This window comes from Puma concolor, chromosome B1, assembly GCF_028749965.1.
Source record: "Puma concolor isolate L17-30 chromosome B1, mPumCon1.1.hap2, whole genome shotgun sequence".
NCBI classification, from domain to species: Eukaryota; Metazoa; Chordata; class Mammalia; order Carnivora; family Felidae; genus Puma; species Puma concolor.
In genome coordinates, this window is record NC_141670.1 from 9063939 (window position 1) to 9136027 (window position 72089).

Consider the following 72089-nt stretch of genomic DNA (forward strand, 5'->3'; position numbering starts at 1 on the left):
TGGGGCGCCTGGGTGGCGCAGTCGGTTAAGCGTCCGACTTCAGCCAGGTCACGATCTCGCGGTCCGTGAGTTCGAGCCCCGCGTCGGGCTCTGGGCTGATGGCTCGGAGCCTGGAGCCTGTTTCCGATTCTGTGTCTCCCTCTCTCTCTGCCCCTCCCCCGTTCATGCTCTGTCTCTCTCTGTCCCAAAAATAAATAAAAAACGTTGGAAAAAAAAAAAATTTTTAAAAAAAAAAAGAAAATGATCTCCTAGGTCTCTGACTTTTCTAAGCTTCTCTACTTTTTTTTTTTTTCCCAATGAGCTGGAGGTGGGTTCTAAGCCAACAGTAATGAGTGCAAGTGCTGCTTGGAGGGGAGTTGGCTAGCTGTGGATTAAGGGAGTGGTTGACACCTGTCTTCCTAGTTTCTGCCATACATATTATGGAAATAATCCCATTTGAGCATATCATTGATTGGTTTATTAAATCTGAAATGTATTGAAAAGTACTTTATGATCAAATAAAGTTTATCATAAGAATGAAAGGATAGTTTTACTTTGTAGAATTTGCTAATGTAATTCAGCCCATTAATAGGTGAGAATAGTCATATAATGATAGCAATAGATGCTGAACAAGAATTTGACAAAGTTCACTATCTTTTTAAAATATTGAAACGGGCACCTGGGTGGCTCAGTAGGTTAAGAGTCCGACTTCAGCTTAGGTCATGATCTCATGGTTTGTGAGTTCGAGCCCCGCATCGGGCTCTGTGCTAACAGCTCACAGCCTGGAGCCTGCTTCATACTCTGCCTGTCTTTCTCTCAAAAATAAAAATTAAAAACAAAATTTTTAATATTGAAACAAACAATATAAAGATGGAAATAAGTTATAAAATTGTATTTCTGTTCACAATATGTATTTAAAAATGCTAAGAAAATTCAAAGGAAGTTCTCTTAATGTGTTATATTTAATTATATAATATAATTGTATTAAATGTCATATTTAAAGATGAATTGTAGACATTACCTTTGACCAGGATGAAAACAAGTGTGTTCAATTTTCATTACTGCAGTTCAAAGAATTACTGGAGATTAGGGATAATACTGTAGATTCCTATAAAATAAATATAAATTTTGGCAAATTTTGAGAAAAATAATAGAAAAGTATAAAACTCTATCATTTTGTAGATATGATCTCTATAGAAATCCTAGCAGAATAAACAACCTAGGAGTTCATGAGAGAATTGAATAAGTGTTCTGAACATGAGGTCAACTTATTCAATTCTTCAGCATCTATCTAAATCAGTAACTACTAATTAAAAATGTAATATAAAATTATTGCAACAATTAAAAGGATATAGAAATTTACCTGGGAAATAATATGCAAAACCCTTATAATAGAAATTTTAAAACTGTAGTAAAGGAAACAAAACCAGAGCTGAATAAATGTAGACATAGTACATCTTTAACAATACAAAGATTTTTTTCTATAATAACGTGTAAGTTCTATGTGATTTCAATAACAATTCATCTTGAAAAATTGAGCATACATATATAAATATCCATGAAAAGCTCAACTGATAAAAAAGAAGGTATCTCCTAAGAGATATACAGATACACTACAAAGTCTAAGTAATAAACACAATTAATATCATTGTAGGAAATAGTAAAAAGATTAAGGTAACAAAATAGAGTTCAAAACAGAACCCTTGGTTTGGGAATTAGATATAACTGTAACTAGTAAAACTATAAAAACTATGGGGAGAAATTTCTTTACAGAGCCCTGAAAGCACAATGCAAATGGGTTTGTCCGCAATGGATTTATCCACGTAAAAACTTAGTATTTTTGTTCAATTAGGAATATCATAGAAAGAATTAAATGATGGATGACAGATTGAGTGAAGATGTTTGCAAAAGTTTTAGTATTGAAACTACATAAAGACTGTCCTCTAAGCAACCAAAAATGATGAGGAAATTAGTAAGCAAATTGGGAAAGGATGTAAAGAGGCACAAAATTATGCAAATTATGTGAAAGATGCACAGTGGCTTTAATAATCAGACAAATGGAAAATAAAAACAGAAATAAAATACAACTTTACCCCTAATGGATTCACAAAATGAGAGTGATACAACCCAGTGTTGACAAGAATGAGGAGGAATGATCACAACATGGCAACACGGACTGTTCGGCCTTCTGGAAAGAAACTCATCGCAGTGAATTTATGAGTGCTCATGTCTTATTATCCAACAATCCAGTATTTGTTATTACACCCAGAAAATCTGGCCCTCACTTCCAAGAGGGTCACACCTGATTATGTTCATGGAAGTAGAGACGTAGAGACAACTTAGGTGTTTGGGGGAAAAGATGGCAAATGTATTGGTCACAGCCTGTGGAATACTTAACCGACATGTCCAATCGACAAAACCTAATGGTGACTGAAAAAGTGAAAACGTGATTTGTGCAACATGTCTTATTAGTTATTTGCACCTGTGATAAAAATCAAATATCATGTTAAAGTATATTATAATACGTAAGGACAATTTATCATACATATTGTCTTCTAAACCTTTTTTTTTTGAAATCTCTTAATAAAACTGAGCAGAATGTTCAGTGTTATTCCTTACAATTTTCTGCCTATTAGGCTTTAAAATGTTAGGCAATTTTGAATGTGGTTTGGATGACTTCTGGTTAAAGCTTTTTCTTTGTGTCTTTACAAAGCCATTGAACACACAACGAATATATAACACATTTCTGTCATGGGAAAACCGATGAGTCTGCTATTCTGTTCTTCTAACATTAGCCAATATTTTCACCCTGAGAAAGTAACACATACCAAGTCTAGGTCTAACTTGTACAGAATCACACTGTAATGGTTTTTGTTTTTGAGGACTCGGTGATTACCATATTGTGTATGTTATCCCTACTGTAACATATTTTCTGCCCAATCCCAATTAATCCAGGAAGCCCTCTCTCCCCTCCTTCCCTGTTTTACTGGTGAAATCTAAATCTAACACTTTTATCAAATTAAAGGATATTTTTTTCAATCTGATGTGCCGGCTGTAACACACATTATGATACTTATTTATTTACTTTAAGGGCACATTGGATTTTGGCCCACACCTGAACCTAAACTTCTCTCTTTGCATTATTCATTAGGTGGAAGAAATACCAATTGGGAAAGCAATGGAAAATAAAGATAAGGAGACTAGAAAATACTTCCCTAAATAATTGAAAATGATTTACAAAAAAGTGATATAATTCTTAAATAAAATCCATATGATTGGTATATTTGTAACCATCTGCCAATGATTAAAATCCCAGTAGATAACAATGTAATCAAACCTACAGGATTAACTATCCATGAAAGTAGCTAAGAGTGTTCTTAGTATCTAAAATTAAAATATAAGCAGCTAATAATATGGAGTGGTCAGTGGCAAAGAGTGGCATTTAACAGAATCTGGATTAATTTATATTTTTCTATTACACAGAAACAGCAAAATCTGATAGATTGCTGTATTAAGTTTTCTTTAGGGGAATGTTTTCAGGAATAAGAGATTTCATCTTGAGTTCTCTGCTTCTGTTATGTGGTGTTTATTCAAGATAAGTTTTAAATTGCAGAAAAGTGCAACTTGTTGATTCTTACTAGATTTATTGATAATTCTGTCATTCTGGAATTGTCAGAGGCTTTCCTTATAAGATATGCACATTTTGGCATCCAATCCTCCAACATCTTGCATGATTTAATATTGATACATATCTTTTTGTCATTCTGGAGTTTCAGAATGCCAGCTTGTGGTATGTCCTTTGTACACGATGAATTAAAATGTTTGCCATTCTTTAAAGTACCTTCTTATCCATGATTCATCTTTTATTAAAAATTAAATCCATGGACTCCTATAAACATAGTCTTTGAACATTTTGTTCTCACCTAAGTATTTAACAATATAAATCAAGGTGCTGGGTGTTCTTTCCTGTGCTACCGGAGAGAAATAACTGACTTTTAAATTATTTTTAGTCGTAATTATAACAATAGCTCTCCTTCTTTCCCTGATGGCTTTTTTTCCCCCAGGCGGCCTATTTTTATCCTGACATTTTTGTCCATCCTGTGAATTTCATCATGGGAAAGAAACAGTAGTTTGTCTCAGAGCAGCTCAATTTCGATCTCCGGGTGACAAGCTGATATTTCTTTCCTTTGAAGAAGCTTTTAATATGATGGGTTAAATGTCAAGGAAAAAACTCCCCTCATATATTGAACCTGGCTAACCTCATTTCTCTTAATATTAATGACATATTGACATTTGATTTTTTAAAAAAGTGTTCTTTAAAAAAAACATGTGAAGATTTTAAAAGAATACATTAATTGAGGTGTCTTGGCATTTAGTGTAATGCCAACATATTTCTAAGTATGAAAGGAATCAGCAACTTTAAAGTTATTGGATTTATAAAGTACTTTATAAATTTATAGATTTATAAATTGGATTAAATGACTTTTAGTGGTAGTACTAGCTTAAAGAGTAAAACCTTGAATCTTTGGGGTAAAAATTCAATGAAAGACAGTATTCATTTTAATTTTAAGTATGGTGTCTATTATGAAAACACGAAGGAGAGAAAAGACAAATAGAGCTGGAAGAAGAAGTAACTTCTACTTATTACATAAAAGGAAAGCAAATTGTAAATGTCCGAATCTCAAGATACTTTATTAAAAGTTACTGTCTCCATCAGTGGCTCCACAGTCCAATGCTTTGGAAACACAAATATTATTTAATATTTGTTGAGAAAATACAATACTGTACTATTTGTTTGCTATGTGTTTATGTCAGCCAATTCATTATACAGTAAGAACTAAATGTATTAGGCCACTTGTGAAGCCTGAAAAGTAATATCTTTTCATAGCTCTATGGCATAACAGGACATGAAATAAAGCACTTCAAGAGAGGTGACTCATAACTCCCACATACCTTTAAAATGAGGAAGAGACATGAGGTTTGTAGTCTATTATATAAATGCTACAATTACTTCTTCCACTATTCTATCCTTTTCACCAACCTTTCTACACACATGCGTGCACACACACACACGCACACACATGAAGAAGAACACATTTAAGATGTCTGTTCTGTACTTTTGTTATGGTAGCCACTCTCCACCTGTATTTAACTTTAAATTTAATTCAAGTAAATTTTAACTTAAAGAGTTTATTTCCTCATGTTTACTGGTCATATTTCAAGCGCTGAAAAGCTGTTTGTGGCTGTTGGCAACATTTTGAAGAGCAAAGATCTAAAACCTTTCTGTCATCACAGAAAGTTCTGTTGGAAAGCCCCACTAATTGACTTCTCAGTGTGAAAGAAGGTATCTTCAAATACCCTTGATTCTTTCTTGCTATTGTAGATTCAATATTTGAATGTCCAGTCATATATTCTGTCCAAGAGCACAGAGCTGTGATGGACATCCATGTATATGTCACAAACCTCGAATTTAAAAACATTATCACCCCTGTTTTCTCTCCAGTTTACGTTCGCAAGAACATGCCCGTGAAATAACAGGACAGTTTGGTGTACTAATCACACTATAGAGCAAAGAAGATCAGCTTTTTTTTAGGGGAAACAGAGTAAACATTCATGTTGGCTACTTTTGTAGTTAAAACATTTTAAAATCATTTACCTCAATTATATACTAAATTGTACACCTGAAATTAATATTACACTGTAGGATAACGAATTGGAATTTAAGTAAAAACTTTGAAAACATGATGGGAATTTCAGAAAAAATAGTAAAATCATTTACCTTGATTTGTTTGAAGGCAAGCTTTAAAAAAAGTGTTGCCTTTTTTGAAACTTCCTTCTTTGAATGAATTTTTCTTCAGAATGTCTTGTTTTGTAATTGCATCAGACGTTTGACGTTCAAAGCAATCCTTTGAAGAAATTAGCTTTTCCTACGCTGAAAACTTCTTTGCGATAAAGGACATACGTGGAAATTTCAAACCACAGGATATTTATTATATTAAAATACAAGGCGCACAGATGACAAGGCCGTCATGGAATACTCGGCATCATTTCAAAATGCTGATGTGTTTTAACCAAACGTTATTTTATTGCTGTACCTTTGCAAGCACACGACTTACCTCAAATCTGTACTCTGCAATCACTACCGGTGTGAATTAGGTATGAACCTCTCTGAACTTCAGTTTATCTTCTCCCCAGTAGGGATAAAGTGCCTGCTTGGGATTCTCTCTCTCTCTCTGCCCGCCCGCACCCACCCCCTCACTCACGCTCTCTCTAAATAAACCAAGTGATTTTAAAGAAAAAAACCAAGTGATTTTCTGTGATGTAAATACTCCCATTATGGCCACGTTTAGATTACGAAGGGTTGTAAATCTCTAAAAATTCCCACATATTTTGTACCTGTTCTTCTGAGCCAGTCTGTGTCATTCCAGCACACCACTGTGGCTCTGCCTCTAACAGAAAACCTTGGCATTATGGGGAAAAGGTGAATGGTTCTGCTAAAACCAAAAACATCACAATATTATGGACCATCCCCTTCTTGACTCCTGAATTGTATTTCATGGTACTGTCATTAGGGAGATCTATCTTGACTTTTATCGAAGTATGATTATTTTTGAAGACATCAAAAATACTTCACTACATTTCTCTCTTATTTGAACTTTGTTGCACAATATAGATCCTAGAAGAAAACAAAAATTTTAGCATACTACCATTGTTACCGTATATTCGATTTGATTTGCCTTTCTGCTCTTTCAACAAGCTTATTCCAGGCTGATGTCTGACCAACAGGTAAAAATTAGGCTGAATAATAGAGCAAAACATGTGAGCATCCCTGTGTAGGTAGCGATAGCCTTTGTAACCAATGATTTCCAATGTGAGATTTTATTTTCATAATGGAGAAGTCTTAAGACTCAAGTGACCATTATCTAATAATTATCATAAAGAACAGTGTGTTACTAACTATAAACGTTCAATTTATTGTTTTATTTTGTGTAGATGTTTTCCAAATTAGAATTACAAATGATCAGCATTAAAAATTCCACCCAGCAGACCAACTTGTTCATTTACAGGCATGTGTTATCTTGACACTAATTCAAGTCTCCACTAACTCATTGTTGAGGCAGTGTTCCCCTAAACCTGATACAGCATTGCACAAAATAAAGATTATTGAAGTGAGAGACTGGAAAATCTCTAAAAACATTACGGGGGCGCCTGGGTGGCGCAGTCGGTTGAGCGTCCGACTTCAGCCAGGTCACGATCTCGCAGTCCGTGAGTTCGAGCCCCGCGTCGGGCTCTGGGCTGATGGCTCGGAGCCTGGAGCCTGTTTCCGATTCTGTGTCTCCCTCTCTCTGCCCCTCCCCCGTTCATGCTCTGTCTCCCTCTCTGTCCCAAAAATAAATAAAAAACGTTGGAAAAAAAAATTAAAAAAAAAAAAACATTACAGACTAAATGTCTTCATTATGCTTGGAGTTTCCTGTGCATAAAGCCACTGCTGGAGCTTGTTCAACGGACAGTTTTCGGGGCTGTGCTACGGGAGATTCTAAAGCCATAGGTTTAAGAGTGGTTAAGGAACTGCCACTTTTCACAATCACATCATATGGTTTTTTTCTTTCCTTTTTTAAAAATTTAAATTCTAGTTAGTTAACATACAGTGCAACGTTGGTTTCAGGAGTAGAATTCAGTGATTCATCACTTCCTTACAACACCTAGTTCTCATCACAAGTGCCGTCCTTAGTCCCCATCACCCATCTAGCCCATCTCCCACCCACCTCCCTCCATCAACCCTCAGTTTGTTCTCTGTCATTAGGAATCTCTTGTGGTTTATTTCCCTCTCTCCTCTTTTTTTCCCCTTCCCAGATGTTCATCTGAGTTATTTCTTAAATTCTACATATGAGTGAGATCCTGTGGTATTTGTCTTTCTCTGATTGATTTATTTCGCTTAGCATACTATATTCTAGCTCCATGTCATTGAAAATGGCAAAATTTCATTTGTTTTGATGGCTGAGTAATATTCCATTGTATATAGATACCACATCTTTACCCATTTATCAACCGATGAACATTTGGGCTCTCTCCATAGTTTGGCTCTTGTGATAATGCTGCTATAAACATTGGGGTGCATGTTTATCTTCAAATCTGTATTTTTGTGTCCTTTGGGTAAATAGCTAATAGTGTAATTGCAGGGTCATAGGGTAGTTCTACTTTTAGTTTTTTGAAGAACCTCCAGCCTGCTCTCCAGAGTGGCTGCATGAGTTTGCATTCCTACCAACAGTTCAAGAGGGTTTCCCTTTCTCCATATGTTTGCCAACACCTGTTGCTTCTTGTGTTGTTAATTTTAGCCATTCTGATGGGTGTGAGGTGGTATCTCCTTGAGGTTTTTATTTGTATTTCCCTGATGATGGGTGATGTTGAGCATCTTTTCGTGTGTCTATTGGCCATCTGGATGTCTATGGAAAAGTGTCTATTCATGTCTTCCCGTTTCTTAATTGGGTTATTTGTTTTTTGGGTGTGGAGTTTGCTAAGTTATTTACATTCCGTTGGTTGCCTTTTATTTCTGTTGATTGTTTCCTTCACCGTGCAGAAGCTTGAGGTACCAATAGTTCATTTTTGCTTGTTTCCCTGGCCTCTGGTGATATGTGAGAAGTTGCTCTGGCCAAGGTCAAAGAGGTTGCTGCATGTGTGTTCTCCTCTAGGATTTTGATGGTTTCCTGTCTCATATCTAGGTCTTTCATCCATTTTTAATTTATTTGTGTGTATCGTGTAAGAAAGTGGTCCAGCTTCATTCTTCCTCTCCAATTTTCCCAACACCATGTGTTGAAGGGATATCATTTTTCCATTGGAAATTCTTACCTGCTTTGTCAGAGATTAGTCAACCATATAGTTGTGTGTCCATTTCTGGATTTTATACCATATGGTTTTGCTAGAAGCTTTATTGTTTTACTAAAATAGAAATAAAACAGAAGAAAATTACATACCTATACGTCACTAGCTTCAGGTTCCTAAGCACATATTTTTCAACAAAATTTCCATATTTTTAGGGATTTTGCATTTCATTAAGTGTATTCTTTTACATTCTACTCTTCTTTTAAATTCAATTGGCATTCTAATTTACTGCTCATTAAGCATTTCATGTATCATCTTTCATTAAAACCTGTCTTGACTCCCCTACCCCTGCACCCAGCAAGCTTATGTCTCCCTCCCCTGAGCACACATAACACCATGTACATCTCTTCTCGCTGCTGTTACCTTCCATGCTGTTTCATTTGTTTTGTTCCCCACTGGCCTGCAGGCTTCTGGAGATCAGGGATTATGTTCATTTTGTGTTCCTTATCAGTGCCTTGCACAGAGTAATCGCCTAATAAGGTTGAATAGATGAATAGACAAGTCAGCTTACCAACTCCAGAAATTTCCTTACTGAGGGATACTTAATTATGTGATTAGACCACTAAAAAAAAAAAAACACAAAAATCCCTGTGCACTCTTAAAAAAGCACTATTATTGAAAAAATGACCACCATGCTTCTGCCTGTTCCTCATATAAGGACTCAGTGGATAAATTCCTTTTAGAAGAGATTTGTCTCTCTTAAGGAATTCATATCATCAAGGATTCAGAACTGCGTCTCCTTAGATTGGAATTCTGTCTCCATCAGTTACCACTTGAGTAACCTTGGGCGATTTGCTTAAAATCTCTGGGTTTCAGGTTTCTTATCTTTAACATGAGGCTATAATCTTAACTGCCTCTTGCGTTTTGACTGAATCAATATCTGTAAACCACTTCGAATAATAAGTTTTGATTGCGTTTTTGGGTAACTTTGGGCAGTTGCCATCTGATGTAAGCATGTAGACTTGACAGAGAAATGACTCCGAACAAATACAGTGCTTCGGCTACCTCCATTCCTTTGCTGCCTTTCCCAAAATAAAATCCAGGGAAGTGTAAGTAACAGGATTCAATGTAGTGCCTAGCAGTACATAGGCAATTTGGAAATACAATATTCTCAACAAGATAATGAATTAATAAGTCTTGATAAAAGATTATATTTTTATAGATAATGGAAACAGAGGAACACACACTCAAAAATGTTTCAACACATCAAAAAAGGATCAATAAAACCAAATTCTTTTTTTAAAAAATTTTTTTTTTTTCAACGTTTATTTATTTTTGGGACAGAGAGAGACAGAGCATGAACGGGGGAGGGGCAGAGAGAGAGGGAGACACAGAATGTGAAACAGGCTCCAGGCTCTGAGCCATCAGCCCAGAGCCCGATGCGGGGCTCGAACTCACGGACCGCGAGATCGTGACCTGGCTGAAGTCGGACGCTTAACCGACTGCGCCACCCAGGCGCCCCAATAAAACCAAATTCTTAGAAAAGGGGAACAAGCTAACCTCTGATTTCAGTTTTTCCCCATTTTTATTGATAGACTTTTAATCGTTCGCTTCAGGCACTTTGATATCAACTGCGTCATTATGCTCCCCGAACCTCCAACCGGCCTGGACCGCTTGTAGAAAGGCACCCTCCACACAGAATCTCTCTTCAGAACTAAGTGAGAAGCTTCACGCGACGTGCAATGTGCCATGTTGTTTAACAAGGGGGTGCTGCATTTCTAAAAGAATCAGTGGGGTTAAACTGCAGCCTTTGGGCAGTAGGAACTGGGAAGGAAACTGAACACAAAAAGGTTGCTTTGGAAAAAGTTAACAATAGAACAGTTTCACTTGAAATAATGGGCACATATTTTCATCGTTAGCTAGATACGGAAGCACATGTGTTGGATGAGGGGGAATCACAAGGAAGGTTCTCCAGCTGGAGCTTGTTATATCCTTTTTCTGCCTCTGTCCCTAGTTAGGTGTTGTTCTCACGAGCCCCATGCTGACTGTGGGACACAACAGTAACGCAGGCGTATGTTGGCAGGTTCGGGTATTTCTAAGTTGCTTAAATTCGGGGTCAGTTATGTTAGTGTGTAAGTACAAATAGGAAGGTGGTAATATAACACTGGCCAGGGAAACTGGAATGTGTGAAAATGTTGTGTGAAAATCATTCGAGTTGAAAGGTTCAGGCATATTTTCTCTACTCATCTTCCTTCATCCCCTACAATTTACAAACTCCGTTTTTGCTTCAAAGGAAGAGGAAGCTAGCACATTGGGGAGCTCTTATCTATTCTGATAAATCTATATTCATCCCTACTTGTTACCCTGTAATTGTAGCAGTCTTGGCCATTGATTCCTTCATTTATTGCTGCAGAACCTCCCCAGATCCTTCTGTGGATTTACTTGGCGATAATTCCCGAGGATAACGTTATTTATTTATTTATTTATTTTTTGTGAAGTGGGTGATATGTTTGCATTTGCTCAGACAGCTGGGATCTTATCGTTCCTCAGTGAGTTTTTAAGTATAGTAGGTAATGGCGCTGAGATTTAATTGGTAGTTGCTGAATGCCCTAGGGTAGGTTTCATCAAGTCTAGATTACTTGAAAGCATGTAGCTTGGCTAAGTAGTCCTTTGCCTGGTAAGCTACTGTTTATAGTTGCTTTGCCATCAGTGTTGAAATTTATGTGAGGCCCGTGATCGCGCTTAATCCCTTTTGGGAAGAGGAGAGAAGATAAAATTTAGGGTCTGGTGTATTGGATTTTTCTCTGTTATTTATTCAAGAATATTTGTTGATTTCCTTTGTAGGCAAGTTTATCTGCTGATGCATGACCATCCTCACACAAGGGAAAGCAGTGTACAGTAGTAAGAGTAAGGGTGTGGCCATTGGAGCCCAGTGTTCTGGGTTCACAATCTTAGCTTTGCCGCTCTCTGTTTTCATGAGCATGTTTGCTTATTGGAGCCGTAGCGGGACCTACCCACTTTGTAGGACAACTGCGAGGATTAAATGAGTTAATACATAAAGCATTTAAAACAGTATATGGCACCTGGTGGACACTATGAGTATTAATTCTCATTTAGTTACCTAATATTTATATGTATATATCTATATCTATATTATATTTCCTAAATATATACATACATCATATTATATTTCCTAAATACAAGCATATACATACATACATACATACACACATGACATTTTGTTTCTTTCGTATGTTGTTACTTATTCCACACACTTATGTATGTATTATAGATATTTAAAGATTAAATTAAAGTATTTTGAAGATGTGAGTATTCTCACAAATATAAAAAGAATACAAAAATATTTGGCATACTGATTAATGAGGGAACCAACAAGATTTTTTTTTCAATATATGAAGTTTATTGTCAAATTGGTTTCCATACAACACCCAGTGCTCATCCCAAAAGGTGCCCTCCTCAATACCCATCACCCACCCTCCCCTCCCTCCCACCCCCCATCAACCCTCAGTTTGTTCTCAGTTTTTAAGAGTCTCTTATGCTTTGGCTCTCTTCCACTCTAACCTCTTTTTTTTTTTTTTTCCTTCCCCTCCCCCATGGGTTTCTGTTAAGTTTCTCAGGATCCACATAAGAGTGAAACCATATGGTATCTGTCTTTCTCTGTATGGCTTATTTTTCACTTAGCCTAACACTCTCCAGTTCCATCCATGTTGCTACAAAGGGCCATATTTCATTCTTTGTCATTGCCACGTAGTACTCCATTGTGTATACAAACCACAATTTTTTTATCCATTCATCCAACAAGATTTTAAAACAGATTTAAAGGAGGGTTAAGAATTCACGTGCACACACAAATACAGGTCATTAGAAATGTTGGAAAAATTTTGCTTCATGATCAACTCATATATATGAATATATATGTGATAATATATCTTCTCTCACTCTTTGTAATTTTAATTCCCCTGCAGTTTGCTATTTATTGCTTACATTATTGCATTGTACTTGGTCTCTGGATGGTTATAAACCTTATTTTTAATTTGTCCTCTTTTCCTTTTTGCACAGAATAATTTTTACACATTTCCTAGCTCCTTTTTTCCTCCTCTGATTCATGAGACCTTCTGTATTTTTTCCCTGTGCTAACATCGGTAGTTTTGAAGGGCATTTGCTTTTCCTACAAGTTTTCCTGTTTCATGTACGAAATCCTAGTTACTTCTCTATTATTAGAATATATTAAAGTACTAAATTGTCTTGTTTTTGTTTTTCTCTCTCTACAGTGTATGCCCTACAAATTTGTTAAACCCTTTTGCACGTATCCAACGGCCGTTTGCATGTAGCCCTAAGATTTTCTCATTTTCCCAACTGCCTACTTGAACTTCCATGCAAAATCTCTATTGCTAACACAGAAGACAGTGTCTTTTTTGCTCCTTACTCTACCTCTGGCGATATCTGAAAGATATCTCACCAAGAGTTTTGTTACTCATTATCATTGCTTTAATTATGTATTCCTATAATTCTTTTGTGAATGTGATTAAGTAGCCTCTTTTCTCATTATTGTTCCTGGTACAACGTCTCAAATCTGCATCAGCTGATTTCTTTCTTCATCATTACAATTTAAAATTACCTCTTGACTGTCTTCATCCCTCACTGAAATTAGTTCAAAGTCCCCTCCTTGGATTAATGACTCCTCCTCGCACTGTGCTATGCTCGCCTTTCTTTGAGAGATAAATAGATAAGTAGCCCATTCCATAATCATCAAATCATGAGATTAGAAGATAATGCTAGAGGTTATTTAGAGTTGATTCCCTAGGTTCCAGATGGGAGGGAGGATACGGAAAGTTTCCTGGTCTGATGTTCTCTGTTCAGAAGGAGTTTTGGGAACATCTTACGTGGATGCGGTTATTTCTATGCTGTGATGCAGAGTTACTAAAAGTGAAGGTTCCATTAACAGCTACAAATTCAAGTAGGTTTAAATCACATTACTGCCAATTATCCTTCGCTGGTACGTGCCAAAGGGGAATATTAACCAGTAAATTAGCATGTTGAATGTTTCACCCACATACAAATCAAATTTAGGCAAGTTGTCTCTTACAAGGAGAAAGAAACCAGCATGCATCCTCGGTGAACTTTGTAGGACAAGAGATTCATTGAGGTGCCGAGTTTTAGACAAAAAGCAATTCATCTTTTAGGTAATTTTCGCTGTGTTTGCCGATAATATTTTAAATGCTAAGCAGAAAACATTTCCAGGGTTGACATAGTTTTTCTAAGATTTCTTTCTTTTTTTTTAGCAACTCACTTATCTGTCTCATAACTGATAGTAATTTTTTTTTTTAAGAGGAAAAAGAATTCATCAGAAGGCTATAGGATGGCTTGTAGAATTACAAGGTTTTTGGGGTTTTTTTCTTATTAATTCGTCTCAGCAAGCTTTCCATGTCCGTACACTACTGTACATATTTCCACCTCATTTTTTTCAAATGCATCCATGGTATTTCATTGTACGCATGGGTATCAGTATCACCCCAAAATTTGGTGGTTTAAAAAGACCAGCTGCACAGCTCTTCTGGTTTGATCCGGTTTGATTTCTGATGAGGTTTCTCATGCATCTGTGTTCAGCAGGCAGGTCTTTATCTGAGCCAGCCTTCCGGAGGATGTGAGGCCAGGTGGAGACCAGAAGCACACTCACTGCCTCCAGAATATAGACGAGGCCATCTGAGACCATTCAGCCTCCAGACACTAATTTTATTTACTCCTGACTTACTAAATCAGCAGAAGAACCCTTCTAGTTTAACCATTTCTCTTTTTTTTTTTTTTTTTTTTTTGGCGGGGGTGGGGTGTGGGTCATCTCATGCTGAATTAGAATGGTAGATAAAAACTATTCAGAGAGAAGCATCAGAGTTTGGTCATCAGTAATACAGAACATTCTTAGAGATGCTTACCGCTACTACTAAACTTTTATTTACTCTTTCATCTATTCCCAAAATGTCTAACATCTCCTGTTCAACGATCATTGTTTTTGTCCCAGTTGAAATATTGCCTTCTCTAGGAAACTTCTTTCGGTTCTGTCAGTTTCGTTTGTCAAATGGTTCTGTGTCACCACTCTACTCCTGTGTGTGTCTGTCATTGAACTGTGTACCTAGAATGACTTGTCCATGGGTCAGTCAGCAGTGCTGGGCTATGAAGTCCTTTGCAGATGAGATGATTGGTTATTGCCCCTACATCCTTGATGACTGGCAATACAACTGACATTTAGTACAGAGAATTCTAACCCACCCTTACTATTATTTTGGTCAAAGCAACTCTAGTGCAACCAAAAAACCCCACAAAAACTAATATTGGGTATTTGATAAAGAGGTTTAACAAACTCATAGGCTATATGCAATACAGAATCCAAAATGGAATAATAAAGCATTAACAAAAATATAAAATGAAATGAACAAAAACAAGGGAGAGAGAGGCAAGAATAAATAAAATAAATGAATTTACTAAATCCTATTACTGTGAACTGTTACAGATTTGGTAAGTTTTTGATAGTAGAGAAGTTTAAAGACACGAATAAGTTATCTTTAGTTTTTAAAAGTAAAATTTATATAGGAGGAACACCAAGAGTATTTCACTGGTAACTCTGTACCCTCTCCCCCTGTGGCTGCTTAACCTTCCCAGTAGCAGGTAGCATGATGCTGGTGGTGCTAATGGTGGTGGTGGTCTTAGGGGCAATATTTGATCCTATAACGATGGTCAGGAAGATATTTATCTTCCCATTTGAAGCATCAGATTTCCAAAAGAAGGTTCATACAAGACTTTCATACAGAGACCTGAGGGAAACCTGATTTTCTGGTGAAGCTGTAGCAAAAGGGTAGAGGGAAAGATGGGATTCAGTGGGAATCCAGACTATATTCAGATCTTGCAAGTTCACGGGGCCAGGGGAATATAATATGGCGCTTGGCCAGATCCTACTGATTGCTGAGAGGGCTGTGGCAATCTGTCCATGTCTTGGCCTTTATTTTGCCAGCCGGCGGAGGCGGGGCTCAGACGTGACTGATAATTCTCTGGGCACTTTCAGTTCTCTGTAATAATCACCTTCCACAATGGCAGGTTATGTATCTTTGCTAATGCCTCCCCTATTTTTCCCCTTGACTTCCTTTAGACACCTTAAATGCATTTAATCTGATCCTGCTAGTTTGTCTTTTATCCAGTTTACCAGTTTGAACTCTGCCCTTTGCTACTCTGTGAGAGATGAATTGTAGTGGTAGGATGATCATAAAATTGACCCTTGAAAATTGGAACTGCATCCAGGAAGGCATTCAGTGAGGCTTGCCAAGAATAAACGTTCTTGGGAAAGAACACCCCGCAAAGGGAAAATAAGCAAACAAACAAAAAACCTGGATAAACAACCAAAAACTAAAAAGAAATAAATGGCTAAGTACCTACACAAGAAAAAATGGGGTCACATTCAAAAGTTAAATTGGACTCTCATGTTTGGTCCCATTCTAAAAATGCGTGAAATTACAATCGATAAAGAGTGAAGCATTTCTGAGAAAGGTATTAGAGCCAAATGTGAAAGGAATGCAGAGGATTTCAGAGGTTTAATAAGAATATCATAGTGATGTTGAAAAGCCTGAATCAATTTGAAATAGTTTACCTGTGAAGAGATGATTAAGAAAAGGCTTCCAGAAATTTATAATCTATTCTGGAAAATAAGACAGTTGTAGAACAGTGTGAGGCTATGGGCATAGATTACTAAATTGTGAGATTCGGGCTAATCACCGAGTATTATTTTAGAGAATAGCATCAGTGGGTTTGGGACACATGAAACAATCTATTTAGAAAGAAATGAGGGGCGCCTCCTGGGTGACTCAGTCAATTAAGGGTCCGACTTTGGCTCCAGTCGTGATCTCACGATTCATGAGTTCAAGCCCCGCATCAGGCTCTCTGCTGTTACCACAGAGCCCACTTCAGATCTTCTGTTTCTCTCTTTCTCTGCCCCTCCCCCGTTTGCACATGCACTCAATCTCTCAAAAATAAACATTAAGAAGGAAAAAAAGAAAGAAATGAGATTGAATCCGACTTTGTCAGGATGTATAGCATTTGATGAACACAGAATGAAGGGTATATTGGTACAGTCCCCATAAGAAATAACAAGAGCAAATTTAAATATATTTAATTTGGCATCATAGAGTTTGATTTCATAAGAAAGAATTTCCTGTTAAAGGGTGTCAGGCTTTTGGAATATATTGCTGTGGATAGTTATGTCTCAGGGTGTTATTCATTTTTTTTTTTAAATTGTTTAAATGCCATCATAGATGGAGACAAGAAAAAAAAGAATTCTTGTTCTTCCTCCTTCCTTCCCTCTCAGTTTTACCTGGGTTTGGGCTTCCTGTGATTAAGTAAAGAACTATATTTCACAGAGTGTTTTGTATTTGTTTGAAAATAACATTAATAAAATGCATAGCCATACTTTTCCCGTTTCACGCGTACCTCATTGGTTTTGGGAGTGAAATAAGGGTAACAGAGTCTTTTAAACAAATTATTCCTATTTTCACTGTATCACAGATTTTTTTTCTTTTAATTAAGAATCTCACCAGACACCTTTTAATACTATCCCCTAACTAGGTCCCTTACGCGTCTGAATTGCTTATATTGTGGGTGAGCAGAATCACTTAATACAAGCTTATTAGACAACCGAGCAGTTTGAAAATCCCCCACTAGACCTTTCAATAAGGTTTAATCAACCAGGTAAGACCCTGATGAGGCTAGCAATTAGACTTGCTGTATTTTTAAAAATGGAGATGCTGAGTTTCAAAATATTAAAATGCTATTTTTAAATACAGTGATGACAAAATCGGGGCTGCCGCTGCAGCCACAAATCAGAATCTGTATCTCCCTTCATCCTTGTAGCTCATTACAGTGCTTTGTTGAATTAACAAGTATTAATTTTCTTCGGAATTGCCGCTAGGAATTTAGCCTGATTCAATATTGCCATGTGAATGGGAAAAATGGTTGGGAAACTTATAGATATTACGCTGGAAATGATTAAACTCAGTTTTTTTTTTAACTCTCTATATCTCTGAACTAAATTAATGTTTCTATTTCAGTTCTCTCTTTTTTTAAGCACAATGTATAATTTGCATATATGTATATATAAATGTATAGAGATACGTAATTCCATGGTGAATACATGGACATAGTAAAAAATTCAATATGCATCACATGTTATATTATAAGTGATGTTTCTTCATTCATTAGGTTTTTGGTGGCAAATGTAAGGGCAAATGCAAATTAAAATAGGAGACTTAATTTTCTCTGTCAAGAGTAAGAAAAGCGACTTTCCTCTCTCCCCTTTTCATAAAGCATGTAGTTTACAAAACTTGCAAGTTCTTTCTCCGTCTCTTTAAAATGTATGTGAATATTTTGAATAGCTAAATAAACCTCTGGCCAGCTTTACAACCCAGGATTGTCTTTCTCAAGGACCCAGGAGCTGTATCTCTAGAATTATTTTTTGAAGTTTAGTTGTGTATTTTGAGAGAGAGAAGGAGGGAGAGGGAGCAGGGGAGGGACAGAGAGAATCCCAAGCAGGCTCCGCACCATCAGCGTGGAGACGGATGCGGGGCTTGAGCCCACGAACTGCAAGAACATGCCCTGAGCCAAAATCACGAGTTGGATGCTCAACCAATTGAGCCACCCAGGTGCCCCGTTAAAATGTAATTTTTAAGGAAGAAAGTGCCCCTGGCTTCAGTGTCTGTGGGAAGCTAGGAGCCTTCCCTGGGTACCTCACTCCAAGGTGCTACACTACCCCCATTCATAAAGCTATTTGAAGTTTATTTTTCCTTTGGATAGAGCCAATTAACTAACAGATGGTTGCCCCAACTAGGGGTCGATGAACCATGTGTGACATATGGTCTTGTCAAGTCCTCTGACGTGAGGGCTAGTTATCGTTTATCTTGAGAACTTGTGTGTGATAGACTGTATCTGCCTGGCTCTATAAAAGGTGAGATTTCCTTCTGTCTTTGTAATCTACAGGCTTTTGTGTGATGCACATCACATTCTGGCTTATTGCTTACTCAGTAATAAAATTGGTTTCTTTCTCTTCTACTTTCATGGGAGGTGTTCTGAGTCGGGAGATGTGCTTTCATTCTTTCATTCTATTAAGTTCCATTTAAGTTTAGTTTAATTTTATTTCTCCAACACATGCAACAGATGCCACCCTGGTTCTTCATGGAGCAAGGAGATGTGACTAAGATATCAGAGAGCCTGAAGATTCTCCAAGGTGGTTGGAGAGTCTGTTTATGTTTGTGATTAATTGATTTACATATTTGGGTTATTCCATGTTGGGGGCATAAACATTTACAACTGTTAGCTCTTCTGGATGGATAGACCCCTTAATTGTCATTATTAATATTATTATATTATTAATAATTGTTGATTATGGTACAATACCCTTCTTCATCTCTTGTTACGGTCTTTGTTTTAATCTGGTTTATCTGATAGAAGTATGGCTAGTCCAGCTTTCTTTTGATGTCCGTTAGCAAAATAGATGCTTCTCTATCCCCTCACTTTCAATCTGCAGGTGTCTTTAGGTCTCAAATGAGTCTCTTGTAGGAAGAATATAGATAGATCTTATTTTTTTTTTAATTTCTTAATGTTTATTTTTGAGAGAGACAGAGTGAATTCAGGGGAGGGGCAGAGAGAGGGAGACACAGAATCCGAAGTAGGCTCCAGGCTCTGAGCTGTCAGCACAGAGCCTGACGCAGGGCTTAAACCCACGAACCATGAGATCATGACCTGAACCAAAGTCAGAACACTTAACTGACTGAGCCACCCAGGCGCCCCAGTGGATCTTGGGTTTTTTTTTACCCATTCTGATACCCTCTATCTTTTGATTGGGGCATTGAGTCCATTTATATTCAGAGTGATTATTGAAAGATATGAATTTAGTACCATTGTGTTATCTATAGATTTCGTGTTTGTAACGGTGCCTCTGGTCCTTTGTCGTCTTTGCTGCTTCCACTCAGAGTCCCTCTGAGAATCTCCTGCAGGGCTGGGTAGTGGTCATGAACTCCTTTAGTTTTTGTTTGTCTGGGAAAGCCTTTATCTCTCCTTCTATTCTGAATGATATCCTTGCTGGATAAAGGATTCTTGGCTGCATACTTTTCCTATTTAGCACACTGACTATTTCTTGCCACTCCCTTCTGGCCTGTCAAGTTTCAGTGGACAGGTCTGCTTCCACCCTTATGTGCCTACCCTTGTAGGTTAAGGCCTGTTTGTCCCTAGCTGCTTTCAGAATTCTCTCTTTACGTTTGCGTCTTGCCAGTTTCACTATGGTATGTTGTGGTGTTGACCTGTTTTGTTGATTTTGAAGGGAGTTCTCTGTGCCTCTTGCAATTTGATGCCTGTTTCCTTCCCCACATTAGGGACGTTCTCAGTTGTAATTTGTTCAGCTAAACCTTCTGCCCCCTTCTCTCGCTTTTCTTCTTCCGGAACTCTTATGATACAGATATTGTTTTCTTTCATGGAATCACTTAGGTCTCTAATTCGCCCCTCATGGTCTAGTAATTTTTTTCCCCTACTTTTTTCAGCCTCATAATTTTCCTTAATTTTGTCTTATTTCACCTATTCTCTCCCCTGCTTCTTCCATTCTTGCTGTCACTGCATCTAGTTTATTTTACATGTCATTTATAGCATTTCTTAATTCATCATGACTGTTTCTTAGGTCTTTGATCTCTGCGGCAACAGACTCTCTGCTTCTATGCTTTTTTCAAGCCCAGCTAGTAGTCTTATGACGGTTACTCTAAATTCTTGTTCAGATATATTGTTTATATCTGTTTTGAGCAATTCTCTGGCTGTGATTTCTTCCTGAATTTTCTGCTGGGGAAAATTATTCCGTTTTGTCATTTTGGCTAAGTTTCTGTCTTTTTCATGTTTTAATAGCTTGTTATGCGTCTTGAACCTGTGAGTAGTACTGTAGTAAAAAGGGGTCATACACTGGCCAGGGTCAGTCACTTCAGGGGGTGTTTTTGGTGTATGTTGTGTGCACTGTGTTGTTGCGTCTTGGCTGTTCTGTCCCACTAGTCAGTCCTCTGCAGAGTTTGTTGTGGTGGAGTGTTTGGGCCTTCAACCAGGGGTGCTCTGATTTGTTTGTTGAAGTAACCCTCAATCCTGCCAAGCTTCCTCCTTCCATCTTTGGAGGTCTCCTTCTGCCACTCTGCAGATTGATTTCCTGGATATTCCAAGTGATCTGATTTCAGTTCAGCTGTGTTTGAGGGATGAGGAAAATCCCGGTCCCCCTACTTTTCCGCCATCTTAACCCTGCCCTGATAATCCTCTTTTGTTGGCCGGTTTCACATAAAAGAATGATAAAGGACACAGATGAATATCCAGATGGAAAAGATGCAGAAGACGAGACATGTGGTGCCCTCATCAGGTATGCCACTCTCCCCGTGTCTCCTGTTCACCAACCCGGAAGCTCAGAGAGTCTGAATAGAAAACCAAGTCTTAGGTTTTTTAGCTTGACATTTCAAGTGGGAATTATCTAAATGTGGGGAAGATTTTCAAATATGTTGGACAGCCCTGTCCTTCACCAATCTGCATTACTCTCAAATGTAACCATTATCAGTTAAGTAATACATCTAGATAAACTATGCACATATAGGCAGATAATTTAAAAAATGCATGTTTTTTGAATTAAAAAAAAACTTTCTTCACTGAAGTGTGATACACACATATAAAAGTGTACCAAAGGGGTGCCTGGGTGGCTCAGTGAGTTAAGTGTCTTGCTCTTGATTTCAGTTGAGGTCATGATCTCACAGTTGGTGGGATTGAGCCTCGGGTTCCACAGCATGGAACCTGCTTGGGATTCTCTTTCTCTCTCTCCCACTGCCCCTCCCCTGCTTGCTCGCTCTCTCTCTCTTTCTCTCTCTCTCTCTCATAATAAATAAATAAACTTTTAAAAAAGTGTACAACATATAAATATACAACCCAAAGAATGATCAAAGATAACACCAATGTACCCATGCCCAAGGTCAAGAATTCAAACTTTGCCCAAACCCCAAACCATAACCGCTGGTGCCCTTCCAATAACAAGTTGTACTTTCCCCTCCATTGCTGACTTTGAATATCACAGAAAATTGTTTTTGCCTGTTTATTAAACTTATACAACTGGAATAACACCACGTATATCCTTTTGTGTCTGGCTGCTTCTGCTCAAAGTGATCTTTGTGAGTTTATGCTTGTGAGTGTGTAACGGCAGTTCATTTCATTGCATTAGTGCATGGGATTTTATTATATGGCTGTATCACAAGTTCGTTGTTCATTTCACAGGTGATGGATTTGTTTTCTAGTCTGGGAAGATGAGCAACAAAACTGCTTGTAGATATTTAGGAGATGTCTTTTGGAGCACACGAAGATGCATTGATGTTTGGTACGTACTAGAAGTGGAAATGTTGGGTCATAGATCAGCTTCGATAAAGTACTGTTTTGCAAAGTGGGTGTACCAATTTACATGCCCACTAGCACTGAATGAGAGTTCCTGCTGCTTCACACGCTCACCAAAACCTGGCTGTAAATCTCATTTTAACTGAAGCCATTCTCATGGAAGTCTTATTTCAAATTGACCAGATTCCTAATGAGGGCGAGCACCTTTTCATATGTTTAATAGTCATTTGTATATCTTTTTGGTGAGATAATATCATTTTTCCCCATTTTATGATGGAGTTAGATATACTTTTTATTGGTTTGAAGGAGTGATTTTTGTATTCTGTACACAAATTGTTGGTTATATGTATTGCAAGCATCTTTTCTCATTACCTGATTTGATTTATATTTTCTTAATATTACCTTTGATGAATAGAACCTTTAAATTTTCTTGTATTCTAATTTATCAGTCTTTTCTTTTATGGCATATATATATATATATATGTATATATATATATATATATATATATATATCATCACACATTTATTTAGGATTTCTTCAGTTCTTTCAATAATTATACACTTTTATATTTAGACCTATGTATTTTATTTTGTATGTGCTTATAAAAAGGTATCCCTTTTTAAAAATTTTTTTTTTTTAACGTTTATTTATTTTTTTGGGACAGAGAGAGACAGAGCATGAACGGGGGAGGGGCAGAGAGAGAGGGAGACACAGAATCAGAAACAGGGTCCAGGCTCTGAGCCATCAGCCCAGAGCCCGACGCGGGGCTCAAACTCATGGACCGCGAGATCGTGACCTGGCTGTAGTCGGGCGCTTAACCGACTGCGCCACCCAGGCGCCCCAAAAGGTATCCCTTTTTAAAACTTAATTTTGGGGGCACCTGGGTGGCTCAGTCGGTTGATTGTCTGCTTTTGGCTCAGGTCATGATCTCACGGTTCATGAGTTTGAGCCCCATATCTGACCCTCTGCTGTCAGCACAGAGCTCACTTTGAGCCCTCTGTCCCTGTCCTTCTCTGTCCCTCCCCCAATGGTTCTCTCTTTCTCTCAAAATAAATGAATAAACTGAAAAAAAAACCCTTAATTTTGTAATTATTGCTGGTGCATAGAAATAAAAATGATTTTTACATACTGACCTAGTAGCCAACAAATTTTTCAAGCTCACTTATTCTCATATATCATCTGTAGATACTTTTCCATTATTTACATTCATTAGCATTGATTCTTTGTGTAACGGTATATTTTAGAGGTCGTTTAATATTATTAGACACAGAGCTGGGTAATTCTCTTTAATGGCTGCTGAGTGTTTTATGATCCTGATAGGTTACACATCAGTGGTGTGGTTAGGCTAGAGACTCAGGAGTCAGACTTTCGGATTTGAATCATGATTTTACCACTTACTAGTTGAGTGACCCAAGGAATGTCACTGAACCCTGCTGTGCGAAGATTCATATATATATGTGCTCTCCTTGCAAACATTATTTCAGTGGTTTGTAAATGGGTATGAAATTCCATATTCAGATATTTCCCCAAAAAGGTCATACTAATTTATACTCCTGCAGGGTGTTTGCAGGAGTTCTGATTACTTCCTATTTTTGTCAACACTTGGTATTGCTAAACTTTTATATTTTAAAAATCTCATCAAATGTTGAATATTGGCAAATCTAAAAAATCCCAAAGCAGTATTTCATTATTGTTAGAGTTAGCGTTTTTGTGATTACTAGTAAGTTGAAGACATTTCACATGTACTTGACAGCCATATGCCTTTTCTGTAAACTGGTTATTAATATATTTTGCCTATATATATATATATATATATATATATGTATATATTTATTTATTTATATATATTGCTTTTCTTTTTCTTATTAAAGCAATTATTTAAATACATTGATACTTACTCTTTTTTGGTTGCATAGATTATAGATATGTTCTTCCGGTTTGTGGTTTCTTTTCTATTTTGTTTACATTGAATTTTGTTTTACAGAAATTACTCAATCTTTCATGTTAAGTTTAATGAATTTTTGTCCTTATATAAAAATCCTCTCTGCTCTTGAAATCATACCATGCTCTTGCATATTATATTCCAAAAGTTGTATGGAAATGTTTTCCACATATGTATCTTTAGTCTACCTAGAATTTATTTTTGTGTATGGCTTGAAAATAGGGATCTAACGTTTTTTTCCTTTTATACACAGATACCCAACTGTCCCAGAACAGATTACTTAAAAAAGGCTTTATTTCTTTCCCCACTGATTTGCATTGATAAATCTACCTGATATCAAGTTTCCAGAAATATGTGGCTCCATTTCTGAGCATTTTTGAGTTCTCCTTGTCTTCTTTTCTATGTTTGACAAATTCAGACTCTTTGATTTATTATATAGTTTTATAATATGACTGTTTAGTATCACTACCTCTCCTTCCACTGTTGTTTTTAAGAATTTTGGCCATTTTTGGATATTGCAATTTTCATATACTTTTTGGGGCAATTTGTCAAGTTCCTCCAAAACAATAGCAAAAAATACAAATTACTTGTTTTAATGTAGAAAGGAACTGTTTTGGCTCTAGAGACCAATTTTGGGGGAAATTGACATCTTTCCAATATTGAATCTTCAATTAATATACCACTTCTTGTATTTACAATTCCACAAAGATACTGCATCTCTTTGCCAGAGGCCTTCCTAGATAAATTATAGTTGCATTTTTTTATTGTAAAGTTGAATTTTTAAAGATTTGTTTTTGTTGTTGCTGCTATGTTACAGGAAAGCAATCGATGTTTTACAATGTTTCTGTCATCAAACTTGCTGAACTCACTTTTTTTGCTCTAAAAGTTTGTAGACATGTTTATATTTCCCATATATACAATTATAACATATGCAAATAATGAGTTTTCCTATTTTATTTCTCGTATTTATGGTTCTATTTATTTTACTATTTTTATTTTTCTGTTTAGGGACTATAGTAGAATCCTGAGTAAATGTAGTAATAGTAAGAATCCTTGTAAATTCCTGGATTTTGTTTTATTTTATCATTATATTTTATTTAAAAAGTTTTTAATGTTTATTTATGAGAGAGAGAGAGACAGACAGACAGACAGACAGAGCATGAGCCGGGGAGGGGCAGAGAGAGAGGGAGACACAGAATTCGAAACAGGCTGCAGGCTCTGAGCTGTCAGCACGGGGCCTGACGCGGGGCTCAAGCCCATGAACTGTGAGATTGTGACCTGAGCCAACGCCAGACGCTTAGCTGACTGAGCCACCTAGGCACCTGAATTTTAAAAGGAAAACTTCTCTCTGTGTCATGTTTGATCAAGATCTTTTGGAAAGATACCTATAATCACTTTCGGTAGTGTCCTGAATTTTAAAGGCACCTGAATTTTAAAAGGAAAACTTCTCTCTGTGTCATGTTTGATCAAGATCTTTTGGAAAGATACCTATAATCACTTTCGGTAGTGTCCTTCTATACCTATTTTGCTAATAACTTCCTTTTATAGTTATGTAAAGAATTTGAACTTTGTCCTATGACTTTTATGTATCTACTGAAATGTACTTACGATCATGAAACGTGGTTGTATTAGTTTCCTAAGGCTGCCATAAAAAAAAAAAACAAAAAACAAAAAAACTACAGACTCTGTGGCTTAAACAACAGAAATTTATTTTCTCAGAATTTGGACCATGAAAGTCTGAGATCCATGTGTCAGCTGGTTGGTTTCTTGTGAGGTCTCTCTCCTTGATTTGCAGTGACATTTTCTCTGTCCTCACATGAACTTTCCTCTGTGTATGCACATTCATGCCTTAATTCTCTCTTTATCTCTTTTAACAAGGACAATAGTCAGATTGGACTGAAGCTTGTCCTAAAGCTCCTTATTTTAACATAATCACCCTTTGAAGTCCTCATATTTAAATATAGCTACATTCTGGGGCACTAGGGTTAGGACTTCAACATAGGAGTTGGGGGATACCATTCAGCCCATAATACTGCTGAATTTGTTGAATTTTTTTTTTCCGTCCTGTCTGATGTCCTTGGAAACACGATCCTGTTGGATTTTTAAAACCAACTTTCTTGCAGTATAATTTAAGTGCAAAAATTGCATTAACTTAAACTATATAATGGAGACATTGTGACAAATGTATACATCTGCAAAGCCAAAACTTTAGTCAAGATATACAACATACCCAGACTTACAACTGATTTTTTTCTTCACTAGTACATTGGTGATATTTTTCCATTGTCTTTATATGTTATTTTGCGTACTTAATAACCTCCCATTAGTTTAAATATCGTTCCCCTGAAAGTAATCTGCCTTATTATAACATTTAAGATCCTTTCTCTTTATTTCCTTTTCTTCTTTCTTTCTTTCTTTCTTTCTTTCTTTCTTTCTTTCTTTCTTTCTCCATTAAAATAAATCCATATGTAGTATATTTTGTTCTGAATATGAAGAATCATGTTCTTTTTGAGGAATCATATATTTTTATTGTTTAAGGAAAATTCTCTAAGATTATCCTTTTCAATATTATTACCTCTTTCCCTTTTTTAAATCAGCTGTAGTCACCATGATTTATATTATATCTTTAGACAATCTTCATCTTAGAGCTGTAAGTTTGTACCCTTTTACCAAACTCTCCCTATCCATGCCCCAGGCCCTGCCAACTGCTTTTCTACTCTGTTTCTGTGGGTTTTACTTTCTTACTTTCTTTTTTTCTTTCTTCTTTCTTTTAGAATCCCCAGATAAGTGATACTATGAAATCTTTGTCTTTCTCTGTCTTATTTCACTTAGCATAATGCCTTCAAGGTCCATCCATGTTGTTGCAAATGTCAGGATTTCCTTCTCTATCATGGCTGAATAATATTCCATTGCATATGTATACCGTAAGTTCTTTATCCATTCATCCACTGACAGACACCTAAGTTGTTTCCGTATCTTAGCTATTGTGAGTGATGTCGCGATGAACAAGGGAATGCAGGTATCACTTTGAGACTCTGATTTCATTTTCTTTGGGTAAATGTTCAGAAGTGGGATTGTCAGATCATACGGTATTTCTTTTTTAATTTTTTGAGGGATCTCCATAATGTTTTCCATAGTAGTTGCATCAATTTATATTTCTACTCTTGGTGAACAAGAGTTCCCTTTTCTCTACATTCTCACCAATACTTGCTATTTCAAGTCTTTTTATTTATTTATTTATTTATTTATTTATTTATTTTTAAATTTTTTTTTTCCAACGTTTATTCATTTTTGGGACAGAGAGAGACAGAGCATGAACGGGGGAGGGGCAGAGAGAGAGGGAGACACAGAATCGGAAACAGGCTCCAGGCTCTGAGCCATCAGCCCAGAGCCCGACGTGGGGCTCGAACTCACTGACCGCGAGATCGTGACCTGGCTGAAGTCGGACGCTTAACCGACTGCGCCACCAAGGCGCCCCTCAAGTCTTTTTAAAAATGTTGATATATTTGTTTTGAGAGAGAGAGAGGGAGTGTGCACACGAGTGGGGGAGGGGAAGAGAGAGAGAGAGAGAGAGAGAGGGAGAGAGAGAATCCCAAGCAGACTCTGAACTGTCAGCATGGAGTCCAAGGTGGAGCTTGACTTCATGAACCCCAGAGATCATGCCCTGAACCAAATCCAAGAACCGGATGCTTAACTGGCTGAGACATCCAGGTGCCTCTGCTTTTTCATGTCTTTTTGATGATAGCCATTCTTACGAGTATGAGGTGCTATCTCATTGTGGTTTTGGCTTGCTTGCACCTGATGATGATGGATGTTGAGCACCTTTTCGTGTATCTTTTGGCCATTAGGATGTCTTCTTTGGAAAAATGTCTGCTCAATTCATTTGCCCATTTTTTAAATTGGACTGTTTATTTTTTTCCCCATATAGTTGTAAGTGTTCTTTATACGTTTTAGATATTAATCCCTCATCCAATATGCAATTTGCAAATACTCCCCCCCCGTTTTTTTTTTTTTTTGTAGGTTGCATTTTTATTTTGCTCATCATTATTTTTCCTGTGTAGGAGCTAGCCCTGGGGGAATAGGTGAATTGTTTCATTGTTTGCCACTGTCCTGTCACCACTACAGGACCCACTAGCTACTACAGCCAGGCGGTCAACAGGGGCATCTTCTGAGTGGTTAAGAATTGTATCTTTGCTATGGTCCTGTGGCCACTACAGGACTCACTGGCCATACAGCCATGCAGCCAACAGGTGTGTCTTCTGAGTGGTAGCCACAGAAGCTGGACTGTCAGATAGATGCATAACCTCTTTTCAGGGAGATACCAGTGACCTGGAGTGGGCCAGACAGATGACATGAAAATGGTGCCCACTGGTCTCGCCTGCCTCTGGAGAGGATTCCATGGAAACAAGCCCTGTAGACTTTCAGCCTTAGGTGTTCTGGGGGCCCATCCCTCAGACGGACGTCTTGGGAGTTGGGGTTCAAACCCGTCACTCCTTAGGAAGAAGCTGGGGTTGATGATTTCTTTCCTGATTATATGTCCCTGTGCTGGGGTGAGGTTTAAGGTGAGAGTGTATCTTACCTATCCTACTCAGTGTGAGGTTTTTGTTTGTTTGTTTGTTTATTTGTTTACTCAACACACACAGTTTCTTTCAGAGGTAATTATTCTGCGTGTTGCTGTAGGTTCAGTGTGTCTCTGGGAGGAGGTGAGTTCAGGAGCTCCCCGTGTCCGTGTCCTGGATTGCAGCCATCTTCTCTCAGTGTTAAAGCTTTTTATTAGCCCTTCTGGGGTGCCTGGGTGGCTCAGTCGGTTGAGCGTCCGACTTCGGCTCAGGTCATGATCTCGCGGTCCGTGAGTTCAAGCCCCGCGTCAGGCTCTGTGCTGACCGCTCAGAGACTGGAGCCTGTTTCAGATTCTGTGTCCCCCTCTCTCTCTGACCCTCCCCCGTTCATGCTCTGTCTGTCTCTCTCTCAAAAATAAATAAACGTTAAAAAAAATTTTTTTAAAAGCTTTTTATTAGCCCTTCATTAGATTTTCTTATTTTAATTTCTGTATCTATTAAACTCTCATATTTTTTCATGTCTATTTTCATTTTCTGCTAAATTCTGAGTCATTTTCTCAGATTAATATTCAAATTCACCATTTTTCTCTTCCTTTCTAATTGACTGCTTAGCCCATTCAATTAACTTTTTTTTACTACAATTACTATATTTTTCAGTGCTCAAGCTTCTATTTTCTTTAAGTATGCCTATTTTTTTAATAGTCTGTTGATCTGGAATTTTTCTTTTTTATGAATTCTTTTATGTCTTAGTCATTTGAACTAATTATATTGCCTATATCTGATAGTTTTATTATTCGTAGTTCCTAAGTATTTCTTCCTCAACCTCTTGTGCCCTGGTTCACGCTGATAGTGGGTTGTTTTCTAGTACATTCCACAAGATTTGTGAGAAAATCTTCAGTGAGAATTTATTTGCAGTAAAACTTTGGGGCTGTAGAGAGGGCATGCTTCTCAAGAGAAGCATTTTTTTGTTTTTGTGTTTTTTTTTTTTTTTTTTTTTTTTTTTTGGTCTGTGTTTCTCAGGTGCTACAGATTTCTCAGTTCAGCCTGCATTTAATGTTGACTTCTTGAAGTAGGATTGAAATTCAGGCCTCAGGCCTATTGTATTTATGAATTTCCAAGAGATTTTTAAATCTCCTGACCAGAGCCCAGGCTAAACCAGGCAAAAAATATTTTTGGTCTTCCTCTGTCAGTGGGAACCTTTTTTTTTCCTCCTATTATATACTTGTATTGAGTCTTGATCTAAAGTATATGTGGGGTTCATAGTAACAATTCCTCAAGGCCTCTTTGCCCGTCCTGGTTTGTGGTTTTTACTCAAGCCCCAGCTTACCCATAGCCACCACAGTTTCTCAGACAATCACAGCCTCCGTTCATGGGCATAATCATGAGCTGGTTTCTGAGGATTTCTTTATACTTTTCTAATCAGCCGTGTCTTTACTTACAGATGCCACACACACACACACACACACACACACACACACACACAACTGTTTTTACGCCTTTCTAAATAAAAGTTTTGTATTGAGAGATTATTCATGGTTTCATCCAGGGCTTCTTCCTCCTGAGTGGGAGAGAATTGAAACAAAGAAGCTTACTTGCTTGGTGGAGGGATCCCAGGGTCCGCACAGAGGAGGTGAAGGAGATTTTACTATCTTGTTTGGAGCAGGAACCTCCTGGGACTACCTGGCTCATAAAAGGTATCTGGTAGCCCTTTTCTGGTTCCCAGGCCCCACAAAGACTGAATGTGAAATAACGTTGCACCCATAATCTGTAAATAGAGAAACAACAGTTGCTGTATTCTTTGAAAGAGGCTTGGATTCTCTGGGCAGTTTGTAAATGTCATGGTCAAATACAGGCACTTGTCACTACAGCGTGTGGGAAGGACCAGCACAGCAGATAGGACACATCCTGAGGACCTCGCCTATATTTTCAGTGGGAGAAAGGGGCTGAACTGCAACATAACCGTTTTTGCTACAATTACCGCCGCTGGAGACCCTCCAGTGACTTGGGGAGACTTCTGTTACATTACAAGCCCAGTTATGGTTACTCTGATTCACATCTTCTGGCTGTCTTAGATTCTTATAGTTGTTTGTCCTTCTGAGGTCAGTGGAAGGAGTGGCCATTCCTTACAAGCCACACTCCCTTTGCCCTAAATCAAAACGTGCATTAGTTGCTGAGTTCAGAAATTATTAAATATCTTCCTGTATTCCCGGGGTCTTTTTAATTAAGTTATAACATTCAGTTAACAATACTATTTTTCTGTTTATTTATTTTTTTAAGGTTTTTTTTAAATGTTAATTTATATTTGAGAGACAGAGAGAGACAGTATAAGTGGGGGAGGAGTAGAGAGGGAGGGAGACACAGAATCTGAAGCAGACTCCGGGCTCTGAGCTGTCAGCATGGAGCCCAACACGGGGCTTGAACTCACAGACTGTGAGATCATGACCTGAGCCAAAGTCGGACGCTTAACCAACTGAGACGCCCATGTGCCCAATAATATTATTTTTCTATTTGAAAAACTAAGAACATTATTCAATATGACCCTTCCTATTATAACAAAGCATAATGTCTTGTGTATAGACTTCTGTAAAGCAAGGTTTTTCCAAATATATTGTAAGGATGATTTGTAAATGTGTGGCTTAGTTTATGTAGGAGAGGAGCTATCGGATTTCTGGATTAGGGCAATCTGAAGATATTTGGCTCACAGAAGAATATGAAGAAGAGAAGCTTAATTTGTTATTCCTCTCTATATTCATATTAGTACATGCCTTTCAATCAACTCAGTAATGTTTGATTTCATGATGAAATATCTATAAGTGAAAGTGTCAAACAAATTAGGAAATGGAATATGAACCCTTTATCAAGAAGAAAAACTATTAATATTTATCTTCCCATTTATTCATCTCAGATATTTTTATTTTATGTGTCAGACATGGTATGAGGCCAAAATGTACAAACATGAGTAATCTGGCTCTTTTCTCAAAAAGCCATATTTTAAAAAGAAAAATCCCATATATATGTGTACATATACATTCATCAGGAAAAAAATTCACAGATGATTGAGCTTAATGGAATTTATCAGTCAGGCAAGGAGGGGAAAAATTACAGGTAGAGGGAACAATGTTTATATACAAAGATGTGCTACAGTGAAAGTAATATTCAGAGAAACTGAGGTAGTTCAGCATTTCTGATGGATAAGGTGCAGTAGGGCGAGGTGGGGGGGGGGCAGTTAGAGTAGATAGGGCAGGGAGAGAGTTAAAGACTAAAGAGCCTGTGTCATGTGCTATGAAGCTGTGACGTTCATATTGCAAATAACAAAAAGCTGCCCGATAATTTTAAAGATAAAGACCTTATAACATTACTCGAATTATCGTATTTGCCTTTCGTTCTTTTCCTCAGCATCTACTTCCGCAAATGGTACTAGACTTTGTCAATAATTATAACCTCTCTAAAACCTAAATTTCATGTGTCCTATTCTCCTTACCACGCTTCCTAAAATGATAGCTCACCCTTAGCCTAGAAATCTATCACTGCCGCCCAGATCACTAATCTACTGGTGTTACTATCATTTAACCATCCCTCACGTGCTTAACATCCTCATTCCTTAGGCAGCACGAATTTCATGGTCAATCACTATTGTAAGTCCTTTGCATATAATCTCAACTTTTCTTTTCACCTCTCTTGCTGCTAGGCTCAGCAAACCTAAAGTCCTGATTAAATTCAACTTTCCACCTAATTTCGTGCCTTTATTGTAATGGGGCTAAAGACAACACACAACCATGCTGATTGATCTCACTTGGAATTCATGACCATGAACCTCAAGTAGGCTGCTTGGATCATACTGTGTGTTCAGAGTCTATTCTCCCAAGGAGACCGCTTCATAGCTTCTATTTAAAAAAAAAAACAAAACATTTTATTAAATTATCTCTACATCCAGTGTGGGCCTCGAACGCACAGCCCTGAGGTCAAGAGCCACACGCTCCATGGACTGAGCCAGCCAGGGGTCCCCGTGTGTTCTATTTTTCTACCTCAAAGTCTCCTTCATCATCCTCACTCTGGGCTCACTTTCTATTTCACTGAAAGAAATGAAACAGTCAGAGAAGTCCTTCCACAGGCTCTCCCTGCTCCTTCTCTGTCTCCTGTGCTAATGCCTGACTGCTTTTTTCCTGTTCCCACAGAAGGAGTTTCTGTGATCCTCTGTAAAACCAGTATCCCCATTTGCCTTGTCGGTATCACGGCACTTTGTTCCTCGAAGGAGCTGACACTCTAGCTTCTGTCCTCTTGTCCCAGCCTCTGTGAAACATGCCATCAAGTTTTTACCCTCACTTTTCCATCAGAATTGCTCTTATGACTCATCAGTGACTTCTGTGTTAATACCACCCTTTGTGCTGCGAGATGTCGTCATCTTATCTTGTCTGATTTACCGGCAGTGGCATGACAGTTTCTTCCTTTTCCTTAAAACACTATTTTTTTTTTCCACATGAACTACCAAAATCACATGTGCTTTCTTTTCCTCCTATTTCATTGGCTCCTTCTTCTCAGGCTCCTTTTCAAGTTCACTCGAGAATGATGTGTATATATACACATATTTTTTTACATGAAAAAATACATATTTGTGTGTTATCAGTATAAACCATTTAGAAATTACGAATGATGTAGGAAAATGAGGAAAAAACTGGTGCAGCGATGTCCTGGAGGCCTCACGAGGAGAGGGGATCCTGGGTAAAGTGTAGGGATTGGTTTTGGATGGGATTATGGAAGCTTCATCTAAGTTAACAGGTTGGGAGAACAGATGGATGCTGGCAGGTGATAGATGGGGTGGTGAGACTCTGTTAAATGTTACCTTGCAGTTGTCCCCTTTTTGTTTGTAAAGTATGAGTAAATTCATTAGCTAAAGGTGTGGATGGAAGGATGAAGGAGGAGATTTGGGGATGTGAGCCGATACGTGAAATAATAAAACCATGTTTCAGTCAGCCCTAGAGAGACCTAGAGAAACCCCGAAACTCATTGTGCTCTTCCCACTGAGGAAGGTACCAGATGCTTGAGCTAAGGACGTAACCAACCCCAAGCATAAGAGAACAAGGTTTATTATTAATATACATACCAACAGTGACTCCCAGAAGAAAATATGAGTTACAGCTGGAGATTGGCGGTGACAGGGTCATCAGAGAAATGCAGGATTATAGAAGGAATAGAATTTATGTATTGATCAAGGAGTGACTGTATTTATTAGTCGTCACCTGATGGGATTTGAACCTTAACCAGCCTTTGCAGGTGTCTCCAAAAAGGACATTTGTTCTTCTAAATTTATCACAGCAGGTCGTAAGGACCCTTTATCAACTGAGTTATAAGGTGTCATTTAAGGGAGGAGGGAACTGGGGAGTGTCCAGTGATAGGACCTGGGGGCATCCCTGGGTCAAAGGGAACTTGTGTCAAGCAGCTGTCACTCAGACATCACAAGCTAGTGACACTCTCTTGTTTCTGTCACTTGTGGTTGAGGAAGGGCAAATCTATTACATCTGTGTGGTATGCTACATACTTATTTATGAAAAATTTCCAATTATTTTATTATTCTACCCAGGGGAACTTAAGCTCCTTGAGGGCTAACATCTTTGCCTGTCTTTTTGAATGCCTAGTACCCAGTACAGTGTCAGGCACAATTTGGCCCAATAAATATTAATTGAAAAACGAATTACAGTTGTGAAGCCTCATTCCCATACTGTTTGTAGTAATTGCAGCATTGGTATGAAACCCAAGAAGTGATCTCAATGTTATTCAACTGTGTACATTTCTCACTGTATTGTTGGCAAGGGCCCTTGTTTCTGAGTGAATATAAACTTGAAGTCAAAGTGTTTTTATAGAAAAAAGGTTTTCTTTTTTCTTTCTTTCTTTCTTTTTTTAAATTTTTCTTATACAACTGAGAAGTCCAAGAGACAAACCAATTTCACTTAGGACTCAGCCTTGGCTGTCTGGCTCCAGCTGCCTTCTTGGATTTGTTGTCAGATGAACTATCTATATGTGGTGACGTGGGTGAAGGATGACTGAAGCCTTTCTGCCAAGGCAGGGCCACCCCTTAGAATTTGGGTAAGGAGCTAAGACTAAGCAGGAAAATGCACCCTCTGTCCTCGTGGCTAGAGGGAAAGACCTTTCTGCGAGTATTTAGACATGACTATTTTTTGTTCCCTCATGGGGTTATAACGGTTAATTTGCATCCGATGCCCATCGCTCTTCAGTTTTGCAGGAATGATGTCTATAGCTTGTTTGCCGGATCAATTCCTATTTCGCTTTCAAAACCCTGTCCAAGTTTTAACTTCTCTTTGAAATTATCTGCATCACCTGAGTTTAGTCAGGCAAAGATTGTCTATGAGTATTAGAAAGAGGAGTGATTTAGTATAGGAATCTTTGTAGCCTCTAATATGGGAACTAGAGTTTATCTGAATATGGTAGGGTTAGAAGGCTGAGGCTGGGAGATTAGAGAAATAGTCAATATGTCTGCCTGGAGGATGCTGTTGATTCTGGAAGTTTGTGGAGGGATCCAGAATCTTGCAGCACAGGCTACTATAAAATGTCAAGCTTAATGGTTGACATTAAGCTTTCCTTCTTCCTTCTAAATCTTCCACAGATTCCTCCCAGGGGCCGATTCTAACCCACACTGTTTAAGCCAAATGGTTTCTGGGAAATATAGTTTCCAGCCTTAGAAAGGATGCATGGTGATGTTACCAGTGTGACCTCTCTCACCCAAAGCTCCACCCATGGTTGTCTGCTCCTCCCCACGGAGCCTGCCCAGGCACCCACAACAGAGGCAGGGCTCTCTCTGCTGCACCTCAGCTGTCCTTCTGCTCCCTCCGGTTTACTCCATAAATATTTCTGCTGACACATCCCTTACATGGCGTAATACTTGTTTATGTGACTGCCCTCTTCCCTGGGTTGTGACTATAGGAACCGCTTTCTCCCTAGTTTCCATGTCCCCAGAACTTGACACAGAGCAGGCCATTTAATAAATATCTGTTGAGCCAACAGATTACTACGTTAAAAACATTTCCAAAATTGTAAAGGAAGCACCAGTATGTGACTAGATAGCAGGAGAATAAAGACACAAGGACACTATTGCTGAATGTTTCCAGAAGTTGTATTTGCAATAGTGTGAAAACTCCAGTGGAGGACCAAGAGAATGCTGACCCTAGAACCCTCTTCTGGGGTTAGAATGACTTGTTGGCTCATATGTGTTTATTTTGAAGAAAAATGTAAGGCATAGAACTTTCCTTTTTATTAAGGTTGCCGTCACCCAATCAGCAAAGTCATCTCAACCTCAGTCTCAATGACAAGCAAGACCAAACAAGCAGCACTGTGTTCTTGTCGAAGGAGATCGCGTTTTCATAATTCCTAAGTCATTAAGCTTAATTCCTGAGAAAAATGAAAAATGGTTACTTTGCATTTGTTCAGCATTGCGTATTTTAGTTAAACTGGTTGGGTCATTCGTGACTTAGCTTACGTGCCTCTAAGAATCCTGTTAGTAGTATATCCTGTCTTGAATTCTGGTTTTCAAAAGCTATTTAAGATCCATCTGATAACGTATATTTTAAGGACAAAAATTCTGTGCTCCTTTCCTTTGAGTAAGTCTTTTTGTCTTGGGGTATTTATCCTTGTTGATACTGCATTGTTTTGGAATTTACAGTCCTGAATTTAATTCTGAGATCTTTTACTAACTTGGCTAACTTTGCCCACGTTACTCTTCTACCCTGTGTGCGAGAATAAAAATAGGCATCAAATCTCACTCTATTGGAAAACCTACAATAACGCTTTCAAAGCACTTCGTATTCCTAAGGCAAAATGTACTGTATAAACCCAGAGTTTCATTCTTTCTACAAGTGCATTGAAACTAATAAAAAAAAAAGTTCACGTACATGATGGAATTTTTTTTTCCTCATAAATAATTAAAATGACATTTTTACATGAGACACTCCAGGGTCCCCTGAAGAAGCTACAAACTCATCTAAGTTTGCTCCCACAGGTGTCTTAAAGAGTAGTACCCATAATACATTGAAGTCACTTCCTCACCGAGTTTTAGGTATCCCCGTGCTTTTCATTTTTCGTATATCATATACAAAATAATAGGCCATCAATAAAAAAAAAAAGACCTAGAGATATGTTTTCCACCATTCTTTTGAGGAATACAAAATTCATTGGCCACACTTCTATATATTATATATATGTTTATATATATTTATATAGATATATATTTATATATAAACAGGAGCCCTTCCCCCATGTACAGAAGACACTGCAAGGATTTAAATCATACTGAGTAATAATACTCTGTTTTAAAACCATTTTATAAGCAAATCCATTTGTAAGAGCCTTGAGATTATGAAGATAAGATGAAGAACAGAAATATTTAAGTCTCCTGAGCTTTGCCAGAGAAGGAAAAAGCCTTAATGTGTAATGCCATTGGAATATTTTAAGTATCCACTGTGTGTGTGTAGTAGGATGGACAGAACTGTTTTGAGTGAAGAGAGGTTCATGAAGAAAGTGTATTACTAATATAAAGTTGAGAGAAAAATCCAAACACATCCTTTCAGTTTTTACTCAGCTGTTCTTAAGTATGCTCTTTTTCTTTCTTTCTTTTCTTTTCTTTTTTTAGATATTTCAATCTATTGGGGGAGGAGCCAAGATGGCGGAAGAGCATGGAAGTTTTTTGTGTGTCTCGCCTCCATGAAATACAGCCAGACCAACACTAAACCATCCTACACACTTAGAAAACTGATTGGAGGATTAACACAACAATCTGCACAACCTGAACCACAGTATTCAGCAGGTACCCAGTGCGGAGAGGTGAATTTGGGGAGTGAGAAGCCACGGAGGGTTGGGAACCGCTTTTGCGGGCGGAGAGAGGACGGAGACTGGGGAGGGGGGGAGAATACGGGAAAAGGACCCCTCCCCAAAAGCAGCTGGAGAGAAAGTGGAACATTGGAAACAGCCGCAGGGACTAAACTAGATATTTCAATCTATTGTTGCCGCCATATTTATCCAATTTAATGGCACCTTCTGTTTTTACTTTCTTCTGTATGTACTTTGGATTCTAAGTCTTGTCATCCCCCCCTTCTCTTCCCTGTGTGCGGTCACTATTCTGTGTCACCTACCTGGTAAAATTCCAGACTGTGCAGAGTTAAGTGTAACTGCCTGAGTTGTCCTCAACCCAACCTAGGCTGCTGTATATGGAGACCCCCATGTTAGAGGCTCCCACTAAGCTCTTCAATATCCTTGTAGTACTTGTGTTAAAAGGGCTGTACTTCTTAACAGGGCTTAAAGACTAGGGGCATTCTGTTTCTATCATCTCATTCCTTGGCACTTTCCCAACACACTATGAAGACAGGGCAAATTTTTCACGCTGCATAGTCAGTCATTTATCACCTAGCCAAGTGCTGTTCTTCTATATGACGAAAACCTATTCTACTCTACCTTCTTTCTTTTTTTTTTTTTTTTTATTTAAAAAAAATTTTTTTTTTTCAACGTTTATTTATTTTTGGGACAGAGAGAGACAGAGCATGAACGGGGGAGGGGCAGAGAGAGAGGGAGACACAGAATCGGAAACAGGCTCCAGGCTCTGAGCCATCAGCCCAGAGCCCGACGCAGGGCTCGAACTCCCGGACCGCGAGATCGTGACCTGGCTGAAGTCGGACGCTTAACCGACTGCGCCACCCAGGCGCCCCTCTACCTTCTTTCTGTCTTCAGACTTACTGACCGCAACTCATGCCAGCGCTCAGCAACCCAAGTGCCATTTAGGTTTGAAACCACCCTTTGTTACAGGATCACGTCCTTGGTCAATTCGGCTAACCTTGCACTTGGAGTAGCTTATCAACACATTTCTTTCAAAAAATTCTCTTCCCCGAATATTTCTGAGTTTTGATTCCACTGCTTCCGCGTCCATTCTGACAAATGTTATGGCAAGTTAAGTGTTGGAACTGATGGAGTTCGATTCAAATTCGTGTTATTCAACACTAACTGGATCCTTCCTGCTGCTCCACAAAGTTTTTCACTTCCTTTTCGCCTTTGAATTCTGAACATTAGCTATCCTCAGCTCATTTATTCCCATCAAGAGCTGCCTTCCCTTTCATTACATGACTTTCTCTTCGGTTTTAATAAAATGACCAAGGCTATTTAATACCACTTCTTTCTGCTCTGCCTTAAAACGGCCTCATCGCTCTTTCCTCTCCCGTACTGTTTCATCTCAGAGGAACAGCCATCCATTTTTACTTCCAAGATTATTGTTGGTGTAGTAATAGCGTAGCAGGCCATCTCTTAGATGGATCTCATGATATCTCCAATACTACTCTGAATCATGAAGAGAGTGAATTATCAAGGCCATCTTGGGTTTCATAATGCCTCCTGGACTTAATGCCTTTCACATTTTTCCACCTTTCTCCTCGTCCTTCTGTGTCCTCACCCTCTGCTTACAGGCTTCTAATCTCTAAGTGTAGAAATCCTACTTGCTTTAGAGTTCCATCTCAACATGTGCTCCCCTTAAGTTAGCTCTCTACACCATAGCCTCATTTTATCACGGTAGAATTATTTCTTTGCAGGTTAGTCCACTCCTTTATAATCATTACCTCCTTATCTGGGGGGAGTTTGCTATGTCTCTATCACCTACCATAGAGTATCAGGATTAGAGTTAAGGAGGGGTGCCTGCCTGGCTCAGGTGGTAGACCATGTGACTCTTGATCTCAGGATCATGAGTTCAAGCCCCATGTTGGGTGTAGAACTTATTTTTTTTTTTAAAAGAGGGGGAAATATTGGAGGTACAGATAAGTATATGTGAATGAATAACATATCCTGCAGTGAATACATTTATTTATTTATTTATTTATTTATTTATTTATTTATTTATTTTAATAGGAAATGGAAATGACAAAGACAGACTACTGAGGCATACTGGACTCAGGGGCTTGATTAAGCTGATTTTCTGCCCTTGTTTGATCAGTAGGCCACATTTCTGATTACTGGAAATGTCTCCCAATAATTTCCTAACAGGAAGAACAAAGCTTCTTTCCTGGGAATTTTCAGTACTGAAATGATTCAGTCTGGATAGCGTTTTTTTTTTTTTTTTTTTAATGTTTTTATTTTATTTTTGAGACAGAGAGAGACAGAGCATGAATGGGGGAGGGGCAGAGAGAGAGGGAGACACAGAATCGGAAGCAGTTCCAGGCTCTGAGCCATCAGCCCAGAGCCCGACGCGGGGTTTGAGCTCACGGACCATGAGATCGTGACCTGAGCTGAAGTCGGACGCTTAACCGACTGAGCCACCCAGGCACCCCTGGATAGTGGTTTTTAAAGCACTAGCCTATTTTCTGGATTCATACAGTTCTGTATGGTCACCAGCCTAATGCATGATATGCAGCACATCAGCTCTATCAAAAACTAGGCACATTCAGTACAGAAGTTTTGAAAGAGGAAATGTTGGCCTTCAGCTTCTTCTACTTCTTTCTTATGAGGCTCCTGCCCCCAACCATTCCCCAGGACCCTAGAGCCCTCATGCTCTCCCTGGTTCCCCCAGCACCTTACCTGGGTCTGAATGGACCTGCGTTTCTATTTGTCCACTTTGTTTTAAACCTCAGTGTAGACAATTTTCTGAACATCTACCTGGCTTTTCTTGATAAAGTTATACCCTAGTATTCTGATAAAATTGCCCTTGCTGTTATAATATTATGTTTTTACAGTTATCATACATGTGGATAATTTTTGAGATATAATATTGTAATATTAATAGTGGATCATTTTAGGCATGAAGGCAGACTAATAAGAGTAATGTTTTCAGATTTTTTTTTAGAAAACATGTTAGTTTAGGGGCGCCTGGGTGGCTCGGTCGGTTAAGCCTCCGACTTCGGCTCAGGTCATGATCTCACAAGCCCCGCGTCGGGCTCTGTGCTGACAGCTCAGAGCCTGGAGCCTGTTTCGGATTCTGTGTCTCCCTCTCTCTGTGACCCTCCCCCGTTCATGCTCTGTCTCTCTCTGTCTCAAAAATAAATAAACGTTAAAAAAAAAATTAAAAAAAAAAAAAGAAAACATGTTAGTTTTTCAGCAACTTTTGAAGCTTTTCACTGGTTAAGTCATACTTTGTTACCATGGATCTTTGGGTTACAAGAGGACTCCACAATTGCCTGCAGAGTTCCACATGTTTGTGAAGAACATACGACAGTAAAAATAGTTGCAACAATGGCACATACCTGTGTGTAAAGATACATATTATATGTATACTATATCTATTATTTTCCTGGAAAAATAGTCCAAAGCATTACTCACATTCTCGGTGGGATCTGAGATCTTTCAACAGGTTAGATACCTTTGACCTGTTTTTAATGACTTCAGAACCACTTTTGAATGGAGTCCACACATATGCATGCATGAAAAAATTAGTGAAAAGTTCCAGTGGTTGCTATTGTCTTCTTGTCACTCTACTGCTTGATGTATGTTGCGTATGTATATGCATACATATACAGCGAATATGCTATGGTGTCTCTTTACATAAACAGCTTGCCACACCTTGAAACATTTGTTTGCTACTCATTAATACAGCTTGTCCTTTGTTTCCCTGAGAATCTCCAAATCTTCATGGTTATTTTTCTTTGCAAAATGAATTGTTCTCTTGTCAGTTTCCTCTCTTAATAGGTCACGGTTACTAATCTTTTGAACTAGCATGTAATATAGGGAAAAAATAAATCACAACATGAGGTTCACAATATTTAGTTTTACTTTGTTTTTTTTTTAAACATTTTTTTTGATGTGGAGTTTTCAACTTTGTCTTCCGAGAATAGATTTGAAAAAATATATTTGAGTTCTCTAATGATATTCACTTTCTACTAAGGTAGAAAACAAAAATGGAACTTTCGACATACCTAACCCACGAATTTGAATATAGATTGCTTCATAATATTGCCTAAGGTATTGTATCTGGTAGTAAATTGGTAGAAGAGAAAATGCTGTTAATTTTAATAAAATTAACTTTGTGCTTCATCAGGGTTTTATGTATTTTTTTTTTAAGGTTTGCCCCAAGGTATCTCTAGTTAAAACAAAGGGCCTCATTTGTAGTCAGAAAAGACGGACCCCTGGCATCATGTGACAATCCTATTGGTTGAGTTTAAATAGTGTTCCTGCAAAACACTATCAGCTCCTCTGGGCATGCTTTGACTTTCTACTTTTCTTTTTAAAGCTATATGTAAACATACACATGTTGATTATAAAATCACCTCTGAACTCAGTGTTTCTGCATATAAATTATTTTCAAGACAGGTGTCCAGAACGTTTGCTTGACCAGAGATCATACTCACTCTGCTTAAAGTCATGTTTGTGCCTACAAATTAAAAGTCTTCACAAGAAGCGATAGCGAGTGCACTTCTCATTTAACGCCAAGGTCTCTTTTGCTGTGCTCGATTAATTGTCACTGAGTGCAATTTTATCATAGTTAAAATGAATTCAGGCCTATTTCCCAGTAGTAATAATTTTGGAGGGTTAGAGAAATTAATATTCCTCAAAAACTAATTAATAATCTCTAAAGAATCATTTGCATAAAGGATGTTAGAGGCTTGCAGCCATTATGTGTTGTATATAACTAATTAAAAGGTCCATTTTCATTATTGCATGTAGCCATGAGGTGACAGGCGTGACCACACCAAATGGCCAAGCAAAGGCTAAGTGATTGAGAAATCATGTGGCATTATTTCATTCAAAGGGTTACATTCATTTTTTAGTAAGGTCTGTTGGAAGGAAGGAAGGATGAAAAGAAGAGGAAGGAAGGAAGGAGAGAGAATGGGGAAGGAAGGGAAGGCAGGGAAGCCCATCAGAAGAGCAATGATGGTCTTTGAACTTATGCTTTGTTCTACCATCAACTTCAGAGCTTTCTATGTCCATTCGACTTGAGCCTGGTTCATTTCTGCATTTTAACATTGTACTAGGCATCGAGATGAAGTGTTGATTTCACCATAAACCTGCATGGAAACAGGTTCATTATATAATACATATTTTTGTATTAGCAGAAATAACTTTCCAACTTTTCATTTGTTTTGATGTCAATTTGTTACAACAAACCATTGCCTGGAAATAGAGCTACCCTGCTGCTCTGCTGAAAATTACTGTGCATAACAGCCTTAATATGTTAAATTTGTTTGACTTATTGGTAGAGCCCACCAAACAAGCTCCATACAAGAGAGCATAATTCTTAGGAGACAGAAGATCCATTCATTATTTCTGTTATAATTACAGCGAAAGCATTATTGATAAATCAAACCAAAATAATTATTCTTTGAAAAGGAAAGGATATTTAGCTTTCTGATGGCATGGAAGATGCTGTGTATAAAATCTGTTAGCTTGCTCACTCTCAACCTCACTGGGACAGCCCAGAAATATCAAATGCGACTTTCCACACCATTTCCTCCACCAAACTTCATTTCCACCATCAACAGTGGTGAAATTACAGGCCTTCAAACAGAACATATGGAACAAAAATCATTTGATCTGAATGAGGATGTAACAGCAACCCCCCACCCCACCCTCAGCATAAGAAAACAAAATAAGGACTTTTTATAGCTTTGAAGACAATCCACGGGAGGTAGATTTTCCCCCGATAGCAACACCCTACTGAAAAGTGTGTGCTTAGAAGGCATTTCAATTACTAGCTAGCTGAACATGATTCACAATTCTCAAATAAACTTTTTTTTCCAGTTCTCTGAATATGTAGAAAATTACTTGAAGAAATAACTATGGAGGATAAGAATGCTAAAGTCAGCAGTTGAAAATGGAGAAAGTAATGTTGAATAGCTTGGGCAAATAACGGAAATTTGTGGAAACCCCACTCATACATGATATTGGTGGACTCCATATCTGAAGACAATATGGGGACTGATTTCATTGTTAGCTGTCGGCATAAAGGTACCTGCAAGGATCCCCATGGAATCGGGAGCCTTTTTGCTGTATATCTGAAGAATCTTTTGGCTCGGGGAAATGGTTGTTTTTGGCTATTCCCTTCCCTTAAAAGGCCCAAGGCTTTTGCTAAATGTGAATGACCTCATTTCTGATTGCTGTGTGCCAGGTCGGTCTGTCTGCTGTTGTTATTCTCCCAAAAGTCGACAGTTATTCCACATTGTTTCAAATTGTGTTTCTCTATTCTCAAAGCTTTTCTTCACACCGCTGCGCTTATAGCTGTAGTAGGGCATTCTTGCAAAGCTGTCTCACAGTCTTACACAATATAATAGGAAAAATACAAGAATTACTTCATTTGCTACACCACGCAAAATGTGAACATTTGCTTAAAAATGTCCCTAAAGGATGTTGCTGAATATTTGCATCAAGAAAAATATCTTTAATTACAAAATAGCAAAACAATGATTTCAACATTAAAATAAAACCCTGGGTTAGCAGTGCTCTGAATAACCCCCCAAAGAGACCTAATGTTCTTACTGAAATAGACAAAAATGTTGCCCTGTCTACCCGGTAAAAGAGAACAGACAATCCCTAGTTCACAGGCTTCGATTCTGGGAATCACATATAAACCAATTTAGAAGAAGCAGAATATGGAGTTTAAGCTTAAGAGTTATAGAGGATTGAGTGGAAATTCAGTGGGTTAACATATTTCTTCATAAAAAAAACATGCATCTAACATACGTAGAGGTCCTTCTGAAGTAATAAGAAATCATTTGGATCCTCATTCTTAAAAAGGTTTTACCTGGGATTATCTATCTCAGAGATACTTTATGAGGTTGTATTAACATGATTTCAAGTTCACTGAGGGACAAGCAGAACATGAATGAATGTGTGCAAATCACATAGTATTCTGAGTATATTACGTATATGCACGGCTTGATGCTTTTTACTTTGGTAACTGTTTTTCAAATATTTTGTATGCGGCGTCATTAAGAGGAGTTCTGAGGTGGTATTAAAATTCACATGTTACGTCTTCAGTAATCACAGTATGCAATTCAAATCACGCTGCTTCCCATTCACCCCCACTCAGGTAGTGAAAGTATTTCAAAATAGATACGTTTAATTTTGAAATGTGTGTGTCTCAGATGCAGACGGAGATTAGGCTGATTGCGTGAGATCTTTGGGGGAATGCAGAGAAATGATGTGAGTTGAGAAGGCTCAGAGAACAGTATGGCAGCCAAAGTAGCTTCGGGAAATACTGACCCTTCACTTTAGTAACAAGTACTTTTCATAAGAGGGACTATATTATAGGATAGGCATATTGTGTGCAAGATAGGAAATACTTTTATAACATAAAAATATTATATTGTGCATGTATTTCATGATATGTTATATTATACATGGTAACTTTGGAGGCTCCATACCTACTCTCTCTGTACTACGTGGGACTTTGACCTAAGAAAAATTCTTGGAGGAATTAATGATACCTGTTTTTATTTTTGGATGTCCTTCCACTTGTCCTACTTTCATGATGTAATTTGAGAAGACTTACAGGTAAAGGATTCTAAATTATAAAGATAAATTGCATTGAGTTTTACTGAAAATAATTATGTGATTTACTTAAAATTATTATTCATGCATGTAAACTATTAGGAATTAAATATGATAGTATTGTTGATAGTCTCTACTTGTGTATTAGGTTGTATATGCTAAATAGTTATTTAAGATGATTCCTCAGGAACAATTACCAGGGAAATTCACTCTAATATGAGGCAGACCCCATTTGGCAAAGGCATATCATATCCGACCTTTGATGTGTTCACATCGATCTGCAGTATGTGCTTATCAATGAGTTAAGAAATAGAGGAAGAAAACCTCTTCCTGTATTGGGCTGTGGGTGAAGAATCAGATTTGCCTTCCAGAGGTACAGAGTTGTGGCAAAGGGACCACGAAGGCCAAGTTGGATGTTGAGCAGGGAAGCCAGTCTGGGGAAGGGAACAGTGAACCCACACACGGTTGGGAAACCTTTTAATCCAGAAGAAGAAAAAGGCTGAGCTGTGAGGTGGGCAGAAATGAAGAGAGACATTGAGATGAGAAGAGCAAGGAATCCTAAAAATACAACAAAAGGCCTGAGAACTACAGGCACCTGTAGAGAGCTCTTGACAGAAAACCGAGTGAGTCAGATGAGGTACTTTATATGTTACTCAGAACACGGAGGCAGAGAAATAGATAAAATAGTGATAGGTAAGACAGTGAGTAGAAATGTTTTGTATTAAGCTTGTAAAAGAATAAAATCCCGAATCAGAAACCAAACGAATGGAACGGAAGCAATTAAAAGCCAGAATGAATGTAGTATGAATGAAAACAACAGTAGTGAAGTAAACATAACATTTCAAGCCTGAAAGAGATTGCTGTTCTCTAGGGATAGTTGAGGAAAAGACCGTCACCTACAGAAGTACGAGTGGCATCTTCAGCCTCAAGCAGATGATAAAATCTGACTGGCTCTCAACCAGAGAAACAGTAATACAACCTTGGTTACTAAAACAACAACACTGAAAAGTCTCGTATTAATAGTCTTCCAAAACACAAAATACCAGAAGACAGTAGAATAGCCAAGCTTAAAATTTTGAGAGTAAACGGTTTTGAAATCAAAGGTCAACACCCAGGCAAGTTGATGTTTACATATAAATGCATCAGCAATGTAATGGCTTTCCAGATGTTGAGGTAACAGCAGGAGAGTGAATGTCTCAAAGACTCAACTTCTACTGAACAAAGGACTTAGAGACAAATAGAAAGGAAGAATTTAAGAATGTGTGGCTCATAATATTTAAATACTTATGCATTCAGGATGACTGAAATATTAACATGAAAAGACAAATCTAAATCAGTTCCCGTTGGAATCCATAAAACAAAAGGGCACTACTTATGAGGTGTGAAAAATAAAACAGTGATTATTCGGATTGACATTTCAAGATTCAGTTCATAAGGAAATAGAAATGAGAGGTAAGAGGTAGACAGGCCACAGATATTTTTTCTTTCAGTATGAGGGAAAGGAGATTAACATTTTTGTGTGTTTTCTTAACTTTTGTGTTTGGAGAAGTCAACTCATGTAGGTTTTGGAAAACTTAGAGACAAAGAGCCCTGGACAGTTAAAAACAGGTTGACTTCCTAATCATTGTGAAGAGTAAAAGATGAGTTTTGTGCATATTACAATAAACAAAATAAACAAAACAATAGGGGGTCTAATAAACCAAAAAATATAAAACAATAGAAACAGAACCAAGATCAACAGTTATTCCTCTAAATGGCCCTAGGATAAAGCTCCCTACTGAAACAAAAATGCTCTCAGATTGTGTTTAAAAACAAAAACTCAAATAAATTCAATTGTATGCTGCTAACAATGGAAAAACCTAAAACAGAGTTACACTGAAGGTTTTCAAGGAAGGGGTACACATTTATCAGACTAAAAAGACAGTAATTTTTATATTGATAGACAATTATTGCATTCTTTAATAAGGTTGTAATACTGAGTCTCACCAAAATGTGAATTCTTCGGGGACACAGTGACAGGCCAGACACAGTGACGAGTGCATAGTGTTCCTAGAAGAAAAAAAAAGCACTTTTTAAACAAAACGGGCCAAAGGGGGTAGCTTTTTATTGGTGAGACAATAAGTACTCGCTTTTGCCTGTGGGTGGTGTGGATTACAGAAGGCTAATTATATGCATTAACTCCTCGTGATGAAGAAAATCCAGTCATTAAACTATGTGGCAAATAATACAGCAGCAAAATATCTATTACAAAAGCCTGCAAAAATCTAAGGTAAATTGAAAACTGCACAATTACTGATAGAGTCATTAATAAACCACTCTCTTTAAATTATTGTCAAATACATGAAATGTAACGAAGCAATTGAGGGCTCGAACAATGTAATTAAGAGAACTATTAATATATGCCAAATAGACTGCACGTCTTAAACAAGGTTGAATAAATGAAGGTGTAAACGTTATGTATTGTGTGTGGAGTGGTATTCATTGAGAAAGGAAATTGGAGGTTATGATCAGTTTCAGGAATCTAGTTTGACACATTTTGATACTGACAATTTGCTGACAGGCACAATGACAGGCTCACCTTGTGGTTTAAAAAATTTAAGTCCTCTAAGTAATTCAGTACTGAGTAACCGAACTCGACGAATTGCAACTCCAACTTATCTGGAGAGAGAAGTTTATTGGCATCGATCATCAACTTATGCTGATGGGACAAGGAGGAATATGACTGAAGGCACACAGCCCTCTGGGTCGGGGGGTAAGGGATGATTCTCAAAGGAAGGGATGTCACAAACTGGATGCACGTTTCTAGGGGTGTGTGTTACAGACGCCACAAACATTTCCTTATTATATTCGATGATCTTTTCGTTCCTCTTCTTTCTTTATCCTTCCTGATTTCTTCGCAGCAAATGATATTCATCCTTGCTTTTCTTCTTGAGACACTCCAACTGTTCTATGACTTCTCTGGCAACTTACCCTTACCCTCACTCACTAGTGTCTCTTCTTCTCCCGTGTCCTGAACATTGATGCTTCTTGGGAATAAATCACTAATTATTATTCCTTTTATTCTAGTCTACCTGTTTCTCCCCCGACCCCAACTCCAAAGACTCAGAAACACTCTTCAGCAACCTGTAATACTGAAAGCAAATCGATGGTAGTAATAAGGGAGGAGGGAAAAATAACACATGTTTTATTGGGATTGCATTGATTCTAAAGATCAATTTTGAGATAATTGGCTTCTTAACAATTTCCAGTCTTTGGTCTTTGAATATGGTATATTTCCTCATTGACTTAAGCCTTCTTTAATTTCTCTCAGTAATATTTTGTAGTTTATGCTGTACGTATCTGCCCAAAATTATTATACTTATTTTAAATATCTTGCTTCTGGATGATATTATAAGATGAATCCGTTTTTAAATTCAATTTTCCGGTTTTATTTCCCTGCTTTTCTATAAAGATATAATTGTTTTTTTATTGACTATATATTCTGCATCTTGCTAAATTTGCTTGTTAATACTGGTAACTTTCTTGTATATTCCTTTAGATTTTCTCTCTATAGGATCATGAAATCATTCCTACTCTGTCTGAATGTTATTTTCTTTTTTTCCCTTCTTGCGTTGTAACAACATTGAGTAGAAGAGATGAGAGTGGGTATTTTGTTTTATTTCTTATCTTAATGGGAAATTATTGTCTTTCCACTTTTAGTGTGATGCGGGCTCTAGGTTTTTTGTTCATACTGTTTTTCAAGGTAAGAAAATTCTCCGCCATGCATAACTTTTTGGGAGTTATAATCATGAATGGTTACTGGAGGTTTATTCTTTCTTTCTTTCTTTCTTTCTTTCTTTTTTTTTTGCCAGGGGAGTATATGGGCCGAGAAGATTTAAGTTTGAATTATTGTCTCATGAGAAGGTTTTTAAAATTGAGCATCAAATTTCTTTAATAGATATAAGGGTCTTCATATTTTCTACTTTTTCTTGAGTCAGTCTTTGTATGTTTTAAAAATCTGTCTAAGTCAGCTAATTTATCAAGTTTACTGGCTTGTTGCCTATTCATATTCCCTTATTTGTCTAGCATCTGCAATGATGTTACCTGTTTCATTTGTGACATTGATAATGTGCATCCTCTCTCCCCCCTGCCCTGATCAATCTAGTTAGTGTTTTATCAATTTTATTGATTTTTTTCAGAGAATTTATTTTCATTGTTACCTGTTTGTTGTCTAGTTTATTGATTTTTTATCTTTGGTGGGAGTTTATTTTCATTCCTATTTTGCTGAGAGTCTTAAAATTATAAATAAGTGTAACTTCTTTGTTAAATGGATAGTGTTCCGTGCACATTCGAGGGGAGGAGACCAAACAAAGCCTGTATGACAGAGGGCAAGAGTCCTGGAAGGGACCTTGGAGCTCTACCTACCATAGTTGGATAGAGTGTAATCTTCATGTAGAGCATGTTAAACCTATTATTAAGGTGCTAGTCGTCTGTGGTCCTTACTGAATACATCATGTGTTCAGTGAGGATTTTCTATTCTGAATGGTTAGAACTAAAATGCCCCCTTTTGCTGTTTGAGCTCTGAGAATTGTTTAGTTCATAGCTTTCTAGTATCCTTCACCTGGCCTCATGGAGTTTCACTCTGCCTGTGCCTCTTAGTTTCCATCAATAAACTTAAGGGAATAGGAAGCAGATTTTTGGAGCTCTTTTCTGTGCAGATTTTGCTTCTTCAGTATGCTGGTCCGGCTGTCTCAGTCTCCTCAAACTCTGATCTCTTTCTTTTCAACTAAAAGAGACTGATTCGCCTCTAGGCAGAAAGCTGAGGTTTGGTAGAAGTCATGTTTGTTTTCTTTCCTTTAGAATTGGCAGTCTTGTGCTGCTGATTATCCACTCTCTGAGAACAGTTTCCTTATATACTTTGTCAAATTATCTATTTATTAACAGCAGGAAGGAAATTTCAGTATTAGGAAATCTAAAATGGCCTGAAGCAGAAGTCTCCATGTTTGAGTATTAAAGGAAGGTATCTGTGCCCACATAATGGGGGATGGGAGATGGAAATACTCAGTTATTCTCCAGCCTTGATATGGGTTTGTTTCTGTATACCTAACATTAATCTGTTTCCAAGTTTTGAATGTTGACAGGAACTAGAATTTGGATAGTGGGGCATACAATTTTAGGGTTAGTACAAATGAATAGTACCTTACTCTGTTAGTAGTTCTGCTCTAGGGCATCTAAAACCAGACCTTTTTCTCTTCACCTCAAGAGTTGAGTGGCTTCATTCTTGTGTCTATTTCTAAATGTCCATCTCAAATTAGGGAAACTTGTTGGAGGAGGTCATCAAGAGGATGTGACCGTTGGTTGGCCTCTGAGCCGGGCCTGGGCAATTGGAGGTGTCTCATCCCTCCCCATTTCTTGGAACATGTGGTCCACTCACCATTCCTGAGCTGGGATCCACTTCAAGGATGCAACCTGATAGAGCAATGTGTTGTTGAGACCATCTGGGCAGTAGCCATGACTGAGCCCCATTAGGGTCTCTATTCAGACTTTTAAGATTTGGTGGTAGGTGCAGAGATCTACTCATCTTTTGGCCAGGACAAGCCTCAGAAGAAAGTCCTCTTGCTTATTAAATCTGCTGTCCACAAACCTGGAGTTGTCTGCCTCTGTCTTCCACATCTCCTTGCCCTCTGTGTACAGGAGCCAGTTGGTGAACCAATAAAATTGGACTTGGAATTTGTGTCATTCAGCTATAGGCATAAAACACCTTGGAGAGAGGCAAAAAGTCTCCTGGACCAAGAAGTCCCTCTTATTGGAGGTTTCAGAGATTTTCACCATAGCTGAAATGGTTTCACCATAGCTCATCCATGGGAAAATGCCTCTAAGGTGAGGCCAAGTGGACATCAACTTTCTGGAGTATGTGGTCCCAGGTCCATTCCTTCTCTTTTCAGTACCCCTCAGAGTGTTGACTTAGCATAAAGTTCCAATGCTAGTTTTAAATTGAAGCTCTAATGGTTCTGGTGGACAGTATTTTTATGAAACATCGAAAAAAAAAAAAAGCTGGTTTCCTTGGTTATTCTCTGTCCTTAGTGTATTTTGTATATGGGGATGTGGGAAGGATATATGTAATGCCAAGGTCGGAATATTCCAGGCTTACATGCCAAGCATAATCCAGTCATTCTCCAGATCAGAGACCTGTCTCAGGTTAATTAAAGAAGAATTTCTGGGAGTCAGTCACAGTGATCACTAGTTTCTGGCAACCCCCAGGTGATCTTATATGCAAATGGTTTTTTGAGAACCACCCTTTGGATGAAGGCCCCTAGAAATCCCTTGTTCTTTGTTTGCGTGTCAACTGTAATTAAAGGGTAGTTTTGTGAGTAGTTCTGCAGGTGCCTATAGTTTGAAAATAGTTCTATAAATTATGCTAGTGTTTTTTTTCTGAAAAGAAACATTTGCATATCACTTATGATCTAGTATGGTACATCCAAACCTGTTTAAAATTGAGCATTAATTTCTAATGGTTCTCTTTTATATAATTTAATGTGTGAATTTATTAAAATATCCTAAACTTACTCACCCTCAGGGTATGTGAGAATGATCTTCTGCCTTCCTGGGAGCAAATTGCAGATCAGCATTTTTACTGCTGCCTAAGATCCTTTGTGTGTGTTTTGTAAAATTACCAACATAGATCAAGTTTATGTTAATTGTATGAAAAAGCAACAGAAATAATCAGTAACATTTACACAACTTTAAGTAGTTAACCTAGTTCTGAGGCAGCAGAATTATCCAAGAGTCAGCACCTTAAAGTAAGTAAAACATGTAATAAAGCATTTTCTTTGACTACTTTTTTTTTTTTTCCTTTTTTGCAGGCATGGTGGGGTAAATGTGTGTTGATGTTGTGGTCATCGTGATGTGGTTTAAGTCAAATTTATCTCAATCAAAGCTCAATGCATTTCCATAAATATGTTAGGCAGTATGCTGTGAATACCTTCTCTTTTCTTCAGGTTCCATGCAGTTCTTAACAGGAGCAGAAATGATGCTAAAGGGACAGTATAGACCCAAGCACCAGAATTCCCTCGTGCAAAATTACACACAGAAAATACAGAAAACAACACCTGTACTTCAAAAACTTTATAAGAAATCAACTATGCATTTACGGAGTACATAGTTCTGTACTTTATTGACTGTAATAAGCCCATCTTTTTCTTTGAAAAGAAGGACTCAGAGTAATGCAAACAAATCCTAGAAAGGAGTGGCTGTATGCTTCCTTAGGGGTTCGGTAACATTTTCTGTCTAAATGACACAGTAATTCTCTACATGACCACATTGTCCTTCCAAATACATGTATTATTTCATCAATGAAAAGTGAATAACAGACTGAGATTTTTTTCTTTATTGAATCTAAGATTTTAGAAGGAGGACAGGTGTAATTGAACATAGGTCAGTACTCCCAGCAACTTCAGTGATGACCATGATTCATTGAAAGCCCAAGGAGTCTTAAAATTATCACTGAGCTTTCAAGGATTAGAGTGGCTCCCTTATACTTCCTCCCTTTCACCTACTTCCTGATTGTCTTGTCACCACACTGGACCTTTTGTGATATGTCCATCACTGACAGATTCTTATCGGTGTGTTTGTGTATTTTCAGTCTGTTATTCTTCCACAAGTTTCTTTCTTAGACACATTTACACTTTTTTTTAGGACATTGTAGACCATGGCAAAAACATTTTATTTTTATTGTGCTAGTGATGATTAATTTTATATGTCATCTTGGCTGGGCTAAGGAACACCGGATATCTGGTAAAATATAATTTCTAGGTATGTCTGTGAGCATATTTCTGGAAGAGATTACCATTTGAATAAGTAGACTGAGTAAAGATCTCCATCACGTATGCAGGTGGGCAGCGTCCAGTCCACCGAGAGACTGAGTAGAACAAAAAGGCAGAGGAATTTGCTCTCTTTCTTAAGTTTGGACATCTGTCTTCTTCTGCCCTTGGAATCATTGTTTCCGGTTATTGGACCTATGGACTTGGCCTGAATTATAACACAGGCTTGCCTCATTGTCCAGCCTATAGATGGCAGATCTTGGGATTTCCTGACCTCCATAATCATGGGAGCCAATTCCTATACTAACTCTCTGTCTCTCTCTCTCCCTCCTTTCTCCCTCCCTCCTGCCTTCCCCCCAGTATACATAATATACAGGTGTCCCTGCTTTTGAAAGTTTATGTTATGCCACTTTGTTTTTCTGACAGACCTGCATTATTACCTGTTTTGCCAACCAAAATAAATCAAAGAGGATTTTTCCTTTTATGAAAAAAGAACACAAAAATGGTGTGCGGTATTGGTTTTGGCATGAACTGTTAGAGAAACAGTGTGCATGTGGGGCAGTGAGAGTGCCACCAAGCTCTGTACCTGGGGCCATACACTCAGCACCTCAGCATCAGGCCACCAGAGCTTTGAAATCTCTGTGAGCATCTCTGCTCTGTCTCAATTTGTTTTGTGTGTCCATTAGCAAGAGGTGATCTAAGGTAAAAACCTAAGAAAGGTGTTTTTTTTTCTTCTTGAGTCTGGGAACACTCAAATATTTTTCCATATAGATTAATGGTAATTATTTCTTTGCTTTTTGCCATTTTGGCTTATGAACATTTTCATAGGAACAGATAGCGGAGGAAACCCATATATATTATATATATATATATATATATATATATACATATATATGTATATATATATAATATCTAGATATTATAGATAGATATAAATTTATGTTATCTGCTGTTTTTGTGGGTTGAAAGATTTTGTTTCTGATTACATTTCCCCAACAATAATCGAATAAAATTTTTGAAGTCGTCATCAAATATTGTCTTTACAGATGAATCCCAGATCCCGGAAAGACCTGAAAATAGGCCTGTCTTCAAGGCTCACAAAGTCGGTCAGGGATAGAGCCATGAAGAGAAGCCACAGTTTCAGTTTTCAACGTAGTGCACTTTGCACACCCCTCATGGCTCTTGTCCATATTCAAAAGCTTAATTGTTTTTGAATGTTCTCAATATGACCAAGCTAATAAATCCAGAGGAATAGTTTTTCCCATGCTTCAACGGAACCGAATCAGCATGGTTTGACTTCTAAGGTTATTGACATTTTCTAAGTGATAGCTGCTCATTGTAACGTGGAAAGACGGAGTTAGCAGACTTAATGAAAATCCGATCATTTCTATACTTTAAGGATGCTGAGTTAAGTAAGAGGAAGAGAGAGAGAAAAAGGAGAGGGATGGAAACCCTGCAAACATGAATCGATTTATTAATATCGTTTTCGCCAGTCCAATAGGATATGACATGAAACATATTTATAGGATTGAAACATATACATGTATTAATTTTAATGAGAAAAATTCGAAGAAGTGATGCATAGCTATGGGATTGAGGAGTAATAAAAAGTAGATGGTAATAAATGTTACACTACAGTAGTTTTGACTGCTCAGGGGAAATAGACTTGGAATAAAAACGAGATGGGCAAAACAATCTAACTTGTAACAATATGCACTGTAAATTACCAAAAAAAAAGGGGGGGGCAATAGCCAATTTCTGAAATAGCTTAGATGATAATGAAAGACTGTAAAGATCTGCTGAACCAATCTTTCACAAGATTTCACCGTAATGTGTAAATGTCTTTTTAAAAATCATGCTTGGACATTTATTCTCATTAAAGCAAGTTCTAACAAAATATTTAAGGAATGCAGGCCGATAAGCGAGTCAAGGGACTTAAATTTAGATTAGATTAAGCTGTTGATACTGTTTCAATCCCTTTGGCTATTATGGCTATTCTACTGAATAATAAAAAAAAGGGTTTAGGGTTAGGAGAAGGAGGGGGTTTCAACTAAATATTACCCTCATTTTAGTGTTTAAATTTGCCCAAAATATTTGGCTTTGGTTGGGGGGAATGTGGTTGGGAGGGGTAAAGGAACAGGAAAGGTAATGATTATCTGTCACTTATCTTACTTACATGGTTTAACCAAAAAGTGTTCTGTATAATTTATTCTTGCAGTATTTGTTTATTTGAAAGTAATATCACATGTGAGCGAAATGCCCATGTCACATCATTGTGATGATTGTTAGTTAAGATGGAAACAGGGATCTGAAGAAATCCTCTGTCCTTAATTTGCATTTGAATTTAAGCAAATGCAAATTAATTAGTATTACATTCTACCTCATTGCTGTTTACAAAGTGGTTTTGTCCAGACAGATTTCAAGGCCTCCCTTGAGGAATTGCGTGTTTGGTTCCAGACCGCCACGATAAAGTGAATATCACTTATAAAATGAGTCAAGTGCATTTTTTGGTTTCCCTGTGCATATAAGAGTTATGTTTACTCTATAGTCTACTAAGTGTGCAATAGCATTTTATCTGAAAAAATAAAGTACATGCCGTAATTAAAAAAAATACTTTATTGCTAAAAAATGCTATTATCTGAGCTTTCAGTGGGTCATAATCCCTAATCACAGATCACCGTAACACATATAATAATAATAAAAAGTTTGAAATATTGTGAGAATTACCAAAATGTGACACAGATACACGTAATGAGCAAATGCTATTGGAAAAATGGCTCTGAAAACTGGCTCAAAGCGGGGTTGCCAACCGCCTTCAGTTTGTAACAAATGCGCTGTCTGGGAAGTACGATGAAGGGAAGCACGGTAAAACAAGGTATTCCTGTATGTGTCCGTAATTTAAATATGTGTACTTCAAGCTCACAAATTTCACTTCGAATTCAAGTTTGTTCATAAGCTTTTTGAACATATCCCCCCTAATCAGTACCAATTAAAGGTGTGAAATTAAAGAAAGGGTAAATCATAATTTTTAAACTTATTTCTTTGAGCATTTATTGCTTGACAGAGTTGGAGGAAAATATCATGATGTGGATGTACTAATAGACTCTAAAATTACTATTTATGAATCGTAAACTCATCCATGTTGATAACGGAGTCGGCAACATAAAAATCAATTTCACCGTAGTTTTGCTAGTGCCAAAATAATTGCTTTGTCCTTTAAATAAAATTCAAAGTAATTCTGCATCTCACAGTCACATTTTAATAATCGCAAAGTAGCAGAAAATAAGGAAAAAATTGTTGAAGCAAGAGCACAATAGATATTCAGAAAAGCTACTTTCCGCTGCGGTGTTCGGGCAGGAATAGCTGCTAATTGTAGAAAAGAGAGAACAGATTAAGAAAAACTAAAAATCACTTTATACTCATCAAAGGTAGACATCATTAGCATGTTTGCATTTTGTATATTTCTGTTCAATATATTTCCTATGCCCAAGCTGCGATCGAATTCTTAGTTCACATAGTGTTTTTCTCACGAGTTAATATATTGTGAAAATTTTCTCGTGACATGAAAATTCTTCAGAAACCCATCGTTGGTACTGAAAGAATTTTTTTTATAGATTTGCCCTAATTAAATGAACCATTTACTAAGTATTGAAAATCTGACTGTTATATATATATGTATATATATGTGTGTATAATTTATAATTTATATATAACTTATATATCATATATAAGTTATATATATAATTCATAACAAGATTGTTATTACAGTAAGAAGACTGTAATGAGGATATTTTAACATATTTTTGTGTCTACGTATGTAATGATGTACTTAGAAAAGATATCAGAATTAGAATAATTAAGTTGAATGTTATACACATTTTAAAGTCTCTTGATACAAACTGCTGACTGCTTTCCAGATGTTCAAACTAATTTATATTCCCTGTTCCTCCTCATGAGCCCTGGATAATGTTTTAAAAAATATATTTTACATGTTAAAGTATGTTTTTCTTCAGTCACTGCAGTAACTACAGAAACTGAAGATTTTTGTTCATTAAACAATTATATTTTCTTATTTGCTTTTCTGCCCAATCACCTATTTATTATTACATTTTTCTATTTTTCACATATTTTAAAATTGTGTGTGTGTGTGTGTGTGTGTGTGTGTGTGTGTGTGTGTATACAAACAACATTAACCTTGGCATACTTTCCTATTTTTACATCAAGTTTAAATTTTATGTAATGTTCTTTTTTGGCATTAAGAAGCTTTGGTTACTGTGTGTTCACACCTTTTGTAATTGCTTTGGTTGTTTTGGTCATTAGCAAATTGCTTCCAGTTCAGCAGTGAGCTAAATACTTCTTTAAATTTTATTTTTTAAATAATTTATTTAAATATTCACTGTTTTGTTAATGTGAAACAGATTTTAGTTTAAAGAGTTAACACTATTAACTGAGTAGTCCGTCCTTTCTCCATTGATTTGTGATAGTTTCTTCAGCATGAAATCAATGTTTATAAACAGTTAAGGTCTATTTTATGGCACTTTACTGTAGTCTATTAATTTGCCTGTTAAAACTGGTATTGCACCAGATTATTATTGTACTGAATTATTAGGCCGGGTTGTTTTGTACAGCCCTGTTTTAATTATTTTATAGCTTACAATATTTCAATATCCAGAAAGGCATGTCCCTTCTTATTACTCTTCCCAAATGTTCTTAGCTATTATCGCTTCTTTATTTTTCCGGGTGAAGTTTATAGCTAAATAAGGAAGTGACTTGTAATTGTATTGGAAACATATACTATTAAAAAAAAATTACAGTGTTTGGTCTCCTCATCCAGACACGCGGTAAATCTCTCCATTTAGCTAAGACTTACTTTTTATTTTCCAGTAATGTTTTTGGTTTTTCTTCATAGACGTTCCTATTTTGAGCAGCGTACATAGTGATTTTAAGTTTCTCTCTTGCTGTGGGTTTTTGTCTATACGTGGGTGGAGAATGTATTTATATAGTTGCATGTGAGAAACAAAGTAGTATTTTAAAACGATTTGTGATATTTGCAAAATGGTATTTTAGTGAGCTCAGGTGGGGCTGGCTAGTATAGGCATGCATCGCTGAGGGTGCCGAAGTGCGGAGGCCAGTGACTGATAACGGGGTTAGGGCTAACACTGGAGTAGAGCATTTGAGAAGTGCTCTCTCCTGCAGACCCAACCACAGGCCTCCGAGGTAGGTACCACAATCACAGCTGGTTTAAGCGAAGAGCCCACGTTCAACCAGATGCGCTGGAGGGACTCACAACCGGGCAGTCTGGACACCGTCTGGACCATCAACAAGTAGCTTTTAAACAATATGACAGCTTTATGGGCTATAGCTCACCTACCATACAATTCACTCACTTAAAACGTATGACTCATGCGACTTTATTTTATTTTTTTGTTATTTAAAAATACTTGTAACATTTTTTCATTTTTGAGAGACACAGAGAGACATGGTGTGAACAGAGAGGGGCAGAGAGAGAGGGAGACACAGGATCTGAGGCAGGCTCCAGGCTCTGAGCTGTCAGCACAGAGCCCGATGTGGGGCTTGAACCCACAAACTGTGAGATCATGACCAAGCTGAAATTGGACACTTAACTGACTGAGCCACCCAAGCACCCCTCAGTGTTAATTTAGTATATGCACAGAGAGGTACCAGACACTAATCAATTTAGAAAGAGAAGACATTTAGAAAGAGAAGTTCTGTATCCATTAGTTGTCGCTCTGGATTTCCCCCCAACCCCTCCTGGACTCTGGGAACCACAAAACTACTTTCTGGCTCTATAAGTGCCTCTTCTAGGCACATCATGAGTAAGATCGTAAAATAGGTGACCTTTTGTAAGTAGCTTCTTTCGCTTAGCATGATGTTTAAAAAACTCATCCATGATATGCTCATGCATGTAGCATATCATGTATGGACAAATCGTGCTCCATTGTATGATTATATTATACTTGTTTATTTGTTAATCAGGTGATAGACATCTTTTCCCATTTCTGGCTATTATGAATAATACTGCTAAGGACAGCAGTATTTTTGTGACCAACTTATTGTGAGGATGTATGTTTTCAAATCCCTTTGGTGTATACATTAGAGGGACATTTCTGGATGATACAGTCTCTATTTAATTATATGAAGAACTGGTGGAAGATTTTCCAAAGCACGCACCATTTTATATTCCCACCAACAACCTGTGAGCATTCTGATTTCTTCACATCCGTACCAACGTTTGTTATGAGCCTTCTGATCAAAGCTACTCTAGTGGATATGAATTGGCATCTCTTTGTGGCTTTGATTTGCATCCCTCTAGTGACTAAAGATGTGGAGCATGCTTTTGCTTCTAAGCCACCTGCGTATCATCTTTGGAGTAGTTTCTATTCAAATCATTTGCCAATTTTTAAATCCAGTTGTCTTTTTGTTGAGTTATAAATTTTGTGTATTCTACATAGATCTCTTATGTTTTTTCCCAGAATGTAGGGTTTTTGTTCACATTTTTGAGGGTAGTCCTTGAATCTCCACAGTTTTAAATGTTGATGACCATGTCCAACTTATCAAATTTTCCTTTTGTTGCTTGTGCTTTTGATATCATGTTTAAAAAAGCCTTTGCCTAAATCAAGGTCATAACGTTTTACTCTTTTTTTTTTAAGTTTTTTTATTTATTTTGAGACAGACAGAGAGAGAATCTAGCTGGGGAGGGGCAGAGACAGAGGGAGAGATAGAGAATCCCAAGCAGGTTCTGTGCACAGTGACTGTGCAGAACCCGATGTGGGACTCGATCTCATGAAGCCGTGAGATCATGACCTTAGCCGAAATCAGGAGTTGGTTGCCTCACTGACTGAGCCACCCAGGTGCCCCAACATTTTACTCATATATCATCTTCTAAGCGTTACATTGAAAATTTTTTACGTGTTTATTTATATTTTTTAGAGAGAGCGAGAGACAGAGACACCAGTGGAGGCAGGGCCCAGAGAGAGATGGAGACACAGAATCTGAAGCAGGTTCCAGGCTCCAGAGCTGTCAGCACAGTGCCCGATGTGGGGCTCAAACTCACAAACCACGAGATCATGACCTGGGCCAAAGTCAGACGCCTAACCAACTGAGACACCCAGGTACCTCTAAGTGTTACACTTAAATCTGCGATCCATTTTGTATTAATTTTTGTATAAGGTGTGAGGATGGGGTTCGACTTCATTCTTACATGTATCCCATTGTCACAATACCATTTTCAAAACAAAACTTGATCTTATCAACAACTAGCCCCTGTCTCCTCTCATACATACTTGCATGCACACACAGACACACCCTTGAACAGTTTCCCATTTCTCTCAGCCAAAGATAAAAATCTTCAACTTGATTTACAAGGTTCATGAGCAGACCTGTCAAGTTACATGACTAGGGACTATTTAGCTCTCTACTCTCACGTTGTCTTTTAAGTTCTGGCCACAACTGGCATGAATTCAGTGCCTTGTAAGTGTTGTGTTTTCTTTCACCACAGAGTGAACATGCTACACAATTTTCACAAAAATGATTTTTCCTCCTCTCTATTAAATCATTCTTATCCTTCAGATTTAAGCTCAATTGTTACTTCCTTATGAAAGCCTCCCTGGCATTTCTCCCTAGGTCAGATCTCCCTGTAAGACACTGATTTTATTACAACAAATGAGATTTTGTGTTTCTTTAATTTTTGTTTCTCCCTCTAGTACACAAGTTCAAGCAATTAGGGGGCATGTTACTGTTTGCTCCCCATTATATCCCCAGCACCTACAACTCTGTCTGACTCATAGTTAGACCCAATACATACGGGTTAAAAGAATGAATGCAAAAAAAAAACCCTTCTTTTTTTGCAATAATTTGGAATTTTTTGTTGGGATTAAGATGCTGTCCTTTCTGGTCTTATCTGGATCGTCTTCTGTTGTTTCCTTAAATTTATTAGGCAACAAGTTACTGAGTGCTTATTACCTATCTGACATTGTTTTAAATGCTTTAATGTGGTAGGAAACAAAAGTCTATCCCCTTGTAGAACCTATATTGTAGTGAGTGATAGACAGAATTGCTGATAAATACTGAACATAATAAATAGGCAGTTATGTAGCATAATAGAAAAAATATAAGTTCTTTGGAAAATGGAAAATTAGAACAAGTTAAGAAAGATTTGGATGTAGGTGAGGAGAGTGGATCCGGATAGTATTATCAAGGAGGTGACTTTAATCCAATACTTGAAGGAGGAAATTAGCCTTATAAATATGTGGGAGGAAAGACGATTTTTCTGGGTAGAAAAACAATATGACAAACTCTTTGATGGGAGCCTATTTGGCACAGTTGAGGAAGAATGAAGAGGTTATTGTCACTGGAGGAGAGTGAGTGAATTAAGTCATTAATTGCAAGAGTGGTAGATGAGGGAGGTAGAGACATACAGGGTGGGGGGTGGGTGTGCAGGGGTGCAGATCATATGGCTTCCATGAGGCATTTCAGGGTTTTCACTGAAGGAATGGCATGACAGGGCTTCCGTTTGAAGTGATCATGTTGGCTGCCATGCTAAAAACAGACTGGAAGTGGACCCATCAGGAGGTCTTTGCAGTAGATTACCAAGGCCATAGAAGGGAAGCTGTTGATCGGTGTTTGGATTCTGAATATATTTTAAAGGTACAGCCCAAGATCTTCCTGATGAATTGGATGTTGTCCTCAATCTGCAAACATTGTTTTTCAGCTTGTCCAAATCACATGCTAAACCATGAAAGACTGATTCCAAATACGTATATGTATAAATTCCTTCTAGTCTTGTTTCTTACTAACTTTACATCTAGATTTAGGGTGTTATGAAAAAACCTACTTTAAACAAATAAGAAAAAAACTCCAACTCTCTTCCATCAAAACCTAGTTGTCTTCTTTTGCTGGAAGGAAAGCTACTTGTCTATTTTGCCCCTGCTTGTCTACTAATAACGTATTATACTGATACTCTTTTTCTTGTGTGTCAGAAAGGTTTTTGTCTCCCCCCCCTCTTTTTTTTTTTTTGGAGATTATTATGACCGTATATTACCACTGTCACCATCCTCCTGATGTGAGGGAAGGTTTACTTTGGGTCTAAGAAGTGGGCACTGGAAGGAGACACCAGTCTCAATTCTCTGTAGCAAAGTGTATGCCAGGCTACATTATTTTAATAGGACTTCATTAAAGGTTTAAAAAGGGCAAGAAAATACAAATAAGATACAATTAGGAAAAATCGCGTCAACCCCATGGTTTACTCAACTCTTCCTTCAGGTTCTTGACAGTGAATATTCCTGCCATGTCTTGGTCTTTAGAGGTAGTATAGCCTTTCATTTCATCACCAAGAGATGACTTCAGTTTGCCTGGGGTACTTGATGTCCAGACCCTAAATAATGAGATTTAAGAAAAAACAAAATGGCTTTCTGTAAACTCTACTTGATCTATTTGAGAAGGTACAGATTCTGTTGTCATTGTAGAAGACAACTAATGTAGATCTTTTATGCAAAGCATTCTGAAGACTAGCTGTTCAGTAACTTAAGTCAGCTTTTGAATAATAATTTAAATTTTTTTTTTTTTTCAACGTTTATTTATTTTTGGGACAGAGAGAGACACAGAGCATGAACGGGGGAGGGGCAGAGAGAGAGGGAGACACAGAATCGGAAACAGGCTCCAGGCTCCGAGCCATCAGCCCAGAGCCTGACGCGGGGCTCGAACTCACGGACCGCGAGATCGTGACCTGGCTGAAGTCGGACGCTTAACCGACTGCGCCACCCAGGCGCCCCTTGAATAATAATTTAATAACACTATCAGAAGGTTTAATATATCAGCAAAAGAGTACTCTGTAAAAATACCAGAGTTCTGATCGTTCATCTAAACTTTTAAGACAAGTAGTAATGTTTTGTTGGCCAACTCTACATTACAAAGTCCCTGTCTTAGATTTTTTTCTTGTAAATAAAATGATAGTCATACTAACATTTTAGTGTTGTACAGTTTTTAAAATATCTTCACTGTATTCTTTCACTTAATGGACATACCCCTGGAGATATTATACCACAATTAAAAACATTATTTTTGTTGTAGTTTTTTCTTAGACTCATCATAGGAAGGCAAGTAAACGTAAAGTTTTTCCCTCGTTATATGACCACATGGTGATTCGAAGCAAGCTTTGTACAGTTCTAATACAGAGTTTTTCAATGTTAGAAAGCTTCCTCATTTGAGAAATATGAATATCTTGAACACAAACTCTTTCCTGGCAGACAGCAGGCCTCAAGCTGACATGGTGTTGGAAATGGATGTGTAAGAGAAGTCGAATGTGCCCTGAGGCATAGGATGCTAATTTTGTTTTATTGGATTTTACTGTAGCTATTAATATATTTTGCTAGAGATTTATGTGATCAATTCATCCTATGGCCTGAACTAATTCCCCCAGTATATTTTATCAGACTTTGTGACTTTTTCTAAATTTAGCTGTATTTCTCATATTTTCCATACATGAGGAATATTATCCTATGTTTCTAGACATGTTTGGTATTATAAGAATTTTTTGAGTATTTAAAGAAAATCAAAACCAAAACGTTGTCATTGCTTTTCCTTTATGTTTCTCCCACAAATAAACCAAGATTATTTAGTTATATTGTGGCATGTTGCTAGCATTACTGGATTCTTCAAAGAGAAGACAAATGGATCGTATTTTTGGTTATGTGGCCTTCAATGCCCTCTTGCTCTTTTGATACTATTTGCCAGTGACAAGTACTTATTTTTCATTAACACATTCAATCATGGGTAATCATATTTTAATAATGGTGAATGTGAAATTAATTAATAACCCGCAGGTATGGCATTTGGACAGGATTGCTCTCATTTTCAAACACAAAGAAAACAACCCCATCAGGAATTGCATACTTGCATATGGCTGACCAGTCTACATGGGATTCATAAGTAGAATCATTCATAAGTAGAAGTGTACATTGGCCAACTGTATGCAGGTTCTCTGTTTGTAGATAACTCATTTTGGAAGATGTTAGCTATTATGGCAGTCATCATCAGCAAGAATTCCTTAATTAGGGAACTCTTGTGGTATGTCAGTAGGTATCAATATTGAAGTATTTGGTGTAATTTAACATGATTTGCAATTTGTTTGAATGTGTAAGTGGTTCTACAAACACTTAGGATTCCTGTGTGACTGTAATTTGTCTTGGAATGAATTGTTGCGCTATGTATTTCAGAAGTAAGAATATCGTGTAAAATAATTCAATGTATGTTGGCATACAGCTTTATTTATATTTGCAGATCTTTCCTCTTTCTTTGCTCACTCTCTTTCTCCCCCCACTTTCTCTTCATACTCTTCTCCCTCCCTCTCTCTCTTTCTTCCTCCCTTCCCTTCCCTTCCCTTCCCTTCCCTTCCCTTCCCTTCCCTTCCCTTCCCTTCCCTTCCCTTCCCTTCCCTTCCCTTGTTTTCTGCAAAGACAGCATAAGAAAGACAAAGTAGTAAAAACTTTAATTGCCATTTCAAAGCCATTTTAATGTATTACTCCCTTAAGTGGCCTTCAAGAAAATCAATAAAGTTATTGAAAATCAATAAAGTTATTGAATACAATTTCTATATATTCCATACATTCTACATGTACATTTAAGAAGGCCCCCACATTTTTTTTTAAAGGTGTAAGTGGAGAAATTTATTGGCTCATATAACTAGGAAGTTCAAGTAGTGAACTTTGGTCATCATTGTCCAGGCACTCAAATAATGTCATCAGCTTTCTTTTTCTTTTTTTTTTCTTTCTTTTTTTTTTTCTTTTGGAGGGGACAGAAGCTCTTTTCCTGTCTCCTTGGCTTTATTTTTTTATTTTATTTTATTTTCAATATATGAAGTTTATTGTCAAATTGGTTTCCATACAACACCCAGTGCTCATCCCAAAAGGTGCCCTCCTCAATACGCATCACCCACCCTCCCCTCCCTCCCACCCCCCATCAACCTCTACAAAGCATTACAGCGTGTTTGGTTCTTTCATTTTATGTTACAGATAAATTGTTTGTATTGGCTAATCTATTTTATGTATACACGGAATTATATTCATTCTTCTTAGTTATTAGAAGAGGAAGAAGAGAAGTTCAGAGAGGTAACGAGTGGGTCAGGGGCAGCCTACAGCAGCAGGAAGAGGCTTTGATTTTCACTCTGAGTGACAAGGGCAGTCATCAGCAGAGTGTGAACAGAGGAGTGGCATGAGTGGAATTATATTCTAGAAGCAGTAATCATTGCTAAGCTGTGAACTGATGGTGGAAAGGTAGAAGCAGGGAGTCTAATTTGGAGGCCATCCAAGTAATCAAGCAAGAGATGATGGTGGCCTGGACCAGACTGGTTGCAGTGCACAGAGGTGGTCAGATTTGGGGTGTGTGTTGACAATAGAAGCAACAAAATTTACTGACAGTTTAGATATATGGCTTTAGAGAAAAGAGGAACCCAGAATGTTTCCAAGGCTCTTATCCAAAACTACTAAAAGGATGTTGTTGCTGTACAATAACATCAGAAAAACTGTGAGTGAAACAGGTTTTGGGAAAGATCAGATTTTCAGTGAAGAAAAATTTAAATGTGGGCTATCATTAGCCGTCCACATGGTGATTTTCAGGGAGTAAGTGGATAGGTGAATTTTAAGTTCAAGGGAAAGTTCTGTGTGGGAGATTTAAATTTAGGAAACATCGTCTGATAAAGGGCTAGGAAATCATGATCTGGATGAGATAAATAAGGGAGAAAAGAGAAAGGTCTGAGCACTGAATCTTAGGACATCCCCTTGTCGGCATATCACGAGAAAAGGAGAATCAGTGATGGACTAGGGGAAGTAATGGTAGGTGGTCCAGGAGAGTGGGTATAAGGAAGCCAAGTGGGAAGAGAGTTTCCCAGTCCTGATGCGTCAAGTAAGATGATGTCTTCACCATTGCTTGTACCAATGTAGGGGTTGTTGATAACCTTTATTTCCCTAGAAGGGTTGATAGAAGTAATTAAATATTGATAGAGGACCCCTTAGATTGCAGTTTGTGAAATTCTCACCTTGAGAGGTCTTATCTGATATGCCTGGCAATGCTTGAAGTTTTTCTCGAGTATTGACTCTTGTGCTCCTTAAAAGAAACTAGGCAGTAGACTCTATCATTCTTGCCACCTTAGAGATACAACAATTGAAATCACAGAGGACAAGCAGCTTGGCCATGAGATTACATGGCCAGTGAGTAAATGAACAAAGATTGACCTCAGGTGGTCTGATTTTAGAGTCCATAATCTTAAGCATTATAGTATACTAGCCACGAGGTAAAGGAAAGCAAAGATCAAATTTGCCTATTCTAAGTAGTAGAATGAAAGAGAAAAAATGACCACCTCGGAATAATCAACGAATGCTAAGTTTAGAGCATTTTAATATCTAGTTTTTTTTTCTAAACATTTTCTGTTTTACTAAAATGATGAGCCACTAACATTTAGGGACTGGCTTCCAGTAAGTGTCACCAAAGAAGAAATAAGTCAGTGAGAAATCAACCTTCACCCCCTGGTGGTAGTAAAGGGAAGTGCAAGTAACAGAAAGAGTCTGTGGAGTGGGATTACTCGAATGCATATATTCTGGTGTGCATAAATTTTGAGCCTCAACTTGGACCTTTTGTACTAGAAACTGAAGATAATCACTGACAGCAGAACCATCATCCAATGACCACCAACATCGTCTGCCACCAGTCACACCCATCCTGAGGGAAGATGCTCAGAATGGGAGCATAGTCCTTTGTAGCAAGCATGGGGAAAGGCTGTAATGCCATTATTCACTGCCCTCCCCGGCCTCTTTTTATTAATATCCTTGTTTTATTATTATTTATTAATTTATTGGATTGATTTTATTATACCCATCAATAGCAATCTGGTCCGGTTGGAGTAAACAGAATCCACTACCTTTAATTCCTCTGGCCAAGTCAAGATGCAACTAGAACTCACACATTGGGATATTTGTGTTGCAGATGGCTAGTTTATCATTTGACTAGATCAGAAAAACCTAATTGAGATTTCCTCTTCTTTAAGAGGTTATATCTATTTTGCATATACTCTTCAGTTTGGCCCCAAATTAGTTATATGGTCTACTTTGATTCTTAAAGTGAACATATTTTAAAGTAATTGTTTCAGTCAGGCATAATTTTTCAGCCTCAAGGCCAATCATATCCATGTTTCTTTTTTTTTTTTTTTTTAATTTTTTTTTCAACGTTTTTATTTATTTTTGGGACAGAGAGAGACAGAGCATGAAGGGGCGAGGGGCAGAGAGAGAGGGAGACACAGAATCGGAAACAGGCTCCAGGCTCTGAGCCATCAGCCCAGAGCCCGACGCAGGGCTCGAACTCACGGACCGCGAGATCGTGACCTGGCTGAAGTCGGACGCTTAACCGACTGCGCCACCCAGGCGCCCCGTCCATGTTTCTTTATAAGGCACTCATCAGGAGACAGTCTCTTCCTTAGAATTAATCATGTTGTTTTCTATTTCTGATTTACTGTTTAAATTTTTTTTATCTACCAGATTTTATTGTATTGTTTTTAAGATTTAAGTATAATTAACATACAGTGTTATATTAATTTCAAGTATACAATATAGTGATTCAACAGTTCTACACATTTCTCAGTGTTCATCATGGTAAGTGTACTTTTAATCTCCTTTATCTATTTCCCACATCCTCCCACCCACCTCCCTTCTGGAAACCACCAGTTTGTTCTCTGTGTAAGAGCCTGTTTGTCTCTTTTTTTTTCTTTGTTACTTCATTTGTTTTGTTTCTTTAATTCTACATTTGAGTGAAATCAAATGGTATTTGTCTTTCTCTGTCTGATTTATTTCACTTAGCATTATACCATCCAGGTTCATCTGTGTTGTTGTGAAAGACAAGATTTCATTCTTTTTAGGGCTGAGTAATATTCCATTGTGTATGTGTGTGCGTGTGTGTGTATACACCACCTCTTCTTTATCCATTCACCTCTCCATGGATGCTTTGATTGCTTCCATCTCTTACCTCTTGTAAATAAATATAATACTGTTGGAGGGAATCCAAATTGGTGCAGACACGATGGAAAATAGTATGGAGGCTTCTTGAAAAATTAAGTAAGAACTACCTTATGATTTAGTAATTCCACTACTGGGATTTTACCTAAAGAAAATGAAAGCACTAATTAAAAAGATGTATTTACTTTGTATAACTTGTTTCCTTACTATAATCTTCATTTCTTGAAAGAATACACTAAGGTGTTTTGTGTGTGTGTGTGTGTGTGTGTGTGTGTGTGTGTGTGTGTGTGTGTTGTATGTTGTACTTATAATCTTATTATTTTATTTATTCCCTTATTGTAAACTAAGTGGTGACTGAACACTTAACCTGCTGAGACCTACTAAGACATGTTAATAAATTGGATTTCCTTCAGTGCATGATAGGAAGTCACTGAGACATTCAAATCGGACAGTGATGTTAGAAATTTGTGAAAGGTAAATCTGGAAGAAGGATGGCATATGAACTGGAAGAGGGAAAGACTGGACCCAGAGAGGCCAGTTAGTACATGGTTGAAATACTATTGTCAAGAGAGAGTTAGCTTTGAATTGTGAAAATAATAATAGAAGTGGGGAAAAAATGACAAAACTTGGGACACGTCCAAAACATTAAATGGTTTCTTCTAGCCTCTATTCTAGGGTATGGAACATTTTTACCAATGAAAAATTCTTAGAATCACCTGTCCTCAGTGCGTCTGGGTAGCATAGTCAGTTAAGCATCTGACTCTTGATTTCGGCTCATGTCATGATCTCACGGTTTGTGGGATTGAGCCCTGTGTCAGACTCTGCACTGACAGCACAAAGCCTGCTTGGGATTCTCTCTCTCCCTCTCTCTCTGCCCCTCCTCCACTCTCTCTCTCTCTCTTTCTCTCAAAATAAATAAGTGAACTTAAAAAAAAAAAGGAATCACCTGCCCTCGTCTTTATTATTCTACTGCTAATTTCCCATTTCTGTCTCTTTCCTTTTGCAACAGACTTAGTTTTTTAGCACCATTTTAGGTTCATAGCACAATTGAGCAGAAGGAACAGAGATTTCCCATATATTCTCTGCACTCCGAACAACCCCCCACTATCAGTATTTCTCACCGGAAGGTGTATTTGTTACAACTGATGAACCTGTATTGACACATCATTATCAGCCAAATTGAGTGGTTTACATTAAGGTCATTCTTGGCGTTGTACCCTTAGTGGGTTTGGACAAATGTATAATGAATGACATGTATCCACCATTATAGTGTCACACAGAATAGTTTGACCTAGAAATGCTCCATGGTTCTCCTACTTATATCTCATACATTTGAGGTTTGGAGTCTGTCTCTTCTTGTCTCTTTACCCTGTTAGATTTCCTGCAATGGCTTAATTTCTGGTGACTGGCTTCACATTGACCCAAGGCCCTATGACTAGGGAATTACTGGGAACAGTAATACAAAAAGAACTTTATTCTTTTCTTTGGGCTCAGCACTGAATCAATGCCGTCTGTAGATATATGTTTATTTTTTTTAAACCCTGTTTATTATAGTCAGACTTCAGTTTCAAGATCCGCTTAAGAGTTGTAGGGACAGAATTTATGTCTTCTTACTCCCCTGCCTGAGTTTCTCTATTGGTTTCTCCACGACTTTATTTCTCTTCCGATGCCTCGAACCCGAGAACTGGAACTCTGCTCTAAAACTGTAATCAGGGTGATGATCTCCTGTCACATGTCCTTATTTTTACAGTTCACAGTGGCTTCTCTGTGATAATGACACGGATTTCCTGATCACTACCTGCTGGTGGCTTGTGTTTGTTTATTCACTCACCAAATATGTCATTATCAAGAACCTGTTATGTATAAATTATTTCACTAGCATCAGGGGAGTGCATATATAAATGGAACCAGTTGTCTGCCCTCAATGAATTTGTAACATAGAAGAATTGACTGAAAATGGTCTTGATTACCTTCTCATTCTGATTTATGAGAAATTATACATTCTTGACTTGAAGTCATTTTTAAAGAGTATTACACAAGTGATAAATAAATAAATATTTTTTTTTTATAAAAAATGAAAATAGAGGAGTATAAATTCTTTCTAAACCTACAGACATATATGCATACACATCCATTCTTTCTGGAGGAATCACCTTTAAGAATTTGATATGTAATCCTTCACTACTTTCCTTTGACTTAAAAAAAAATACATTTATGTATATCCAGACATATACAGTTTTTTTTTTAATTGTTTAATGTTTATTTATTTTTGAGAGAGAGAGACAGAGCACAAGCAGGGGAGGGGCAGAGAGAGAGGGAGACCTAGAATCTGAAGCAGGCTCCAGGCTCCGAGCTGTCAGCACAGAGCCCCACGTGGGGCTCGAACCCACAGACAGCGAGATTATGACCTGAACCAAAGTTGGAGGCCCAACCAACAGAGCTTACCCAGGCGCCCCAGCATATACAGTTTTATATGTGAGTGGATTTACATTATTATGCAACAATTCTACATAAAATTTTGTATGTGAATGGATTTATATCACCATGCAATAATTCTACATAAAACATCCTTTAAGATTTTAGCTCATCTTCACTTGGATTCTATTACCCAGATTTTTGAATACTTCCAAAGATGATCAAATAAGGCTCTGCCACCAAATCATAAAAGGCTAACATCAGTCCAAAATTATGTGTTATCACAGTTTTAGTATAAAACGCACATTAAGCCAAACCCTAAAATTCTCCCTTTTAAGTTATGAATGTGTGGTATTGGTTAATTAGGCAGTTTACATTGATTTTAAACTCAAGCGCCTTATCCATGTAAGATGTCTTAAAATAGGAAAGTATTTTTATTTTGGTATGAAAGACTTCAGGGGTGATAAATGTTTTTGATGTTTTGGAAAAAAAAATCAATCGGATAACGATAAACATTTTATTTTGCTTAGGGCCTGGAATTCAAATTTCCATACTAAAGACCTGTGGGTATTTAAAAATAGACATAAAGTATGTGGAACATTGCCTTATACAATGGTATGACTCTCACCCTAACTAGGTATAAGCTGATGCCTCTTTGTATTATGGTTGAAATATTCACTCCAAATGCAGCATGTTCAAATCTGAAAATTAAGTCAAATCCCAGTAGTTTCCCTTCACTGGAGCACATTAATTATAGGAAATATTCATATCATAATCAATTGCGCATTTCTTAGATTTGATTTATGAACTTTAAATACCTTAGTTTTGCCTTTGCTAAATTTTATTGATCTATTTGTTAAATTATGCCATTATACTAGAAGGGATTACAGAGAAAATAGTAAAGTGGACTGATAATTGGACGGTGGATGTTTTAGTGCAATACAAATGCTACATTTTCACAAGGAGATTATTTGTTTACTTACTCACTTGCTTATTTGTTTCAGTTACCTTTAGTGGTGGTTGTTCCATGGTGACCCTAACTTAAGTAACTGCATATGGGAACTGAGAAGACAAACAAATTACTGTGACAGGAAGGGAAACTCCCATACATACCTGGAGTTTCTAATTTTGAATGACACATTGCAATTTCAGGTTTATGTTAAGTTCTCAGATTAGAACTGCATATAAAACTTAGGTGCCTACTGAAATAATAATTTGATGTAAAAATATACAGTAGTATAAATAATTTTCTAGTTTGTCAAATTGTCGATTTGTAGGGTTATGGTTATTAATTGGAAATATTTGTAAGAGATAATAATAACATATTGTCATCTAATAATCATACTGTTTACAACTTGTGTAACTTAACTCTTGGATACCTTGAGAGTCTGTTGATATGGGCTTTTTATTAGTTCCACAACCCAGTTGGATGATAGTGCTAACCCTTGGTGAAAAGTTACCTTCTTTCATGAAGTATTAAATAGAGGGGAGCGGAATGATGAATTTGTGTCAGGGTTTTAAACGTGGATCAGGAGAAAGGAGTTTCACAATGAAAAAAAAAATTCCAGAAAGAAGAAGGTATGTAAGAACCAGGATGAAACTACCAGATCTAGTTTTGAATTTGGAAATCATAACCGAAGAGCAAAAGTGATGGAA

At 37.5% G+C, this 72089-nt stretch overlaps 1 long non-coding RNA gene across 2 annotated transcripts; it reads left to right on the top strand.

Moving 5' to 3' along the window:
* The first annotated feature begins 21714 nt into the window (after positions 1-21714).
* LOC147581457 (uncharacterized) lies at positions 21715-60356 on the top strand. 2 transcript variants are annotated; one of them, XR_015249670.1, is made up of 3 exons: positions 21715-22228; positions 37383-37573; positions 59953-60356. It is a non-coding gene; the product is annotated as an uncharacterized LOC147581457 (long non-coding RNA). The 2 variants fall into 2 exon arrangements; XR_015249671.1 differs by having other exon boundaries at positions 37383-37556.
* Positions 60357-72089: the final 11733 nt, after the last annotated feature.